Genomic DNA, 70,501 nt, shown 5'->3' on the forward strand with positions numbered 1-70,501 from the left:
TCAGGTCAACTATTCAAGTACCTCGTTGTACGCTTTAAAACGTATGATGAACATCTTCAAAAATTCGGCATATTTAACGACGTCTGTGAGCATGTAGGCCAATACCTTCTGCAAGCCAAAACGGGTTAGAAAACTATTCCTTTCGGGAATGTGAGTTGTAACTTTTTGCAAATCCTTCCATTCCTGAGAATATATTTTCTCCATCTTCTTGCTTTTCTCTCCATACAATAATTTTTTGAACTTCTTCTTTAGCTGATCCTTTAAAGTGGTATTTGAAGTCTCATCATAACGCCTTAGGACATTCTATGGAAAACAAAACAATTATACTTTTTCATCTGGTTTTTTTTACATTGGTACAGCATTTACCGGTGTACAGTGTCAAAGTTGCATCCCACAAAAAAGTATAAAACGCACCACTTGCAGAGTCAAAATCACATTCAATATCTTACACATCTCACTTAGCTGTCGCAGTTTTAATATTCATGCGGTAGACATCGTGAATACAACAGTTCAGATGCGATCGTCCTAAAAACTACCTAGAAGCAGCATTAGTTGACTTCGCGATGGTCATCAGGTTACCTTGGGTTACCTTCCGGCATCGTAACCTCAAGCAGGTAGTGGTAAACCGCCGCTTGTTACTAAGCGCTGCAACTTTGGCCCTTAACACTGGGAAATGCTGTAAGTCCATCACAACCACGTGGTTTTACAAATTGGTAATTCAACACTTCATACTAACCTCTAGTTCTTTCGAAAGTCTATAAATTTTTTCTCCTGTTTCCGATTCACTTGTGTTTTCATGCTCGTCTTCTTCTTGATTGAAGTTCTCTTGTGATTGTGGCAATAAACGAGATGAATCCGAATCTACGGTGATTATCGCTAACGGAGATTTTCCCAGCCCCACAAAAGTTATGGTGAACATTAATAGAACAATGCCACTTTGCTGCGCAACATTTACCTTCGGCCATATTTCTGTCCACCAAGACGATTCTTGTTGCACTTGAAACTTCCTTTCGAAAAACGAAACTGTTCGAATAATTACTCTCAAACTGAGGAACAAACCGCTTTGCTCAAATTCGCTTGCGAGCTGATAGATGAATGCGAGAGGTATTTCTACAAGAACAGCAAATACCTATAGCAAAATCATAAAATTTCCAGCGTTTGAAACAGGTTTTAGATGAAGATCTACCAATATTAGAAAATAGAAGATAGGCATGAGGAAGGGAGACGATTACAAGCACGAACGAATTTTGTGTGGATTAATAGAAGGGTAAAAGAGCGAGAAACGAATAAAGAAACTATATTTAAACAGATCGAACCGGTATCACCAGTGGTTCAAACAAGTTTTGAATGAACGTGAGAAATGAATAATTTGAAGATATACTCATCAATATCTCCGATGAACTGGCTCTTTCGTCCAAATTTCGGTTCTTTATAAGAATTTTTGAGGACGTCCGTCTGGTTTTACAGCGCTAACAAAGTGTTTGTGACAGTTATGAAAATAGTTAAGACGACTAGTTGACGTCAACCTGGGTTCCAATTGGCTAAAGAAATAAAGGATGGTTTTTCGGTGAAGGGCTGGTATATAGCCTACGGTGCTCTTTGAGTACCAACTAATTCAGGGGTCGGCAAAGCCCGGCAAGCGCCGCGGGGCAAATCCGGCCCACCAACTGATTTTATCCGACCCGTAAGAAAATTTTAGTGTTCATACAAAAAACCCATCTTAATCTTTTATCGGATTTGTTCACGATGTCAGGTTTGTTCTTCTTCCCAAAAATTAATATTAATATTGTTGTATGAGTATATGTTAAAAAAAAATCAAAATTCAACGAAAATAAGTATGAAAATGTGTAAAAAAGTTCATCGAGAAAATTTCAAATAGGTTATCTTTAACCACTTACCTCCAAAGTGTTTCCTTTTCTTTTTGCAATATCTCATCATAATCGTGACAAATGTAGAGTGGTAAGGTAAATTTAATTTTGGCATCATGCAACAATAAGACAGTCTACATACTACTGAGCTCAATTAACAACCTAATTAAAGAAAATATACAATCGCTTGCAGTTACATGTTTGATAACCCAGCAGGTATGTGTATTTCAGTGGCTTCCGTTCCTTGTTGGTTTTATAGTCGTGTTGGAACTTAAAACCAAGTGTTCATAACAGCGATCTAGCGACTTAATTTTTGTTTAAAAGTCAAACGATCATCAGTTACTGAGACTTCAATGGTTCATTGTCATCAATTTCCTTGATCAGGGTGGAGCCCAAATCGAGCACGAAATTTTATTTTTCTCATGTTTCCATTAATGAAGATGTCTCACTATCATTTAAATCTTGAACATAGTGCTTGGTTGTAATAAACTCATTTTTATATTATGTATTCAAAATCATTTCGTTAAAGTGTTACAAAATGTTGGCAATGGTATTATTATATCTACTGTAGAACATCAATTGTTCGGGATGTTTTGACTTATTTCATTCTATTTCATTGTTTTCAAAAAATGTTCGAAAATTGTACATACGCAAATATAAAAATCAACTTATCACTAGAAATTTGAAGTCATTTCAAGATAACAACGGTTTGCTGGACTTAACCCACACAGCATTGCCGGTACAGAAAGCAACCGTTATCTCAAAATGACCTTACATATTTGAAACCTAGAATGTACCCAACACACCAAACGCTAAACAATAGAAAGTCGTGCCGTAAAAAAAATGTCTAGTAACGTAGACTTATTGGTCCCCGGATTGATCTTCCGATTTACTAGGAGGTAATACGGCTGGAACTCCATTATTTTTGGAAATTTGTCTTTGCAGAGTATCATTTCCTGCGTCTCGTGTATCGATTGTAGATGGACTAGTTGTTTCGTCCGAAGTGATCGTGAAACGTTTGTTTACAATGGCCATCGCCTTGTCGACGTACGACTGATCAAGTGTAGCGAACAGTGACTTCTCATACGAGCGAAAACCAAAATAACGATCTTTCATGCACTTGAACAGCCGAACGAAAAAACCAGGAATTAAACGGGGCCTGGGTTTTTCGCCTAATATTTCTTTCTTTTTTTGTATTTTCAATTGGTTCAACTCGCTCGTATTGAGGTAAATAAAGCTCTCATGCTCCTGGAAAAACGAGCCGGGAAACCAGGGGTCACGGAAAAACCGTTGCAAACATCCTGGTATTGTATGGCCATAGTTGATCACTGCGCGTTCGTATCGCTCAATCAACTTTACTTTCCTGTAGATGCTAATAAACTCCGACTCTTGACGAATAGCAGCAATATCGCTGACCGCAAGACCGTTAATAAGGTTCAGAATAACGATTGGTGCAACGAATACGAACGCAACGAATAGCATCCACTTTCCGCCATCGAACTCAATATTGGCCGCCTCAAACTCGCCGGTCGTCATTACCAATGTCTTGATGGTAGCATTCAGAAACGATGGAAAATTGTTGAAGTTCTTTTCGGAACTTTTGTTCTGGGTGTCCTCTTTGGAATAGTAAGTGGCAGAGTTATCTGAAGCGTCATTGTTTGTCCGATAAAATGAATAGATGAACGCACCGATCACTGGAGTAAAAGAGAGAAAACTTTTGAAAAAACTAATCGAGACCGTTTTAAACATGTAAAGCGTAATGGACAGGCTGTTCCATGATGCACCGAGAAGAAATATTGCTTGAAGGGACAAGCTGACTACCACAAACGACGACAAAATTGGCACAGATATACACACTGTACTTCGTTCGTATTCGCATCCTAAAACTATGCCTATCAGCAGTAGATTGATCATGTCGACTACGTTCTCTAAGGTGAAGTAAGACCATCGTCGTAAACATCCCTGCGTAATCTCCCGAAGTAATAATATCAATGCTCCGAATATTGTACACCCCCTAGACACATTTTTCCAGCTTCCCGGTGCTAAGAGCGTATAACTTGCAAAAGTGAACATTGTTATCGTCGTGAGCAAAAAATTCAGAATATTCCAGTGGCAAAGACGCTCCCACTTCATTATGATGAACGCACTGATGACAGGATGCATGAGAAACTCCTTGCGATCCTTAGACTGGGAAATCAAACGCAGAGCCGTCATGTCGTTCACAGTGCGAGTGAAACGATATTGGGAATTGTGTAACTCTTTCATTGGCTTGAATAATTTCAAGCAATTCAACCTGTTTCCACAACACGATACCTTAGCTTTCGATTCAATTGATTCCTTTTTCGGTAGCGGCTTGAGGAAATTCACGTTGAATTTTAACTCACTCCGACCCCCAGCTGTGATACAGTTGTCCAGATAATCATCCCAGAATTGCTTTCTTCCGTAGTCGATGGGTGTAAAATATTGATTATTCATGCGTCCCATTAAGCCATGAGCGTGTTTAAGCATGAGCAAGGCCAAGTTTTCATACCCATAACTGAGCGCCAGATGAAGCGCCGTGTTTCCGTTCATGTCCACACAGTACATGTCAACTTTCTTGTGGTTGTCGATCAAGGTCCTTATACATGCCAGCAAGAAAGAAGATTCCTTTTTCGACTTCATCGCGTATGCTCCATTCAGCGTGTTAATCAACAGAGGATTCTCGTTCACCAACAGCCTATCGATCATCTTCTCTAAAAACATAGCTAACAAGGCCTTGTTCCCATTAAGACACACCACTTTTAGCAGACCTCTCAACTCATAACGATGAACCATTTGGTTTCCTTCTGCTTTGGGCAAACGACAGTTTTTTGAATTCTGCCTTTGCGCCTGTGGATTAGTTCCGTTTGGAAGGGAAGGGTTCTGTTTCTTTTGGAAACATTTTAAACAACACCAACCAGAGGGTTGCTCATCGCTCGTGCGTGTTGCCGCCGTCGTGTCCTGGGAGACCGGCGGATCGGTAGCCGGGAGATTAGATGTTCCACTTTCCGTTCGTGGTTCAGCACCCTCGGTCGCGGAAGGGTTGTCTTTACATGAGCCTCCAGCGTTCATGCATATTCTCTTCGAAGTACCCGCACAGGTGTCCTGGGAGTTTCCGATTTCGTTTTTCTCTTGTTTGAATGTTTTACCTTGCATTTGAAAATCGACGCCTTCGGACGAAGAAGGGTTCTGCTTATTTTGGCAACATTTGAAACAACACCAACGAGATCTCTCCGACATAAACTCACACTTGTCCTGGGAGTCCGAGGCGCGAAGTTCGATTTCTTCACCATGCTTTTGTGAACCAGGGTAATATCGCTTTTGGCAACATTTGAAACAACGCCAACGAGAGAGAACCTTAGCGCTCATGGGTGTTGTCTCCGCGCGGTTGCCATAAGAGTCCGGGATGTTGTCTTGGGGTTCGATTGTTTTATTTTGCTTTGCTTTGTTCTCGTCTAGCTTGAAGATTTCTTTTGATGCCTTCTTAATGATATGATCCACGAAAGTCGTATAATTCAGCTCGACAGCCACATGTAAAAGCAGCGTTATAACTTTTTTAACATTGTCACCGGTAACTTTGAAATCTTTCCAATAATGTTTAAACTTTTCCAAATCTTGAAACCAGATGAAGATTTCAAGTAGCTCCACCGTGACACGCACGTCCATGTCTTCAGTTTTCTTGTAAAACTTCACGATTCGTTTTTTCGACACATTCTTCCCTTCGGCACTGGCATTTAACGGCTTCGGTGGGTTTTCAGTCATTGCAACATTTGATTTAGTATATGAATTGATTATCTCGGCCACATCTGCTTCTTTATCATACTTCCGCAGGAAATCAAAGGGCAGAGCGCCATCGTTTATGTAAATGTTAAAATCGGCTCCTTTTACCAGCAATATCTTTATCAGCTCCATTATATGGGTTGGTGCGTTCATCTGATTCGTCACTTCGATTTTTTCGTCATCCAACCAAATCTGTTGCATTTTATCCGCTTTTTCGCGCTCCTTTTCGATATCGTTTACACGGGTTTTTAATTTCGGCACAAGCTCCTTATACCAATCATACATTGCGCATAAAATAGCCAGTGCCGTTTCCCTACGTTTATTACGCAGGTTAACCTCCGTCTCAGGTTGCTCCAAGAGCCATTCAATGAAACCCTTATTCAACTGCCTTACCGCACAATGCAGAGGTGTGTCCAGTTCTCGCATCGTTCTTTGATCGTTGTTGATCTTTGGTCGACGTTGTTTCTTGGTCTTGTCCTTTTGTTCCTCGGTCTTGCCCGTCGCGGTGTAATTCTTTAGTAGGTTCTTACTTTCGATGTGCTGAAACAAATATACTTTGCATTACAATGCACTGTTCATCACAACATATTCATACCTCTTTATGCGCTTTGAAACGTTCGATGAACAATTTCAAAAATTCAGCATATTTAGCGATGTCTTTGAGCATTCTCAACAATGCCTCTTGAAGGCTAAAACGGTTTAAAAAACTTTTCTGACCAGGAAGGTGGGCCAGCACGTTCTGCAAATTCTTCTCTTCCTGCTCATAACATGCCTCCATCTCTTTAATTTTAACGTCAGTCAATATTCCCTTGAATTCTTCCAACTGTTTGGATGTATTATCCACAGTTATGGTATCGATAAAGTCATTAAAGCGCTTTCGAACCCCCTATAAAACGGTAAACGACAAATAATTATGTTTTCATCTTTATCACATCACTCAATCTTGATCACGTGGTTTTACATTCCATTAATTGAATGCAACATACTAACCTCAATATCTTTGTTAGATAGGGGTTTTTCCGTTTTATGTTCCGCTTCATTCACTTCTACTTCTTGTACTTCCGGAGTTCGCGTATTTGACGGAGTTCCACCGCGCTCCACATCTCGCATTGCTGATGAAGATTCGCCTAGTTCCGTAACAAGAAGTAAACGTTAATAATAACAGACAAATGTCGCTTCGTTACTCGACATTTACCTCCTGCCATTTTGCTTCCCAGAAACCTTAAAACTCTGTTTTACAAATCACAAAACTCCTACCCCACTTTCCACTGATGCTAATTGCACTAAGAACTCCAAGTTATGTTATAGATATAAACACTTTCAGTGCGAATCTAAGACTGGCCAGAACAATCGCGGAACAACCCCCTTAATATAATGGCCATCCGCGAATCGAATGTTAGCTGGTAGTTTTCTAAAGGGAGGCAAAACACCACCTCCCACGTGGGACCGTAAATAGATTGGCGAAACAGCGGGGTTTTGGATGAGGATCTACTGACCGAAAGGTCTATAAAAGAAAACTACACAAAAATTGATAGAAGATACAAAACAAAACTGTTGCTGGCGCAAAATGAGACGATCGTGTTTGAAAATCTCATGGCAGATCTAACCATCACCGATGTTGATGAATACCCCACGTAAAACCTCGAAGATAAAGGATATAGATCATATGGCGGGTACCAACCATAAACTATCGAACAAACATGCCCCCCAGACATACCAATCTTGCTGAAGCAGTGTAAATCATCTCAGAAGAGGTCACCACTGTACCAGAAAGGATTAACAAACGATGACTAAGCTATCCGTGTTGAGCAGTGTACAAGCATGTCAGAAGATTCAAGTGCCTCCATTGATCTTAATACGCATTTTTCAGTATGTTTTTACAAAAAATAAATTCAAGTGTATGATTGTCGCAACTTCCTCCCTACCTATAAAAGTGTTATTTCAAAATTGTATTAGATGTTAGAAATACCTTGCATGGTGTAAAACTAGGTCAGTGTATCTCCAAAAACAAGTCTGAATACACAGCTTTACAGTCTAGCTTCGCATCTGATCCAAGATTTATGATAATGTCTACCCATCTCATCGTTACCAGCGCCCTTTCACACATGGTACAATTTTGCGTTGAAGTTAGTTTGTTTTTTTCTGTCCCCACAATCAACGGTCAGTGCGAGATGGTTATTGTCAACTGTAAATCACGAGACGCAAATTGAGCAGAGGCGACGAATGGCAACAAATTGTAATGCTTACAGTCACAATCATGTGGAGAAGTCAGAATACATGCAGACAAAAATTCATCACGTGTGCTTGGTGTACCCATTAAATATTAATCTTTCACGCAATATGTATGTGTTTCGTTGAAGCATTTTTTATGTAAGTTTTCTTCAATTTGTTATTATTATTTTTCTTATCATTATAAAATGTAGTTTTATATTTTTATCTGTAATTTGCTATGATATAAAATGTAATGAAAGATGACTTTACAATCATTCATTCAGTTTTACTGAATGACTAATGAATTCGGAATTTCTAATTCGAAAATTGATGATACCCGCCAGAAGCCACTGTATGTTACATTTGAATGAGGATGTTCTAGTTTTCGTCTCTCCCTTTTACCCGCCCCTCCGTTAACACCACGCTGCTCTTTTATGCTTTTGCACCGGATTAATTAACCAAGCCTTTTTATAATACTTGTAATCGAATTCGGGGGTCCGCGACAGCCGAGTGGTAGCCCCGGTTAGAAAATCGGCCCATGAGCGCCGGGGCTCACCACCTCGACGGCGTGGGTTCGAATCCCAACCGAGACCGGACCCTCCCCTGTACAAGAGGACTGACTATCCACGTAAAACAGGGAAACAAGTCTCGTAAGTCCTTAACGGGCAGGCATGACCAAGAGATCGTTACGCCAAGAAGAAGAAGAAGAAGAAGAATCGTATTCCACTAGGAACATTTGGGTTTGCAAAATAAATTTGGCTATGTATAAGTAACGTTTAACGTTGCAGTTAATTGTTTAACATTCAGATTGAGGATTTAGCACTTTAGCAATTTTTTCATGTTCAATTTGCAGCCAATTGCATCTGAACATCGAAGTAGCATCGATGCGCTTTTCGGCAGATACAAAAATTTGCTTCATAAGGTTCTTTACTTCATCGCTTACCTTGATGTTCGCTGGGAAATAAACCCCCACGGAAATCATCTACCAATGGGAAGAAAAATCAAGTGTCGAATACATTATTGCTATTGGGGATGAAGATCTACACGAACAAACCTTTAACTGATCGGGAGCATTTTTACCGCTGGAGAAAGGTGATCTACCAAACAACATCATATAGAGAACTACTCCCGATGCCCATATGTCACACGGTTGCGGCGCGTACGGTTTACACTGGAGCAATTCCGGACTGGCGTACATGTAGCTCCCGCAGAACGTGTTCGACAGTGGCAGCTCCTCCTCGTCCTCTACCTTTGACAGGCGGCAAGCAAATCCAAAATCTATCAGCTTTATGGTATCACTGGCGTCCAAAACGATGTTTTCGGGTTTTATATCGCGGTGAGCGATACCACATTTGTGTAAATACTCAACAGCACCGGCGAGCTGACCGAAGTAGGCATGTGCTTTCCCCTCCGGTAGCCATTTTTGTTTCTTTAGCAAATTCAACAGTGAACCATTTTCGGCATATTCCATTACGATGTAAATCCTAGTGCGGGGAAGGGTGGTTGAAATAGGGTCTTGTTTTCAATTCTTTTCATCACTTACCGACTAGTTGTCTCAATGAAGTCGTAGAACCGAATGATGTTGGAGTGCCGCACCTCTCGAATGATATCCTTCTCACGCGGAATGAATTTGGTAAGCAGTGTACTGGTCGCTTGACTTCGCTTTGATACAATTTTTACTGCCACTGCTCGTTTCCGAGTCGAGTCATATCCCCTCTGTTAGTTTGACAAATGAACATATAAATGTACGATTGATTGAATAGAAACAAAAAAGTTGATCGACCACGTTTCCTGAAAACAGACAAACCTTCACCACGGAATAAGATCCATAGCCGATGGGTTCATTCAAAGTGAATCCTTTTGATGCGAACACCGGATGTAGAGCCAAAAATTTGTTCTTTTGCTCCTGCAACGCTGCCCGTAGATTCTCTTCGGCAGACTCCATGTTTCCGATCGTATTATTACAAATTTAGATTGTTCCAAACGCACGGCATAAAACTATGATCGCATGACGAGCTGTTGCCAAACGAAGACGTAGTAAGCATAGTAAATCTCTTAACAGCCTACTAGACCTCCGTGTACTTCACACTTTCGCTTGGACTACGTGTGTGCTGCACAGGTTGATATGAAAATGTTTGAAAATAAGATCTGTTCGTTTTTCTTTGTGTATAAATTTATTTGGTTTATTCAGCAGGAGTGTTTTACGATGGATTGCATATATGCTCGTGTTTACTGGAGATTATGTGTGTATATATGTATAATTTATTGTTTACCCCAAGGTAGATAGGCGCACCTCAATGATCTGTTCCGACTTTGAATAGTGTCCAAGCTAAGCCCGCACCGTTTCATTAGGCGTGTACGAATACAAAAAATGATAGGCGGGTGTGGTGTGCCTAAGCAACTTGGTTTAGTTTCATTAGGTTATATATTTTGATTCTTCGAAAATCCATACGCACTTTGTTTCATCGAAAGTCAGTAAGTAAAATTATCGGAACAATTACACTGGTACAGGAACAAAACTCGCGGATACCTGCCACGCAAAGGAATCGATAAGCCTTGTTTAATTGTGTATGTTATATTCTTAATAATACTCCTTTTATCATTGTGCCGACACAATTAGCAATCGAAGAGAGGATCGAAAGGATTAGAAACAATTTTTATGGCAATTCCCTTAGCACTTTTCCGAAAACTTAATGCAATATTTTAAGAAAACATCTTCAACTGTGTTTCCACCATAACTTTAATCTTCAAGAGTGCCCAAAGTAGGACTCCACCGTTGCCCCTCCATCGTGGATCATAGAATAAATATATATTTCTATCTAATATTTACAAACTCGTTCTCTGCTAATGCTTCGTATGCAGGTAACTGACTAGCGACAGCCCTCACCCTTTCACGACGTTTCTGCCATCCGGGTGATCGTAATGGAACCACTCTTGTAGTACTGCGGTATACCGATCGTGTGCGTTGTGTGACGACCGCGGGAAGGCTGCCGGATGATGTTAACAATTTTGCCTTGAAAAAGAGAGATTTCAGCAGTCTGTAACGTCTTTGTTCGTAGCAAAAATTCCTCCCTTCCCCAGCCGATTCAACGGATAGAAGTACTCACCAAGAACATTTAGCGTGTGAAAGTGCTTATGCTTGAAGTGTATAATTTGCCTTAGATTGGTGTTTGCGTTCCATCGTTTCGCAATCTCGCAAGAACTTATCTGTACGATCTCCGGCATATCGCTGAAGGGATCAAACTATAAAAATCGGCAGGTCATTGGTCATTAATAGGGAAAATGCTTTTAGTCTACAAAAGTGTCGCTACGAACCGGAAAATATTGAACGTCCAACGTTTCTTCATCACAGCAGGATTTAATGGCCTCGATCAGTTTCTTATAGTTACAGTCACGCTTCGACATGTGCAGCAGGTACTGCGGGATATTCATCTTGGATGTGTCGACATGGGTTTGCTCATTGAAATACTGTCGTAGTACGTCTAGATTTGGTGCAATTCCAATGCGTGTCTGAAATTGAACTTAGGTTTAATGAAAAACGTTCCACCAATTGGGTATGAAATAATGTTTGCTTACCAGTGCTTCAATTATTGTCTGTTTGCTACAGTTGATCGTGTAGATGGTGACAGTATTTTCAGGATGCTTGTCAACCTATAGAAAAATGGTAACAAAAAGATGGTCAACATCATTATTCAACAGACTTCTTTTAAAATTTATCGTTTACGCACCCCAATGTAATGGTAGTTGCCTGGGTTGGGAACTTCCTGATCCTGCAGCACATCCCGACACTCATATTCTTTTCCCTTCGTCATGATCGAACGATTCCGGCCGTGCTGTTCTTCCTCCTGCCACGATAGTTGTCCGCTGCTAGCTGGAGTCTCTTTGAGCGAGTTGATTTTACCCAAAGCCTCGAGCGCAATTTGTTCTGCACGTATGTCGAGGGCTTCCGCGTCGCTCCGACAGTCCACTAGCTTTGGACCGATTCCTTTCTGATTGCTGTCATTTGTTCGAGGCCGAAAAGAGTCTGCCCGGCGCCTAATTAACTTCTCGTCTCGCGTAAACGTACAATTCCTACACATCCAGCTGTCGGGCTCTTGGACCATCCAAAGATTATTCGTGAACTCCAAATTGCCACATTCGGCACAGTAGAATTCTATCTCCTCATGGTTTACACTTTGTTCCGGGTTTGCGGCTAGTTTGTCCGGCGTCCATGGTTGACCGGAGCAGGCCTGGGGTTCGTAGTATAGTAGGTGATCGAAATAGCGTCGCTTAGCACCACCACCCCCAGCCCTACCGCCTGCTTCAATATCGTCCAAGCATAGACTTAAATCGAGCTTCAAATTTTTAGCATTCGAGGAACCCCTTCCGCCGGAAGCTCGGTCGCGTTCTGGGCTTGTGTAGTGATGTGGAACCGTTTTCGGAATGGCACCCGTTTTGTGAGCCTGTGTCAGCTCGATCGATGCGGGTTCGATCGTTTCGAGTATCTCATCCGGTGTCGCATTCTCTTCGGTGCTTTTTTGCACGTAAACTGCTGCAATCGGACCTGGTGTTGATAGCGAACTCGTAGTAGCTAATGCATCCTCAATGGACAACTTTTGCTTGTCATTGTTCCTAGCTAGAGATGCCTCAGGCGACCCCGAAATGTTCGGTTGAGACGGTTCGGATTCTTTCAAATTAGGCGACAACGTTCGACCGGAAGAGACGACAGCCGTCCTGGGACTGTTGCTTCTGGGAATCGCTTCTTGCAAGTGTTGCGTCTCATTCACCCTACCCGCAATGGGCGCCGCCGCAGCAAGCCCATCATCTTCCAAAACCTGCTCTTGCTGGCTCGAGTCAAAATTTTCCATCTCCGAGCTTGGTTCGGGATCGAAGTCCATCTCCAGAAAGTCAGTCTCGTCGTCGGGTGGTTGATCTAGTTCTTGCGGTAACCAAGCCACCCCACTTGGTTCGCCACCGCGGTACGCATAGATGCAGTCATCCGACGTGGATGCACTGTCGTCATCGGAGTAGGCATTGCTCGGAAGTAGAATAATTTCCTCTATCAGTCCATTCTCGCTGATGTAGGAGAGGTTTCCGATCGAGTTATTGTCCGAAAAATCCCCATCGTCAGGTGCACCGGACCCAGCACCCGCTTCGTCCAGCTTCACCCTGGCCACTGCTTCCAACGAGAACTCGTCCTTCCGATCGCACGAGGCACCAGCACCGGCGGCCAGCGTGTCTAGCGAATGGTCCGCGATGCTACTTCGAGACAAGGACTCCGGAATGGTTGAGTTTGTCCCATTAATCGTGGGAATAAAGCTAGATGTGGTGATGGTGGTAGTGGTGGCGTTGGTAAGGCATTCTACGTTTTGCTGACCAGAAGGCACTCTTTCTTCGGATGCATTCCGGGGTACGGAAACGGATGAGGATGATGATGACGATGACGATGGAAGTATTGCGCAATTGTTGCGAGTAGAACCTGAAATAGGAGATAAGGATTAAATTTTACATCGCGAACGACAGTTATTTAGCTTTGAAGGAGTAGATCCAAACAAATTATTCTCAAAACAGGGATCCCATTCTCACCATTTACAGCAAGAACCTTATCTTTCACGTGCAAATCACTTAACAACCCAACTGCGCCACCGCCATTCTGATCAACCAGAATCGCCGGAGGATCGTCTTTCTTCACCGGCGGCATCAAATTTTCCTGCTCGATCAGATTGTTGTTGTTGAACTGATTCTGGTACTTGGCAGCAGATACCGTTTTTACGATTTGGCAGCCGGTTTCGATGATGTCCGCCGATCGAGCCGGGGGATCGTGCCTGCCGTGGGCGTTGGTGTTGAAGCAGCACTGTTCGTTCTTGTTGCTATCCATCGTCGGCGACAGGACCGGACAGAGCCGCGCCGCAAATCCCGATTAGGGAAAGCAGATGATTTCCTTGGCGAAATCGACAAGGGTTTACGGTGGCGGCAGCTGAGTCATTTAACTTTCGAACAAACGCCACCGCGTATGCTTTTCTCTCTCACTCTACCCCTAGGCAGGTTATTGTATGATGTAATATTGTTTATTTTGGTCATACACTATACTAGCAACAGCGTCATTTGCCATTCAGAAAATTATCAGACGCAGTTGGCGCTGAGCACCAAATTCTTTGCTTCAGCACCACAGAGTTCGGTGTACGTTTCGTTCCCGTTGCTGTAGCACACAATGCGGCAATAGAACGTAAGCTACTTCGACCGCTGCTAATTGTGCCGAACGATGATGAGCGAGCAACAATTTACATTCTCACTATTGCACGAGCACAAGCAAAACCAAAACGAATGCAACTATTGGGGCTAAATGCGCACGATTTTGAAATGAGCACAAGACAGGAACATTCTTGAAGAAGGGTTTCAACAGGAATTTGATCCGAAAGGTTCTATTGGCTTTTGCAAATCGGTGTGTTTTTGTGTCAATAAATTATTGTTATTCTTTGTCTTTCGTATTTTTGTTCAAAGGTGGCGCTGCAGTACGCATAGAAACACCATGTCCATCATAACCTTCATAATTTTCACTGGGATAAAACAATCTGAAATAAAATGGTAATCCAAGTGACCGGTTTGGCTAACGAAAAAGTCCTCCGATCAATTTTGATTTTAGTGAGCCTTGAATTAACTTGATTCAACTGACTAAAAACCGTGTCTAATATTACAAGACGATGGAAGGTGAATCACGGAAAAAAACCATCATACTGTCCTAACCTAAAATGGATGGAAATTTCAACACTTCTTTTAGTCGTTTGCATTGTGTTTTTGTATTATGTGTCAGAAGAGTTTCCAACAGATCTGCCTTCGAATAGTAATCATATTAAATCGGTAAATGTAGTTCATATGTTCCAGAGTTTCTTCGTCTTAACATTTGTTTTCATTCTTCATTTACAGGACATCTACGATCTAGCGTATCCCAAGCATACGTCCGAAGAATTGGATGCAAATCCGGTTTGTTCCCAAGAGCTCAAGCAAATAAATGAACGAATTTCACATTTGGAGAAGATAAACTACGAAAAATTTGGACCTACCGATTATGCCGCCCTGAAGTTTGGCGGAGAGGTAATATCGGTGGTGTCCAAGTTACAACGAGATGGTTCTTTTTTGAAAAAAATCCAAAAAATATTCTCAACACTAAACGAAGGCGATGACTACAAACAATGCATCATTCAAGTGAGATTGTAAAAAATGTACAGTTGAACAAGTTTGTTACTGCATTACACATTTACATTTTAGGACTGTGGCACGTGCTATGCTTTCCCGGGCAATTCTGGATACGTTGTACTGAAACTCATGGGAAATGTTGTCCTTGACGGAATCACTATCGAGCACATTCCGCTGCACTCAAACCCGAAGAAAATGAAATCGTACAGTGCATTAAAAGAATTTTCCGTGGTGGTTTGTTTCGAATATGCGTGTTTTATATTCCTAAACTACATTACTACAGCAAGAACATTTTTATTATTTTTCAGGGAATGAAAAAACTTGGAGATCGCAATACCGAAACCTATTTAGGAACGTTTACATTTAGTTACGATAATGATTTTCTAGAAACTTTTACGTTAACCTCGGACCCACCCATTCCGGTTCGTTATGTGCGAGTGGAAATTCATTCCAATCATGGTGAAAACTATACCTGTATTTATCGGTAAGAAAAAGAACATTGTTTGATTGATTCTTGAGCTCAAGAAAACCTGTTAATTCACAGCATACGCATTCATGGAACACTGGAGCAGTAAAATATGCTGTTCGAAACTTGCAACGGTCGTTTTAATTGGAGTATTTTGAAATAGACGAGACGCTGTCATCAGAAATGTCAAAAGCGTCCTGTCATTGGATTAGTTGAAACATGCCAACATGTAAACAACGTATCGAATTCTAAAAAAAAATAGAAGAGAATCGAGCGAATGGAAAAGTAAAAAACGACGCGAAAAGTATTTGTGCCAAGCGTTCGCGAGATGTGAAGTGTAATTTGTGTTTATGATGAGTGTTTTCTAATCGAATGATTGTTGTAAAGCAGTGTCGGTTAGCGTGTAGGAAACCGTCTAAAAATTAGCGAACCGCCGTCGGTTCACAGTGGCTGTGTTGTTATCCATCTTGTCCGTAAAAAGAAATCTTTAGCATAAGGGTGTTGTGTTGTTCTTTGGTACCTGCTTCTCTCGAAAAGTTTTACAGCTTCGCAAAGGAATCATCATACGTTCCGCACGGAAAGTGCATGATTCATTCGGCAGCGCATTTGTGAACGTGTAAAAGGGTGCCCTTCCCAAGCACGAAAAATGGTCAACACAATGGAAAGCTCGTACGCAACGATGTCAAACATTTCGCAGCACACAGAAAACTTCCCACTGCCAGGTATGTATCCCTTAAGCCGCGACCTCGTTCGGCTTTGTCGGACGGACTTCAGCAGATTTCCCTTCTGTGTTTCTTAGATACGGGGTGCGTACACAGCTGCCACGGGCAACCTCTTACCTTAGAGCACCAGCTCCCGTGGTATTTACCACTGCGATGTGTCATTATCTGGCCACGAGGCGGGCGGTTCGAGCAATGGGTCGTAATTAACGTAAACGTAATTGCTTGGGGTTCGTCGGTCACAACTCCGGTTTACCTTGCGGCCGACATTGCAAAGTATGTCTGTTACGTAGCCGATGGCTAACGGTGGCTTGCATTCACCTTTTCTCGCTGCACATTAGCCTCGTATGCGTGCTTCGGTGCATTGTTTTGGTAAAGCTGATTGAAAATTGACCATAGCACTAAAAAGCGCGAAAAAATGGGATGGCCAAATTCAAGCGAGCTATAGAAAGATATCATAACTCAACTTTCGTTATCACCTGTGCGTGCATGATAACATATTGTGGGTCAATACGTCCTACTTACATTTCTTGATAGTCTCTACTCCACGGAACAGCATAATTAATCTTCCATGTGACATAAATCATTGCACGTAAAGTGTTGGTTTATTTACTTTGTAACGCTCTGAAGCGTGGAAACTCGATTCCCCCCTCTGTTCCCCAACTCCAAGAAAGTATGCCCGCAACAGAAGGTAAACATACATGGTGATATGTTTTTCCAATCTAGCACCAAACATCGTTCCCTACCGGGCTCCGGATCTGGTCGATCGCATTCGACCGCACGTTCGAAGGATTACCGAAAATAGAATAACCCACCACCGGCACCCTCCCGGTTCGAAGCACTCCCGGCTAATGGTTAACGGGAGTTAGTACTTCTTGGAGCCGACCGTAGAACGAACCTGAAACCTTCCAGAGTTCCGGCCAGGAAAAAATGGGGGCCGACAAAATGGCCCCCGTATGAGGTGTTTGCTTGTGACGGGGGGAACGGAACGGAAGGCTGGGGCAGCACGGAAGACGAACGACCGACCGACGAGACGTTTTTATCGTAGTCTTATTCCGCTGTTGGTCCACGTAATGTGTTGGCCTCGTAAGTGAATGCAAATCGGGTGGCCAAAGCGTGGCCAGGACGGAAAGAGTTCGTTTAGAGTGAAATTGACCGTCGTCGCGTTGTCTCGGAGCGTTCCGTGTCCGTTTGTTATGCCCCTTGAACGTTTGAACCAGCTTGGGAAAGGTTTCTAAATTCTAATTTCTAATTTTACCATCAGCCGAATCAGCTGCTCCTTCCCGATTCACTACGTAATAATGCATCCTGTGGCTAAAGGATGTTTTTCCGTCCCGCGACTAATTTTGACACTTCCTTTCCTGATCTCGTTCTAGAACTCACACCAGAGCAGCAGAAACTGTTGATAGAACTGCGCCGTAAGAAACAGGAAATTCTACTAGAAATACAGGTGAGTAAAGTGGTATACTCGAAGTGTTCGCGAGAAACTGTTCTTTGGCGTCGTTGTTGATTAGTGAACCTATAATCGTTTCCTTTACAGCATTTTTGTAGAGTGCGTGAACATTTTCGTGGCATTTTTTCCCAAATGTTCAATTAAATAGCGTTTCAATAATTCCACCAACTACATTGTTTTGAAATAACTTGATAACATGTTTCGTTCATGGCTATTTAAACATTATGCTGATGTCACGAATGCGAATTGTACGGAGGAAGTTGCTCGTTAGACACTTAGATGGTGGTATGGTTCCATAAACCGGTTGTGATTAGTTCCGAGTGATAATATGCTACGTTACGCAAACGACCCTGAAGCTGCGCAAAGGCAAATGAACTATGCCTGCCACATCACTGGCGGCGTACGGTGACTTCTTGGAAGATGCCGTGGCCCCGCGGGTGACTCACTAATTGTATACACAAATATTAAGGGTTTTTCTTTTGATTGGGGCTGTTTATGGGTGGATTAGTTTTTATAATAATGTGAATCAGGTTATGAAATATCAACGATTTTGTTAAACTCATTTCAAATGGTGGAGGATGATTGTTATTTCTTACCTTGCTATTGCTTTCAAGAATTGAAATGAACACTCTTTTAATCAACGGTACGAGTACTTTTCTACCTCGATCGAATCGCGGGAAACCAATAACCGACCCGTCCACTGCTACAATTAGGTCTCGTCTTGCCGCCAGCCAGGTACCAACTGGAAGACGGTCCGGGTACACGATACTGCTCAACCGTTTACCCCTATTGGGCCTAGTTGCAAAAAAAAAGATGACCTTCGTCGTCTCCTGTCCCCAAACGGCAAGGCGCGGGTTTCCGCACGCCGAAAGGATATTCGTGCCATTAATCCGTCGCATTGAAACGCCTCGCCAAACACCAGCTTGCAACGCGATTGCTTCCATTGTCGCGCCCCACTTGCGTGTACTTTTTACGTGATTACGTTGTATATGTTTTTGTTTTTGTTCTATGAATACATTGTTTGTTTTTCTACGTTTTCTCTGGTTTGCAGAGTTTCGCTCGAGCATTTTTTTCCCTATCGAATGTTGTAGTGTTGGGAAAGGGGATCCGGAAAGGTCGATTCGGACTTGAACCCAAACGCGGTTTTGATGCCTAGTATTCAGTTTAGGAATACGGATTCTTGTTATTTGGAATTTACATCCATAATGCTGATTCAGATCCTTTGGAATCCAGAAATGGAATCAATCTGAGATCTGGACAGAAAGCAGGGATTCGGATCGGATGCAGTGGATTGAACCCAAGTCGGAACTGGGTCGGACGGATTCAACCCAGCTAAGATCGGATTTTTTTCTCTGCGTCTAGTGACGATTAGAAAATTGGTCCACGAGTGCCGAATACCTCGACGGCATGGCATGGGTTCGAATCCCAACCAAGACCGGACACTCCCTGTACGAGAAGACTGTACTGGATTATCCACGTACGCGAAGGGAATAAGTCTAGTAAGAAGCTCACGTTACGTTTTCGACTTCGCGAATCTATTCACCACTGGTGAAGGCGCGAAAAGCCGCCCTACTTTACCGAGCACCAGGGGCCAATCCCAAATTTCATTCTTTCGTCGTTCGAGCCTTGTTTCAACAAGATTCAGGCCGTTCGAGACTAGGTCGTTCGGAGTCTTTTTTTTCTCTATTTCGGAAAGGGGTTTTAGTACCGTTCCTCCATGGTGAGTAGATAACGGATTAGTGTTCTTGTGCGTCTGTTTAGGATGGGCGGTGCAGCAAATCAGGGCTAGTTTGAATGGGTTTGGGCAAGGGAAACGGGGAGATAAATTTAGGCAATCCATCACGCACGAACGCGGATTCACGCGCTTTCTGGGACGTTCGTCATTGCCTATTCACCGTTTTTTCTTTCTCATGATGATTATACGATAATCACACCACATTATCAACCCTCCAATTCATTTTTGTGTGTGTGTGACTTGCAAGAAAAACATTATTTGATTCTAATTTACAAATATTTTATGCTAAAAGATGTAAAAGTGGTAGATGGTTGTAAGGGATTTATTCGATTTAATCTCAAATTTGTTAAAATAAAAAACACAATCTTATCCATCAGTGATATTTTCAGGACAACCCTCAAAAATTTACCGTTTGGAGTTCCGTATTCCGCCACTGTCTTCCATCGGTCGCCCAATAATTGATCAAATTCGCAAACTGGATCAAGGATATGACGTTCGGTCTGTTTCGCACGCCGGGTCTGTTTTCGATGGTGACCTTGGTAGCGAAAATAGGCTCCACCGAACCCCGCTACTCACGCAAGTGCTTTCCGGTTCGCTTTGTTTTGGCAACGGTGGTGTTTGTCTAAAGGGCGAACTCTAGAACGACGGCTTCAATCGATCTCGGTTTTAAAACGACGTATTTCCTAGTCGGTTTGTTTTTCTAGTGCGACTTTTGAGCCTTGGAATGTTCCAGTTACCATTTGATTTACAATCTTAAATAATATCCTTTTCATTATGGTACGCATTGGGGTGTTCCCTGTGCTCTCGTTGATTAGCCTTAAAATTGTTGTACATTTTCATCATTTTATAATTTTCACAACATCATTAAATATTGTTCTAGGGAAGGCAACCATCAGCGACCCTTAAGGCGGCTGGCAGAATTATGTTGTATTTTATCGGTTCCCGTTGCAGATGTTCCCTGGCGACCCGGGGTGTTCCCGGTGCTGTGTCCTTGTTTTTATTATGTTGTTTACCATACTCCATTTCCCAAGCACTAAAATCTCACCCGGAACTCCTGGAGTAAAATGCGCGTGACAAAGGGCACACAACATAAACATAACACAAGCACACGCAAACCGTGCACGCCCCGAAGCTTTGTTTTAGACGGCGTTCCTCGCCGTGCCATTTCTTTTTTATTTTATTGCCTGAAATCAAATAAAAGCTCCCCGTCTACAGTTTTGTGCTGGAGGGATAAATGCGGGGGGGGACATTTTCTGGTCGAATGATCTGCAGAGAACGGGGAAGAAAAACCGGGAAACAACTCTATTATGTTTTAATCAGGGAACTTTCTCAGTGGACATTAAAGCACTACTCTAACGAGGAAGCGTGGCCGTACTAGGGTCAAGATTTTTTTCACAAGGATGTGAAGCTTATGGCCTAGTTCGGGCAATTTTTTGTTGTCCTTCTAATCAGATAACCATCTGAGCACTATGCAGTTAACTGAGGCGAAACGAAACTGGCCTTGTTATGGCGCAACGGTTCACTTCAATGCAGCCCCATCGATTAATTTCGCTTCTTAAGTACCGTCTCCAGGGCCACCGACAAGAACGGTTCTGCCAGCTCTTCCTTGGTCAGGGTTCTAGTGTGCGTCCGTGCGCTCGCCATAGCAATAGTGGAAGGGCGAATAAAACTTCCCGTTCCGTCTGTGAAGGAGAAGGGAAACCATGCCCTGCGTACCAGCGAAGCCCTGTCCTCCGTTGCCAGAGGTCATTGGATGCGAATGGTAATGGTGTACTTGGCAACCATTGAACCCCATCGTCGTCCTGTCCGGGAAAAAGTTGTCGGAGTCGGAAAAAAGGCTAGGGATAACGGTTGATTGAATTAATGCACCTCGGAAAAGCTTTTCCTTTTATTGGTTGAGCACGTTCTGTATTCTTTGTGGAGAAAGACGGATGGAAAAAAAATATCGTTCGTTGCACTTTCTCCTCGGGTTCCGGTTGTGCGATGTTGGTTATCTTTAAATTCCTTTCTACATCTTTGATTAACAAGGAGAATTGGTATTTTGAAGTAGGTTCATTTTAAATGGCTTGTTTAGGTTTAGACGATAAGGATAGTTCCATTCCATATGATGTTGTTTGCAACGTAGTGATTATTCGGTTAGTTAATACACTTAACTGCATTATCATTTCCCGTACCCACAGGGGAGTATATTGTGCATTTTTATCGCTTCCTTAATTCCTTCTGTTCAATTAAAGCGAACACATCCCTCGTTCAACTAACGTTCACTTTAGCTACCACAAGGTTTACACCGTCTCTTCCCAGCACGTGGAAAAACTGTTTTCATTTACCGGCATGTCCACGGGTTATCCACTTTCCTAACCCACACACTGATCCCTCCCGATGCTTATATACTTCACCGTGCTGCGAAAGCTTCGTCGTCGTGCTTTTCCATCGTGAAAACAAACAACATCCGTACAAGCGGTTACAACTTCCTCCCCCCGATGCTTCACTTTCTTATTTACTAAGTCTTCCCTCGACCCGCTGTGCCCGGCTTGTAAGCTTTTACTTTTGCTATCCTTCTTCTCCATCAAACTACCAGTACTCCTGGTTTAGAAACAACAGAGTCTTTCGTCGGTGAGTGTGGAAAACCGGTGAGAGAATACGCTTGGGAGCGTACCGTTGGCCTTCTTCCGGCTCGTTATGCAGCATTCCTTCCGGCAAATTCCGTTTCCTCTCGGCGTTTTTCTTTTGCACGCGGCGTGACGCAGCACCTCCCTCCTTCGCCTCGTACGGAAGCTTTCCAATTTCCTCCCGTGGCTTTCTGACGCCTTCGGGTGCTTTCCCGTTCTCGTTTGGTTTTGTTTAATTTTCTTTTACGCGCGGGAGTTCGTTGGACTTTCGATCGTGCTCCGTACACACGTCTTGTGGGCGGAAGGAAAGCTTTCGGTTGCGCGCGTGCCGCAGCTTCTCTCGGGTGTTCGGTGTTGATCCTGGCTCGGGGCGTGTTGGAACAACAGGGAAGCGCCTTGTCCTTTGTCCTTTATATAGTGTCTCCCGTTTAGCCGTAGGATTTGTGTCAAGTGTCAGTACAATGATGTCTTTGTTTTTAAACGGAAAACAATTTTGAAATTAATGAATGGTACCCGAAAGCTAAAACAAAGACATTTTATGAATCATCCCGCTAACGATCCACACCATGTTTTTAATTAGCTTATTCCAAATCTCCTTCCTTCCTTACCTTACCACTGATCACTTTTTCCCCCAGGCCCAACCCGGAAGACGGCGTCCTTGGGCGGGCTCCTCTTTGGCTCTCGGGTCTCTCACCGCAAAGCAAGAAAGGCACGGGAGAGAGACACTGTGGCGTGTTATTGCTCCCTAACCGGCCAACACCCCAGGACTCGGGATTTTTGCACCCCATGTGCTCTTCTTCTCGTGGTTTGCCAGCAAGAGACCTTCCACACAGAGCACTGGCGTCTTTTCGGGAATGCCAAACATTTACCGGAAGCGCCAGGATCATCTCGAGCTTGGTGGTTGTTGAGGAAGCTGCGTCAGCTTTGACGCTGGCGGAAAAATAGTTAGATAGTTTGTGTAAAAAGTTGTTTCGAAGGCACGTGGCATGGAACGAGTGTTGTTTTAAAGTTTTGTTAGGGGCGAATATGTTTCCTGTAGATGAGATAAAAGTGCAAAGGAGCGTGTGTTTTGAAGAGATAATTTAAGATTAAAGCACATGAAAAGGAATCGGAAAAAAGGATCGATGTGAAGAGTTACACTTTCAATACTTCCCTAATCTCTGTCTAGACTCTAAGCTTGAAAGCATGTAGGTAATCTTTCTCCTAAAAGCTACATTCCAGTCGCAAATAATCTCACCTCAAACAGTGTTGATAAGACGGTGTTTATTAATAAAAGACGGTAATCTCTGCATTGAGACTTGGGGATAAGACAACATTCAAGTTCGGCGAATGTTAATTCGTTGATTGAAACTGGTCTTCGTTTTAGTTGTTTTTGGTGGAGAAGCTTGAAAAAAGTGGCCACGTTCACGTTCACAGGTATAAACATACAGGTGCTCGCGGGTCATTCCCTTCATCGGTGGCGCGTTCGAACGAACCGTAGCGTTTCATCCGGCAAACATTCATTGGCCTTTTGCTTGGCTTTGCCAGTGTGTGCGCGCTCACCCGGTGAACCTTCGTTGGCGGAAACGTCATCAAATTCGCGATTCTCGTACTCGATTTTGGCGCGACCGGATCGGATCGATCGCGCGAGGGTGTAGTAGAGTTGGTACTGTTAGATACCTGGCCGCCGTTCCGTTGTGGTTGTGTCTGAACCGTCGTTCGAGGGGAGTCGCGAACAAAACAGCGGTGCAATAAATTCCCCGCGTTCCTTCCCGAATTCCATTCGCGGCCGTGTGAATTGAAATAAGCTTTTCTACTGACACTGATCCACCCTTCGTACCCTTCGCGCAACACACCCTCATCCTTGGTGTGTTTATGTACAACCCCGCGTTTGCGTTGGTGGTGGGGTAAACTTTGATCAGTAATTTTATGCAGTCAATCCCGCGACACATAACAGCCGTGAATAATCTGTCGACGACCACCTACCGGCGGTACGGTGACGTTCTTTTCGCCGTTGGTTTGTTCGGACTTTTGCGCTGTTTTTGTAAACCACTTCACGTTCACCACTATCTGATCGTACGCAAAGTCGTCTTCCTCATCAACGTCTATGAATATAAAACTCACTGGTGTTAGTTTACGCTCAAGCTCAATCTCTGCTATGGCCGCGTGTTGTTTAGCATCTTCTAATATCTAATGTATTGTAACACCGGTTCCGGTTTAGTGGTGCGAAGGATAGATTGATAAGTGTATAGAACAACCAACTTTGTGGGATAGTTAAGAAAATTGCCAGGCACCGATTCTATCTTTTGTATAGGATCGATGTACTTTTTTTTAACAACAAATGTTGGCTTTACTGATGTCCTTTTTGAATTTCTCTACCAAGCACATCAGAAAGAAACAGTGAAAATTGTAGCAAACGATTTGATTTCCAGCAAAAATGCAACTTTTGTTTTTGTTTGTTTCTGATACGGTCCATTGGTTGGCGTTTGTTTGCAACAACCACCCCATCGCTATAGCCGGTTCTGTTACTCCAACGTTTGCGTACATCGGCTTGCTTCTTCGTCGAACACGGCGCAAAAATTGCTCCACATTTTTCATCCCCAAAGCTAACCCACCCCCTTTCGTACTTTGACCATCGCTCTCTGACAAAAATCTCGCGGTTGCTAGCAATTTGCGTTCTCTGTGTTGATTAGGGTCGGGGATGGCCAACCTATTGACGCAAGAGCTTGGATCGAGAGGTTAGACGAAATGAATTTTTAAAAATATCTTTTATTTTTTCGTCATGTCAAAACATGTGTTAAAATAACCTTATCCTACCTAGGGGAAAACCAAAAATTAAATACAATATTGAAAAAATACTTTAAATTAGACCATGGTTATCAACCAATTTCGTTAGCACTTTTTGCAAATGGTTATATTGCATTTTTTCTTTTTGAAAAACAGTCCTATCAGCCCTTTTTTCTGCAAGATGAAATGTTGGATAACACTTGCCATCTCGTTGTTGAATAACATAGAAGAATTGCACAAAAATATGCTCTGACTAATTTTTTGTATCCTTTTCTGAACAAATTACGCATTTCAGTTTGCAGTGGAAAGTCAGTTTGGAATTATTGATTAACACTTATGTGAAGGACTATAGTTTTGACAGATAGAACCCAACATTGACGTTTTAAACAAATACTTCTTTTTAATGCTGTAAAGATATACAAAAGGATTTTGGGATTGTTCATCCCTGGCGCAGATATTTTTGTTCGCCTTCTCTCTCTCTCCCGGCCATTCGCGGGGTTGCTCTTTTCTAAGCGCCACGTCGCTCTCAGATGGGGTTATTTTTTCTCCATCTTTCTCACACTTCGCGCTTCTCTTCGCGATTGACGCTGCATTTCGACGTCGTCGCGAACGTCTTGCAAGCAAACAACAGCGGCCAAACCAACCAACCAACCCCGCCGTCCCAGCTGTGTGTTGAGTTGAGCGGTTCTTTAAATGTGTTGTCGTCGTCCCTTGAAGGGTCGGCAGCGGGTGGAATGTGTTTGTTTGTGTTCCGTTCCTTTTTTTTTTGCCTTTTTCGCTGTCCTTCTTCTCTCGCGTGTTTGCGGCGCTGTTCCGACGGTCTCGCGTGTTTTGTCAGTTTCTCAGCTGAACGCAAGGCGGTCGGTCGCAGATCGTTTTCGTGCGGCGGCCCCGGGCTTCTTCGTTTACGGCGCGGGTTGTTTTGATATAGTGTGCCGGGAGGGTTTTTTTTTCCTTTAACGCCAAAACTTGCCCAATCTTAGTGAACTGTGAAACACCGTCGTGCAGTAGTTTGTGCCGTGTTAGAAGAAAAACGAAACAAAGGAGTTTTAAGAAATAGTTTTACAGTGAAGTAAGTGCAAATGTGCTAAAATATGTATGATCATGTTTTTCTCATGTGTAGTGGTTCAAAAAAAATCCCGATGCTCCCCAAGGGGGAACGATCACGCACCCGATAAAGATGTAACTTCCTGGTGCTGAATCACTCGCCGTTGATGAGCTGGCAAAACATCAGGCGTTGAATATTTCAAATGCCTACTTAGAATCCGTTTGCCCTGCAACATTAACAACATGGGATGCAAGTGTTCTTGATTGTAATTGTCCCATTCGGCATGGGGCAGCTGTGTGTGGCCTACATCAGCAACAAAGCAGCGAACCCATTCGGGCTCACTTTATTTTATGTCACCTCAAAGCCAGTTGCGTCGCGTCGCCAGTTAGTCATGCGCCCCAGAGGCAGCCAGACTAAAAGTAGGTTTGAACGAAACAGTGTCCTAGAAAGTGAAAGAATGTGGCCGTAGTTTGCTTCCGATCGGCCGGGTGCAAGTGTAAGTGCACGGATGCAATTGTGCAGCAGAAGGCAGACACCGTAATCCAACCGACTTGTGCGCGGATTGGCAAAGTGGCTGCCGTTTTGTCAGCTTTCAGGCGGGTGTTGTTTCGGGGGGGATTGTGTCAAGTGTTAAATTGCCCAGATCGAGTGTGTGAGTGTGGTATTTTTTTCGAATCGCCGATAAGGGTGCAGCCGGATGAGTGTGTTTTTTTCCATAAGTCGTGTGTAGTTTTATAGTTTGTTGCATTTTTTTTCCTTTTGCGCTTTGCAAGCTGAAGCATTCGTCACGAGCAAAATAAAATAAAATGACAGAATATTTTTTTGTTGCGCAGCAGCCACACAAATGACACGGGGAGGGATGATCACATCCGTCGAATCGTGCGAGATAAAGAAACAAAACAAAAACACAAATCATCTTGAAACGCCAATAGCAGCAACTAAGAAAAAGGAAAGAGAAGGAATATAATGAGTGGCCGGAGGAGGCGAAATAGCATGTTAGCAGCATCAGTAACTTCCCCCCATCGTGGGGGTGTGGTGTGGGGGTTGATGTTGGTCAGATGACCACCCGCACGGAACAAACGGAAGGAAGCTGCATAAGCGCTACCACATGCATCCCACCACATTTTTCCGGTCAGCTTGGGGACAATTATTGCTTGCGCTGTCTGCGAACATGATGTCTCAGATGATCAGTTTTACTTTCGCCTTCGTTGAAATGTGTGCCACCCAGTTCTTCAGCAAGTCGGTTCGATTCGGTTCTCTATAGATTAATCAACGAAGAAATTGAATTAAACTTCCGCTTCTTCAGCTCGCTGCTCGTGGGAAGCTGCTGTCCGAGGTGGGGTGTTTCGGTATGTAAGAGACAATTAATATTGCTGGTCATCGTCAGCCCCGGTTCACCGAATTCTTCCTCCCACGAGATTAGCTTCGCTAAAACGATCGCGTCGAAAAATTCTTCCACCTATCTCGAAGGCGCAATCTTGCGTTTCTCTTTATTCTCAGCGAACCTCAAGGTTTTGCGGGGTCAACTGTGTTTTTGTGTTCTTTATTCTTTGCGTGTGTTTTTTTTTTCTTTCCGCTACATAACACTGATGTAGATGAGTCACATGGTTCGGGGTTGCGCGTACCAAACACGCAACGTTCATTTTGCGCAAACGATAATGATAATCAGCCCCCCAGCACGGTGTTGTTTGTTCGCTCTAATGCCGTTTACTTCTTTTTTCCTCCTACATTCTTAAAAGAATGCTGACCATCCGTTTGCATTCGCAATGCAATTATGGATTGCGAAAAGTTAATTCAATGCTTGTTTTAATCAAGTGCAGCCTGTGTTTGCCTTTTGCGCTGCAGATAAGAAGGTTTGTGCCGTTTCGGTGGTCTTGGGGTTTTAAATGTAATTTTATCAGCTGCCTTTTTCATGTGAATTTGTTATCACTTTAAAGAAACATTTTTGAAATTTACATTTACGCAACTAGAAAACCCCAGTAGTCAATGTGAGTGTGTTGTTTAAAGTTATTTTTGGGTAATTTTAAAACTATCTAAAACGTGCAGTAAAAGTTGCAGCTAGTTTTGAGATAAATTCTCCGTCTCCGTCTGGGTTTCCTGTCCCTTCCAATTGACCACGCTTTCTTCCACCGTTCAATGTAAGCCAACATGTGCGTTTTTTGGTGGAATGAATTTCCGTTTGTCGACGCCTTACTGCCAACACAGTCGCATCTAATTGAACTTTAATATGCCCAACAACTGGCGATGGTGGCGAGTGCACATTTTTCCTTCGTTGCCACTTTTCTTTGCTCTCCCCCCAGCCCCGCGAAACCGTCCCTTAAACGTTCGCGCGACTTCGGAAGTGGGGTCGTCGTTATTTTGCAATAAACAAACGCAACCGAAAGGGTGCCTTTCTCGATCGAAATCGTCACCGGCACGACGGTTTGTGGCAGGGCTCGAATGGAGGGCAGAATCGTGGCACCGGAGAGGAGCAGGGACCCTTGAATTGGGAACCGTTAACGCCACGCCAAATGCATGACTCATGGCGGCGTTGCGCACGAAATGCGCAAATGCAGATCGCGGAAAAAAGGTTCGCGCGCGTGTCGAGACGAAACGGTGGTGGTGGTGTGTTAGAATCGATGTTGTTGCCAGTGTCTGCTGGAGCTGAAACAATGTTGTTGCTGTTGTTGGGGCCGAATTAAACCTGTTCCGCCGACAGGTTCCGTCTGTCGGGGTTTCTGTTTCGAGCTCCGGGAGCCTTTTGTTTGCTCAGGTGGAACACAGATATTCGACGGCCAGATATACAAAGTATCTGGGGATTGTGGATAGATTTCACAACATTTTCAAAACAAACTAATGTGCCTTTTATTTTCACAGCTTCAACTATTTCTTAGAGGCAGAAGAAAATATGGTTCACGCTAAGGGAAACATCTTCACATTGTATCGAAAAAAGTAAACGATCGATTTACACAACGTGCCATCGGCCCAGTTTCATATCTTTCAATGACAAATTTGTCGACCCTGCCGGTCAGCTTTGAAGCCCCTTTTTGAGAGCCTCTTGACTGTCAACCACACGCCTTTCAAGCCTCTTGAAACGCTTCCCGACCGATGTGACTGCTTAGAATGTTGCACTGAAAGCGTAACGTCCTTCTCCATATGGCCTCGAGGACTCTTGGTATAACGATTTTCAATTACGGACCCTTCGGTCGTGGTCCTTTCATCCATCGGAGGGAGGTTTCCATCGTACGTCAGATGCAAATTTGTGTCCCTAGATTGGTGATGTATCTCTGGTGGTTTTCCTTTCGTTCCTGGTTCCGTTCGACCGGGCTGAGAAATTCATGAGCACACTAAATTAACTTACCTCTTTGCGCTTCTTGCATTCGTTGCAGCGAAACAAGATTTGGGCGAGGTTTTTCCAGCTTATATTTTATGCCTTCGCAAGTAAAGTGGATAGTTTCTTCCTAGTTTTTATTACCTGCTTATCATTGCTTTTTCATGAAGCATCTGTTTGAACAGCTGGTACCAGAATAGATTGGAACATTTTGATTTTTTGTCTCATGTTATGCTCGATTCAGGCGACCGACGATAACTGAATTAAAAACTTCTTTGTTTCTATTTTAAATTTAAATGTTTAATTTTTTTATCTTATCAAACAAACTCTTGATAATACTATCCACTTTACCCTCGGTTGTTAAAAATAACCCACCCAGTAACCAACAGTAAACAAGTAAAAAGGGGGGTATTTTCATGCATCCGAAAAAAATGTTGACCCTCTTTTTTGTCTTTGCTGCGATGATTATTTGCATCACAATTCTTCACACTTCCTTCTCGCCTCTTTCCAAGACCCTCGGCAAGTCGCACATGCATCAGCAGATCGGCAGTGAGCAATCTTGGAATGAATTGCTGATGGGGGAAAAAAATACGCAAAATCTAGCTCATCGTAAGTGACGATGAAGTCGTCCCGAGTCTCGAGCCTTATGGCTCCGAGAAGCGGAGAGCTGGGAAGATTGGTATTTCCTTACCCGGTTCGGTTGATAAGAAAGCGGTGTTGTTAGCAAAACTTACCAGCCGACTTCCGGTCCGAAGGCGGAGGCTCTCGAGCCGGACAGCCGCTTCCGACCATCTTATCTCTGGCTCGTGGTACAATTTTTTTTCCGGGTTGTTCATCCCACGCCCTTTCGCGGGCCATAAAACATCATGTATGCTCCACGCTTCCGTTCTCATGCCCCCCTTTGTGCCCCCGTTTCGACGAAGAAGCCTTTACGTCGTGTTCTTGCAAACTGTTTGCCAAGCGGCTTATGACGCTCGACAGGGAGAAAACACGAGTCTAGACTGGTGGTTTGTGTTTTCTCACGCCACGAAAACATATGTCGCTCACCTTCTTTGGTAAAGATATGGAAACAGGGTGTACGATATGTTTTTAAATTAAAAACACACTGCACAAACCATCCAATGTGTCGCCCGAAAGCAATGTTCATGAGAGGTGTTCATTATCATAATTGCAAGCTGCGGCACAGAAAAGCACACCATTTTAATGATCAACTCATGCTTTTTCCTTGCAGCTTTTAAGGATCATTCTGGAGAGTTTCATATGCATCGCCATGACTCGTCATCTCATAATCATAATGAAAAAGATTGAAACTTCAAAACACCCTTTCTTTGCTTGGACAAATGGGTTTGCTCCTTTCCGTTTGCTTATCGACCACATTTCCATTCCTTTATCAGAGTGTGTTTGCAGAAGTCGAACGCCTCGTGGTCAGTTGGTGATAGTGGCCAACGGTTAGATAAGATAACTTTTTCACAAACAGTCTGGCTTACATTGGACATTCTTTCTTTCTTTTTTGCTTTTTTGCTTCAGTTGGGGTGGAATGGCCTTCGGAGAGAGATTTTCTGATACGACCACACAGTAGCGAACGAAGGGAGTACACGATTGACAAGTTTTGATAATGCTTCATACTGTATGTCATTGCATGCATAAGCATGTTTCCCCGGATTGTCATGTCGGATTTCTCGTGTTGAAGCCATCGGGACAAAGGAGCTGGTGAAAGTGATGTTGTCATCAGTTCCATCCGAAGCCCTTTTGCTCCAAAGACATTTGAAGCCGACCCTCTAGAGGGGTTTGTGGATCTGAAACGCCATCGAAATGGCACACACCGTGTGCGAATTAATATTCCGCATATCGCCGCTGCAGCTGACCGACGACCGAAGCCAAACGACGAAACCAATGCTCCCGAATGCTAACGCTAACGGCGGAAGAAAATAGCGGAACTCGGCTTGGCGTGATGAATTAAATTTACTTCGGTGTTAATCGCGGCGTTGGAAGCAACCAGGGCCGGTTGGTGGTGGTGGTGGTGGTGCAGGAGACGGATGGATATCACTTACCCGACCTGCATACGGATGCACTTTGAGGGAAAAGTTACCTTCATCAACGATTGGCTACCGCTTTCTTAGCAACAACACCGTTGAAGACGAAACCCTCTTTTTCGGACCTTTGCCGGGCAGGGAACGAGAGAAGCAGGTGCGCGGGGTACACTCCGGTGAGCGATGGGTCAGATAACGAACCCTCGCCCCGAGCGGGGAAGGGAAGAGGCTATCAGGTGTTGGTTTTCCATTCCGTCGTCCGCTTTTTTCTTTTCGCCGCGGCTACCGTTTCTTTCTCGGTTCATTGAACTTTGCCTCCTACCCCGCAAAAAGGGCAGCATATAACCTTCTTCTGAATCGTGAGACGTATCAATATGCCAATTATTTAATTTAATTGATAAGAAGTAAACCTGTTGCTCATTTTGCTGTTTCCTCGTGCTTCTTTCTTCGATTGCAACAAAGTTGATCTGTTACTTTGGTGGAGGAAAGAAGTGTTCGAATTCAAACATTTGGTTTCTCTTTTCGAACTCAAAATGAAAAATATTCTGCGTCAGTAACATGATAATGAACCCATCAATAATTGTAGTTGATAGCTTCATTTAACTTTCTCTCCACGGTTCACGCTGGAACGCGCGGAAGTAAGAACAAGTGTTTGCTGTTAATATTCTTGGAAATTTAAATATTAGTCCTGTACCGGATGTTGTACCAGCAGGAGACAGGAGCGTGGTTCCGCCGTAAATAGATTTACTCCTTTTCTCACAGATTTTATCCAACCCAACCCGTTCCGTTATGGCTCCAACTTCCACCACGTGACGCGGCGTGCGTGTGCAAGGAATACTTAACATTTTAATGGCTTATGCTAACTAGCTTTCTGCACCCACCCAAAACCTCCTCCAAGAACGGAGCCAGCGTATCGCGTAACTTCTCATTTTCCTCCCCGCCCCTGGCGGGCTTCAAAAATTATGCTAAGTAGTTCAAAAAGTTACACCAAGAACGAAACAACCCGTAAAAGCCTCGGGGTTCCTAGAGGGGAACGCTCGGTATGGTTCGGTGCGGTGTTTTTCGGCGTTCCAGGAAGGTCATTTCTTCCCAACGGGTCCTTCGCCTCCGCGCGTTTCTTTTGTTCTCAGAAATGTTCCTGAAGGAGACGGAGACAAAAAGAAACTGGTTCTCCGTGCATTTCTCCACCATTGGCTTTCCGTCGACCGGCATATCAATGGGATGATCCTCTTCACCGAACGCACATAAAAAAGGAAGGAACGTGCAGGAAAAAATGTCCCAAAACGGGATGGATTGGGAGAGCGGGGAAGGAAAATGTGCGTAGCATACAAACGCGAGTATGTGTATTTTGTTACGTTTAGTGTTTCATGCAGAAAAACACGCCAGAACGCCGGAGCCTGATGGCGTGTCACGGCCGATGCATAAATCGCCTCATGTGAGCAGGAACATACGAGGTTTCGCTACAGAACGCATCCCCGGGTCGTCGAGTCCGCCTTCGCACGGATCGCGTACTGTCACTCTAGGGCCACCTATATCTGAGGAGGACTATCCGAAGGAGGATGAGGAATTCATTTTAATGGCACACTCGAACCTTCGGCACGCAAGCAACCAAGCTCTCCGCATTGGCGAGTGCTTAGTTCGGGGTTATTTGTAGTGCAGTGGGAAAATCCAACAGAATTTTCCTCCATTACACAGGACAGGGCATGGTCTTACGGGGTTGTTGGATATAACTCTGGTTTATAGCAGTACCTCAACGGAAAAGGGAGCAGGAACTGCAGGACTTAAAGTGGAATGTTAAGTCGGTTCGGTTGCCTTTTTCCTCCCGAGAGATATAGAGCGGCACGCCGTATTTCCATCGGTGGATTTCGTCGAAGTAATCCCCACTCTTCGGTGTTATTTTAACAAGATGTTTGGAAGACGAAAAGACCAACCTCCAACCGAAACGACGACGACGACGACGAGGTTTGCCCCGGAAAGAATCTCTTCATTTGCACGCCCTTTTTCTCTCCGAGGTGTCAAGGGTAGAGCAAGAGCTCATTGTTTTCGATGAATATTGATGTGAGTGACGGCCGGTTCTGTAAACGTTTGTCACGGTAGGGCCATCGCGTCTTCAAGATCGCGTAACCAATTGAAGTTCGACACTCCGGGGCAGGGAGGTCGGCAATACAACCACACCCAACATGGTGACACCTTGACTTCTGGGTTCCGGCTTAAAGTAGATCTCAATCAGCCATCGAAATAAATAGGCACGGGAGACGGTTTACAACGGTTCGTTGAACCAACGAAGAAGTGCAGCGGAAAGCACTTTAACAACCGACACCGAAAATTACTTCGCTCGCAAGAAGCGGACAACACGCGGTCGTCGTTCGCGGTCGTTTCGGTGTTGGCGACTTTCCATGAGTCTTTGCCACCGATCGTGCGCTGCATACTACCGCGCGCTGAAGAGCAGAACCCACCTCCTACTTCTCGGCTTTATTTACCAACTGATTCGATTTGTGCGTTGCTGTTCTTGCATAAATTACCATACAAGAAGCCTCCTCGAGCTGGACGAGGTTTTTGCGGCGTTCCATTCTTGGTTGATCCTTTTCTTCCCATGGTTTTCGGTGTTTCGGCGGCGCTCACAAGCTGTTTCTTCCTTCTTCCTTCTTTTGCTTTTGGCCCAAAGATAACCAAGCTTGGTGGAAGCCAATAAAGTGTGTGCTCATCGATTTTCGTAAGTCCGTAGCGAGGAACGAAAAAGGGAAATCGATGCCAATGGGATGTCCTTTTCAACATCTGTAGAGGAACGTTTGGTCCTTATGTTCTCTGAAGGCTCGCTCGAACTTCTGTGGCCGTTATTTTTGCTACAACATCTGGATGCCAGAAGGTCCAGTTCCAAACAACCTTTCGTAACCGTTCGCGTTTGTTTGTCGAACCCCGGGTCGAGGTGTGTGTGTTTTTGTAAATTTCTGCATCGTGAAGTGAGTGAGTTTCAAACAAACAACGACGACAACGTGATGACGCAAAACGGGCAATAATTGATGGATTCCACGCGATGCTTGCTGTCTGTCAATTGCTTGTGCCAATAAAAGGAATGTGACACTACTTTCTTTTTATTGCCGAGGTTTGCTTGGGTTTGTTTGCTTTTCGTCTTGCGAGCTGCATCTTCTGTGTGTTGAGAAAACCTGTGTCACGTTTTACTGAAGTGGAAAGGTTTATGACTCATTTTTTTTAGCTGCGGGTAAATTGTCAAATCATAAGGTCGTTGAATAAAAGCGAAGGCATTTGGTTGTAAGTAAACTATTTGACAAATGCATCAACGATTCATGCCGTTTTCGATCGACCAGCTTCGGTGATTGGTGTCACGTTTGTTCGGAGATTGATTTCGAAGGCATTTCTGTGCCATGTAAGCAGAAGAAGAAACCCGAACCAAACCATAAGCAGCAGTTTATTCAGCAATAAAACCCCCCCAGCCACAACACAACGTATCGTTCTCCTTGGGGATGGTTGCTTTGGAATGTTTCCAACGTTCTTGCGTTCGGTTTGCCTATCGAAGGAAAATCGATTCCCAGCTCATTTTGTATTCTTCTTGTGGCTTTTCCTAGGGCTTGCTTAGGTGAAACCGGCAGCACACTGGCGTTGTTTGGTCGCATTTTTCTTCATATCTTCCGATCCTGTCGCGTGATGTCGCGTATGCCGGTTCCTCCAACCCATTGGCACGTTTCTCCTTCCCCTTGGGTGCTAATTAATCACACGGGGAAAATGTGATAAAACATTCCCACCTCTCCCACCCTCACTGGAATGGGTGGAAAAAGAAAGAAAGGCTGCTGAAACCGGGTCGAAAGGTTGCCGACTTCTGTCCTAAACGTGAACCTGGGGTAAGGAAAAAGGGAATGGAAAGCCTGGCAGGCTTCCATTCGAATCTGAGATTAGCCGATTTCCGGGGAAATAAAACAGGCACATGATAATGTCGATTGATAGAGAGGTGTCGCTGTATTGAGGTTAATTAGTTGCCCGCGGGGAAAAACGGTTCGGGGAGAAAAGTTTTTGTGGGCGAGGCGTTTATGTTTTTCTTTTGACAAATCGATCCGCGGTTGGGTGTTGAAGAATTCGTGGTAGAACATTTTTTTTAGTGTAGATTATGACGATGTCAACAAGCGCTAAATAATGTTGTAGATGGAGGAAAAAGGTTGTTGATTTGTGTAATTTATTTATTTATTTATTTCTCGTAAGATTTTAAGAAAAAGGAATCGATAACTTGAATCCTTTCTTCAGCATCAAATGATTTATTCAAAGCAAGTGTTTTGCTCTTTGAAACCTCTCAAAGATCGGTCCCAAAAATGTCTTTGTCTAGCCCCTTAAGCTCTTCGATTAACAATCCCCGATAAACAAATTTCAAAGGGTTCCTCACAAACCGCGCCTTCCAAGAGTTATGCTTCGTTAGGGTAAACAATGTTATTTATGTTACAACGTTTCAATTGCACTCCTCCCAAGCAACCGCATCATAAATAAATGTTTACTTCCTGATCTCTCTCTGCTTCGTATCATTGCGCGGGCGAGTTCGGAGGTATGGCAACCCTTTTTTCTGGTTCCGGTATTTGGGTATCAGTTGTTCCCCGAAACACCCTACGGCCATCTTTTTTTTTCCTTGTGTCTTGCCACCCACACAGTCCCACAGGATTGGATGGCGGAACGGACTGCTGAAGGTGCAGAAAATGGTTTATTCGCTTACAAATGACTTCCTCTACTACCATCGGAGGTCCTCCCGGGAGGAGACAGTCTTTACGTGTTTGACCCAGTTTAACTTCGGGCACATTGAAGACGAGTTTCTGGAAGTGGCTCCCACCTCCAGTGGGAGGAAACCCAAAGTTTTGATCCTTTTGTGGGACATTTTTATCGGTTTTGTTGTGGAAAAGAGCCTACTCTTGAATTTGTTGGATCCGGTACCAGGAACCCACTCCTGGATCCTGGATCTTTATCGGTATCGGCTTTCCTAAATCTTTGCTTGAGGCTTTCCGGTACAAACTGCGGATTGTGTTGCCCAATCTATCACTGATCCTTTTCCTGTTTTGTTCCGTTAGATCGGATGTTATCGGCGGGAAAAGCAGAAACCCGAAGCATAGCTTTGTCCTTTGTTTTTTCCTTGTTTTGGAGAATCATTCGATGTGCGTTCCACCAAAACCACAACCCGCAGTTCGCCATCAGCTTTTATGACTTCGACACGTGTCGAGATATAACGCGTCGCTGCCTATAACCAGTTAACTGCTGCAAAGCCCCGGGCGCCTTCTGGTACTTTCCAGGGGACGCATTTCGTCAGAAGCTTCCACAAAAGTTCGTGTGACATAAACATATTCCCCCGCCGGGGGGGCGAAAGTAGGTTCCCTTCCATAATAAAACCCGATTATCCCTGTCCCGAAAGTTCCTCCAGTTTGGGCTGGAAACAACAAAAATAAATCCCATTATTTTCGCCTCCAAAATGGGAGATTACATTGTCGAACGGATAAAAAAGTAAAAGGATGTAGAAAAAAGATATTGGATCGTTTAGTTCCGTCAACTTTTCACATCTCGTGCCAGCCCCATTTTGGGGGTTCTGCAAATTGAGTAAATTCCCCATTTTGCGGACCACGAGGAACATATCGCTCAATTACCAAACCCGGGGCGTGTGAGTGTGGACGTTATTGAGTGACACCATCTGCATCGTCATCATCATCATCAGCCATACACCCGGACCCATCCCACACTCACCGGTCGAACCGGACAGCCTTGGCCTCGTCCTTCTGGCGCGTTTCTGTTTCTGGTGGCAGCGCATTACTTTCAATCGGTCCGTTCCACTTAACTGACCTGATGTGTCTTCTGGAACAAGCATCGCCAAAGTGGTTGCGGTTGATGGCGCTTTCGCCTTGGGTGTATATTTTTTATTTTCGTCTTGTTCTGACATGCATCCCCTTCTCTTCGAACCGCTCGTAAGAACGATGATATCATCTGCTCCAAAGTTCTGCTCTGACGAATATCTTCATAACGTGTTGGCGGGAATTTCGGAGGAAATTATGAGATAATCAGCAGCCGTGTGTGTGTGTGTGATGGTTTTCGTTTGGTGCCAGCGTGTTGTTTATTATAATTTCCTTCGTCTCTGTGGTTCTTCCGGTTGTGGAGAGTGTCTACTCGAGGCGTCAGCTGACGTCACAGCGAGTGTTGTTTGCTGGCGTTGTAGGCGTCCACCTCCTCCTCCTTCGAGTGGCGTTTAGTCCAAGCGAGCGCGCTCGAGATGATGTGCGCATTATGATGAAGCGTCGTACCATTTAGGATCTTTAGTGGCTGACCAACGACCAAATGGCGACTAAGAATAGAACAACCCGTCCGTCCGTGTGGTGAATGGCATATTGCGCGAAATGGCAAACACACACACACACACACACGCACATTGCGAGGGAGCGAAACAAATGGAAAATTATACCTATCAGTATGCTCGATCGAGCGCGCCACGGAGGATGATTACGGTAATACTACCGGCCTTCGAGGACCTTCCGAGAGGAGGAGGTGTCCATTGAAGCGCCACGGCTTGGTTAACAACCCTGTGCGTGATGTGTTTCCGTTGTGCAAAAAGGAAAAAATCACCATCTGGGTGTTGTTTTGTACCACACCGATCGCTCGATCCAGGGGTAACATGATTTATGACATACGATCGTGTTACGCGGAGAGTCTAACGCCGTCGACATTCGATACGTGGGAAGGAAATATGAATTCCCATTTCTTACACTCGACTGAACACAAGGGGGCAGGTATTTGCCTTTCGGACAAAGACATGCTCCTTCGATGTTGCTCTATTGCGCCTCAAAAGTCGCTCTTGCAAGCTAAAGGTGTCCAAAGTGTCTAAGAGGGTTTCCACATGCGACAAATGATCTTCAGAACATTCGCAACCGATTGGATGAGAAAGACAACGATTGTTTCCGATGCTGTTCAGATTCGCGTCTCCGACGAAAATGGTATCTCATGGTCTGTGTCCCCCTTCTTTTCTGCAGTTGGGTTGAATTACAGTTCGAGTTATTGCTTCAGCTGTTGGAAATGGTGGAGACCGTAGCTTACGACCGCTTCCTATCTTTAGCAAACATTCCTAGACATAAAGAAAGCAACTGAAGTGGATGTCTAGTCTAGTGAAGTTGGAATTCCAGTACATTTCCATGGAAAGGTTGTTGGAGACATAACAATTTAAGTCGCTTCTTTTCAAAAAAGTATGTACCATAAATGATTCTACTCTCAAAGATATATTCTGATTAAAAAGGTTGTCAACCAGCATGGTCTAAATGCCTGGAGAGACACTCCGGTAATATGGAGCATTGTTGTATTTATTGTAGCTCCTGTTTCTTCCATAACGATCGCTCATCAAAATTGATTGACAGGATGGACAGGAACGTCCTTTCTTTTCGTTACAAAAGCCGCCGACAAGCTGATGCCTTATCAACGTCATACGAAATACAAACACACAGGCATCCCGCATCGGCAATTCGAACGTGTGACGCGCTAATGCCTTCGACTTTCACCACGGCTCCTCTCCTGCTGCTCAAGCTGCGTTCGTTTATTGAACGTGAATATGAACACATTTATTGCGTTATTACTTCACATTGTGCCACCATCCCATCGGGTCGGGGACTTCCGGCGATGATCAAACATAATCCATTTTGATGCATCACCATCGCCATTTGGTCTTTGGTAGCATTTGATACCGTATCCTGTCGTATGACTTCTTCAAACATACGCTTCTTCAATGGTGATTGTTTTGGGGGCAACAACACAACTCCTGTGCGTCTCGGTGGAGCAATTTTCCTTTTCTGACTTGCGCCAACTGAAGGCATTCTCTCACATCGTCAACAGTCCATCGAAAAAGTAGACTTTTTCTTCCGGAGATAGTTTGGAAGACGTTGTAGAGGAGGCATTCGTTGGCTTGGGTTTAAAGTAAACACGCGCGAACTGCAATCGAGGGCGAGGGAGAAGAGACCACGTTTGCCACGTTTGCTTAACGTTCGCACGTTATCCAAATTGCTAGGCCTTGGGAATGAACGAAACATGTGTGTGCTCTGTGGATGTTCGGGAGTTCTGGTGCCTGCGTTTTTGTTTATTGCGGGAGATTCATTTCGGAGGTTCTAGTTCTTCTGGGCGTGACGTTGGAAGCAACCGGAAACGATAAACAAACCTTGGCGGGGATCGGGGTGTTGCAACCTTGTGAATTTTCCTTTCAGAATGCACAAACATTAGAACGCGATGTTACGCGATTGCATCAGATGTGTCTACCCACCTTCCTTCCCCTTCCTTGTTCGGTAACATTATCTTGAACTATTTATTGAAATTGCTAGAAGATGTACTTCCTCCGGCCGATGACAGGCGGCTGGCCATTTATAATCGTTTTGTGGCAGTCAATTCAACGCAGTCACTAAATTGATGGTACACATTGCCATATATATTCTTGCCTTAATAAAAGTTATGACATCAGCCTCAGACGTCGAGAGTTATGCAAATGACTACCATACGTTTCATTTCCCAAACGAAGGGGGTTCAGTTCATCACCTAATTTATTTATTTACTCGTCTTTAATGTTTTGACTAGTTTGCCATTTTTTGTTGCGAACCGTTTCGTTCGTCCAGCTTCCCACGCTAGACAAGGTCAAACAAAAGATGATTAGGAAACTCGAATTGCCTCGATGATCTTCAGAGCCGAATTAAGACGTCCGAACATTTTATTAGTAGTCTGTTTACGGTTGAGGCAAAGTCCGCAATACTCCGATTTGGGGAATCTTCGCTTCTCATTTTTTTTCCACAAAAAAAACAACATTGCTCATGAGCGCAATATATTCTTCTCTAATGGTCCTTTGTCTACCTTTTCAATTTTCCGCGCTCCGCTGTAATTAGCGATCGTTTTTTTCCCTCTTTCCTTTCTTTGCCATGCGCCCTCATGCGTGGCATTCCGAGGTGATACTTTTCCCGAGCTCGCAACCCGATAAAAGATTTGTTCCGCTTGGCAACAGTGTGTGCCACCGTTTTTTTTTTTCTTTATTTAAATTGTCACCATTTGGTGCGAAAAACTGATCGTGAGCGGGAACACGGTTCGCCCTTAAGCGAGACCGGGAAAAATCGTGATCCGTGCCTCTCGAGGGGAGCGTCATTTAGTGTCTTGAGAAAATTCGCAGGCCAAGACATATGAAATGAGGCGCCGCCGATCGTCCGAACTTGTTGTGAGTCGGGTCGGGCAGCTGAGTTGAGTAGGAAAAAGACAATTATTCTTTGACCATCCCAATGTTCATGCCCCCCCAATGTCTCTGAAGAATGGCAGAACCCATCGGAAATAGCACCGGTCTTAAATTGTCCCATTATATTGGTCGTATTGTATGTCGCCGGTCGCACAAATATACCTTCTCTCGGTTGATCTTTTCGCATAAACGAGAAGCACCATGACGCATCCACCTTCTACGAGTTTCTCGGGAAAATGCGCGAAAAATAATAATTGGCCCGAGGGGGAGGCCGAAAACGAGAGAAGCCGTTTCGAAAAACAAACCTCTTGCAGGACGTGGGCTGTCTATCATGCTTGTTGGCGCCTTGTCGGTGGAAAACAACGGAACACACGGGGCTGCATCAACAAACCAAAAACTCGCGACTGTGAAGGGAAGGAATGAGAGACAAAAAAAACTTTAATGACATCGCGTACCGCGACCGATTGACGGATGTATTTTCGTGATCCTATTTTTAATCTTTCAGAAACGACACATACACACACGCGTTAAAAATGTGACTTGCTCTGTCAGTCAGGCTGTGGCTCAAGGATCGATTTTTTTTTAGGACGGAGTAGAGATCTTTTTACGCTGGTCGGATTTTTGGGGATTAGCAAGAAGCATCCGAAAAGCTTGCTCTAGATTTTGACATTTGTAGATACTAATTCGATTGGTCCTGATCTCAAGTCATGGCTGGCCGTAAAGTATAGCGCTTATTTTGACTTTTCGCTGACTAACTGTTTACGTCGCCTGGTACTTATCGGATGATCAAGAGTGACGAAGTAAAACCTCCACATTCCAAGTACCATTATGGTAGGCCTTCATATCTTTTCTCCAGCAATAAAAGGTGACTCATCCATCGTGAATTTAAGCCGATGACGATTATTAAACCCGACGTTCGGGAGTTGACGAGGGGCGTGTACATGTGAAAAAAGATACCAGCTTTATCAACAAACATATTATTAACGTCTGGTGACGCGCTTCGACCGTGTCACTATTCACACCACGTTGCAACATTCACGGTCTGCTTGATATCTCTGCCTCCATGGCAGAGCTCCCGAATCGGCCCGAAAGATCACGCTAAAGCCTTAATTTACACCCCAACACACACCGTCTCGCGAACGCGTCAAAACCACAGAGAGAGAGAGACACACATCATCCAACACGTTTATGGGACAAGGTTAGTTTGTTGATGATCGTGTTGCAAGAATGATCAACCCAGTCGTGCTAGAAAACTTTCTCATGCATATCTGGTTTCGCGGTTAGTTTTCGATGATCCGATGAGTTTTGGATAGGAGGAGGTCGTATTTCGTTATTTTGGATCAGTTTTTAATAAGCGACATTTAACATGTCACTCAATTAGACCGCACTGACAGCTGGGTTCTGAATGGGGTGTTAAGAACTTTTTTGGAAGACGACTTTCCGAGTGGCGCTAATTGATTTTATGACGCTTAAGACACCGCCCGGAAGTGTTAATCGATGGATGACCTTCACGTATGGTAGTTCTATTTGTTTGCGTCATAATAAAAAGTTGAACAAGTGACGTTAAAAAAGCAGGAAGGTAGATTTATTGATACAATTCCTCCCCATGACTTTTAAAGAATAATTGCAGACAATTTAAGAAAGGGTAGTGGAATGAAAATATGCCATTTATCTCTCAAGAACAAATCCGCCGTTTCTTCGATGCCCCAAAGTGTCACCTTCTTCGTTGCGAATATAATCGCGCGCGAGGGTCAACCGCGCGCTTCGATCGGTATGTTTATTATATATTTATTCTTGACGTAGTACCCGAGCACCCGGTGATCATGAATCTTCTCTTCTGACTTGCTTCCCTACTGGCGCCTCTCCGCGCTCGCTTTCCTCACCAAATATTCTAGTGTACATAGCAACGCCTCAGTCTGCGCCAATGTCGATTATCGTGTAAGTCCGGTTCGGTTTGCGGGCGACAACGACCCGAGCTACACATTACCCAACGGGGGAGGGTTACTTCTTACTTACTTTTAGCGAACCAGTGGTCATCTGGCCCCCGGCAAAAATCCCTGATCTTGAGTGTTGCGCCACCAGACACACTCCCTGGTTTGATGAACTCCCTCTCGGACGGTCGAACTGGTCGAACTCTCTCTATTTCGCTCACTCCTGAAGCCGACGACGTGGTGTTAATGTTGCAGGACGTATGCAAATATGCATCGATCGTCATTTATTAGCGGGCGTCGTCGTCGTATGTACGTGCGTTCGTTCGATTGCCCATTCACACCACGCTCAAGCACGAGAAGCGAAAGGAGAAAAACCTCGCCATGTTGTGTCCCCATCGTGCGCACACACAACACGTATAGCCCGATGGCGTAAGGTAATCAGAAGCGTAACGGCGAGGGTCTCGTATATGCTGCACCAGACGACATACGTGATGCATTCTGTAATGCCAACGTCAACGTCTTCCGCGCACAGGATGGCCCATTATGTGGAACTCGCGGATTTCTAGACGGGGAGGGGAAACGTTCGTCTGGAGCTTGGGGTTGGAAGCGCGGACAAAAATGCTACCGCTAATTTATGATGCCATTGCGACGGAGGTCATTTCCTTCATTTGTGAGTTCAATGCTTTCCACGCCACTAGAGACCGGCTGGGTTGGTGGAAAAAGTCTCAGAAGAAGGAAGAGTTTTCTTGAGTGCGTCAAGAAAACGAGCGTGTTTTGAATCATCGCTTGAGGGTGTTGCGCCGTTTTTGAAAATAAATGTGTCATTTTCGGAAGGCAAAAGCAAAAGTCGGCGTTTCAAAACTCCACTCATAACTCAATGCTGTTCTTCGGGACGTTCGGACGGCACTCAAAGTGGTGGACAATTTATGTCGCGTTCTTCTGCTGGCAATAAATTGCGCACGCGTTTGACCTTGCGCTCAATTGATACGCACCGGAGGGGGGAGGCCATGGTCTATCCAAAAGGCGTCCATGCCTTGACGGAACTAGTTTACTCCTTGACACTTTTGCTCCCATTTCGCTCTGGAAAGCGTACGTGTTCGTGTTTGGACGGGAACGAAAGGTGATCTTCGGAGACCCCTCAGTTTAATTTAGATCGTTGCATTTGCGTGTTTGGTAGGAATTTCCCCGTGCACTCAAACTTCGATAAGCACGTGTTTCCGTTTTTTCCCGAGGAACCTAGGGGAGACCCGGTTTACACTGGCATGAAGTCAGGCCTTCATTCGAACGCCAAACAGAGTGCGTGATTGCAATTTTCACCCGAACCTTTCGTGTGTCGCTCAATCAGAGCACCACCACCCCCTCCTCCTTCGTGGTGGTGTGGCACGAACAAATTGTTTTAATTGCCCGTATTTCATGTTTCCTCCGTCTTGATTTGTGTCCCCGCCACTTCGGGGATCGGGTTTCTTTCCTCTTCCTTTCCAGCCCACTGGCCGTCTTGAAAGGTCAAAAAGGGTTTCTCCCCCATCGGGCGTGAAGCGAGAGGTATGAAAATATAAACCGGTCGTAAAACAAAATTCTTTATCGAGGACGATTTGCATGGCTGATTGATTTCTTGCGTGTGCACACGAGGGTTTTATGAGATATATCGGTGCTCGGCTCCAGTTCAGTTTGCGGTTCAACATTTGAGGTCGTCACGCACGACGACTTGACTTGGGTTGAAAGAAACGAACCATCCTGCTAGACGATGAACTTGAACTGTTTGTAGGATCATCGTACAGGAGGTAGCCTTTAATAACAGGTACAACGATTGAAATGATTCCTGCAGTAATTTATGGTAGTCATTAGTTGGAAAACGAAAATTATTTTTACCATCTACGAATATTGTTAAAGAAACATTACGTCAAGTAAGTGCCAAATCATGTGAAAGAATTGGAGGAATATAGCGTGCAATAAATTACCATTGGATCTCCCTTTCTACGAAACCAGGTTCATTGTTCGAACAACATAATCGAAACAACACCATTTTTCCAACATAATCGAAACAACATTCCCATTCTTTCGATCGATCCGTTCTAGACGATTTATGGATCAACACAATTGCACTTAGTCTTTGAAGCACGTCTAGCTCAGCTTAGCAATCATCAAACGAGGTTGAAACATGAAAATCTCATTCCATTGAAGGTCGATTAGGTTAAGTTTGAATATTTATTTTTACAAAGTATACAAATACAATGCTTCAGTAGAGTTCGTGCTACATTTTCTTGCGATTCCCATATGAAGCTTTATCAGTTCAATCTAATAACTAGGTTTAGTATATTGCCTTTGATTTTATTCAAATATAAGGGATTTTAAACCAAGCGCTACTTGGAGCGTTTTGTGACCTACGGGAATGGAGAAACGAAAGTCACAGAATCGGATAGAATCTCATCACTATCAGTCAGCGTTTCGTTTCGTGTTGGCGCGAGGGTAAAATTTATGGCTCTAGTTGAACGTTAAACTATATTGATTTTTTTCTTTCGTTTGGCTTCTAGAAATAAATCGTTCCCCGAGGGCACCTGCCGTACGGGAAAGCCCGAGGAGTGGGGCGAGGGCAAAAGACAACCGCGCGCGTACTAAACAAACCGAAAGGTGCATGAAGAAGTTATGCCTATCGAAAATAGAATCTTACCACCCTCGAATACCCCGGGTGCGGGTGAAACGAAAAAAGGAAAGGAAATTGTGGCGCGGGGAAAACTCTATCGCAGACACTAATGTTTCGAAGCGGCACATAATGCCGCCACCAGCCGTTTATGTTGTCATATTTTGTCGCATCGATTTTTCCTCCGACGCTCGGTTTGGGAGGAAATCCATCTGCGCGTACGACTATAAAACAAGCAAGCATTTCAGATTTCACCATGACATCATGTGTCAGAATTTTCGCCACATACGATTTATTCCCCTTGAACCTCGTGTGACATTGAACTAGAGGAAGGATTTTGTGGTTACCACGTGTTTGGGTTTTTCCAAGGAAAAGTTTTCAAAGGAACAAAATGAACAGTTTGCTTTCGGTTATAAAATGACATCCGTTTTTTATCTCTTAATATTTGTCCTTTTTGATCAAGGTGATCAAAAGGCTGACACATTATAAAACAAAAGCATATCATGACTTGCACCACCCACCACCCCACGCTGTTGATTTTTTTCTGTTCGTGTTATCGTTTTCACCAGATGTCTCGCTTTTTGTTTTTCATAGGCTGTGAAGGAGAAAAGTTTCATCGATGGATGATTGTCGTTTCTGTATTTATGGTCGATTGCGGTTCGACTGTTTCCGGGATCAACCGGGGAGGGGGACTCGGGGTGGTGGAAATTTATGACCATTGTTTTTCCGTGCTCGGAAAACTCGAAAATACAGAAGTGAAAAGTCATCTCGCGTGCCGCCATCGTTTGGCCTAAACTTCCTGGCCAGCCAGGCCAGGAGAGTAGGTGGTGATTGGTTTTGGAGTTTTTCCGACGACGTTACTTTTTTATTTTCAAATGGCACGTTTCCGTTTCGTTTACCTCACCAGGAGGAGGTCCCTTTGGCTGGCTCGAACGTTTTCAGGGATTTCCGATCGGAACGTGCTACAGTTTGATCACTTTGTTACACCAGTTTGGTCGTTTTCTCCTTCCAAACACCGTTTGCAATAACGTTTCGAGAAAATGATTTTCAAATGGTTCACCAGTCGTTGATGCTCTTGATGAAAGTCCGGAGTTGGGCGTAGTATGTTTCGTAATTCTTTCGAAGTTAATTAACTTTTCCGCTATTCATCTTTTCCCTTATGGCAAGAGTGTGGGGTTTTGTTGCCAAAAGTTGATTTAATTAAACATAATTCGTTTGAAGAATTGGTTTCCTCCTTGTTTTGCGAGGTCTGTATCTTGTTCTTTGTCCTCTTTTTAGCCGTTGGTCTGTTCGCGATTATCGCCCGAAATTTGATTAAAAAGTAAACACATTTACTAACAACCAGTATTCCGTTATGGTAAAGGAAAGAACGGCGATATTGCCTTTATTTACCATACATTCTAGGAACCCAGTCCAAGGGCTTTTCGTGGCAACACGGAAAACGACTTACTTTACGTTTCGTTTTTCTTCACATCTGTTTGGCGCCAAAAAGCTTCCAGAGCTCTCCCGCATTCGAGGAAAAAAAAATGCGTGTAATAATACGCACCGCGGGAAATGCTTTGGCAATAAATTAAAGCCCTAATGTTCGGTTCCGTTTTCGCGCTTTTGCTTTCCCCCGTGAATCGTATTCCCAGTGGGGTGGTAAACGCTGGCGGGAAAACATAAGCTTCCCCGTACTGGGACGTGTGTCACGAGAGAACGTTTCTCTTAAAGAGCTTCCAAAAGGGGACTATTTTCTGGGTAAAAGTCTTGAAAACGGAAATAAATCGGGTATATCCCGGGGACCAGATACGAAAACTGTCGATAGTGAACGGAAATCGATAGCAGGAGGATTTGGGGCATCTCTGTGTCATAGAGATAGAGAATCCCGAGAAAAGGTTTCTTCATTCTAGTTTCCCGTTTGCCAAGAAATGTGGAAATTGAGGGATTTAGAATTGAATTGATTAGCTTCTAGGCTGGTGAATATCCTTCGATTGGGTTTACTTATTCGGGGTACGAGGAAAGCTTTTATCCTTCGTTGGTAAAAACTGTGGAAGTGGAAAAAATTGAGTTTGTATTATAAGTTCCTAGGGTTGGAAAAAATATCGAAAAACCGTGGGGAGGACAAACACTTTCATCTGTGACTGACAGGTTTTCTTTCGGTGGCCCAACACGATTTTATTGAGGTTGGAAAATTGGATCCCACGGATGGTTTTAAACTGATTTAACGAAATACTTTCGGAAATTTGATGGACTTTTATGAGAAAAAAGGTTCTGTTGGAAAACACTGGGCGCATTTTTAAGGAAAATCCCTTGATGAAACCAAAAATTGGTGCATGCATTCCATAACCGAAACTATCGATATTTTACCGACGCATGGGTCAATTACATGCATTAAAATGTGAAAGTTATTTTCAATACGAATCGAAATGAAATGAAATTTTTATTCCAACTAAAATCGATTGTGTTGAAGCATGTCGCATGTGTTTCCCCAGCAGAGGCCAATTTGTGTGGGAATATGCCGTAATAATCCCGATAATTCACTCTCCATTCTCTCTTTCTATTTTCCCGTGTCTCGTTGGTTTTCTGTAATTTTGCCACCATTGACGGGGGGAAAATAACTCGGAAAAGTCGTGGGCCACCCATCAACGAAATCGAATGTCAGGATAAAATAAAAAATTAATATATTTTTCCTTCGGTGCTGATCTCATATCATAAATTTTTACTGCCCTCCGGTGCATCATGTTTTTCCAGCCCCTTTACACCGCTGACCCCGGGAAGAAATTGAAGAAGAAAGGAGGGAAACCGGCGGTGAAGGGAGGTCATGACAAGTAGCATTAATTTTACAGCAAATAATTGCCCTGTTGAGAATTCCTCCCCTTCCCACCCGTCGGCAGTTGTATTGATAAATTGATTAATTATGGCGCAATGGTGGGTGGTGGGTTGAGGAGGGATTGGGTGGGAGCGTTCGATTTCGGTTCACACGATCTTGTCGAAATCCCACGCTGACGGAGGGTGGAATAAAATTCCTTTACAAAAACGCATTTTTCATTACAATTTCCCTCGTAATTATGACTTATTTATGATACTAGTAATTTCGGACGAATTATTTCTGCACCGCTTCGCTATTTGATCGATTTCGAGAGGTGTTGTTTGAACTGAAATGCCATCGCGAAATGGAGGCGCCTGGTTATTTTTAAATTTTTATTCGCACCCTTAATTAAACATTCTTAACTTGAGTTTCGCTATGGAAAATATAAAATCCATGCTGTTCTATAAAGTATCGTTTCGAATTTATTCCATACTTGTTGCCCATAATATAATTCTCGGTGCATCTTTTTATGCGCTTCACGAAGAAATTGAAACACCCTATCATCAACCCTGCTCCATTGAACAATTTGTTAATGTATGTATCTACCACACACATACACACAGCAAGGACAAAGTGTGGCATCGGTAAATTTATTGAACAGCAGCGATGTGTGGCGCTCATTATGCTCGGTTGGTGGAAACATAATGCCTCGGAGCGTCGTCCTCCAGTAGCTCGCGCCATTTCCAGCGCGCGATATTTATCCGATTAATAATTCATAATTCGTAAAATTAATTTTTACTGCACATAATTTATTCAATTAACGGTCATACCCCGAGGGAGGAGGTAGTGTCGGTGAAAATAAAAGTGATGCGCTTGTACCGCTCTTATTATTTGCTGCGTGGATAGAAATTGATAATATGCTTGTTTAATTTTAATCACCTTTCCAGAATGGATGTTTAAGAGACTTTGTTTTAAATATTGTTTCATCGTGTGGTGTGTATAGTTGACGGACAAATAAGCAATTCTTTTTTAAAAGTCTTGACGTAACAGATAATTGTACGACACTCTCAACACGTGACTGTTCATACATAACAAGCCTTTTTAAACAAATTGACCGCCACAAGCCATGTGTTCCGTTTACGATTTTGGCGCGTGTGTACGCTTAAGCGAAATTTATAACTACTTCGCTTGGACAATTTAGCACACCCTCCTCCGCCTCTCTGCCCCTCGTCTGTTCGACCTGGTCGCTTATAATCCATCAGACGGCGTCACCCGAGAAGGAACTCGTTCGTCCAGGCGATAATTGGAATAAATTGAATTAAATCTGTCGCTTTCTTTCGCTCCCGGCTGGTGTGACATGATACGGTCGGGTGAATGCCTGGATGAAGATATTCCCGGTGGCGAGACTCGCCAAAAAGGAGGAGGAAACGATCGTTCGCTCGCGCATTATTCACCGAGACGTGTGGAGTTTAAGGTCGTTAAAGTTAATCCAAACCCCTCTCGAAGTGTGAAGTGTGTGAGTGCTTCGAACTGCTTCACTTTCGAACGAAGCAGCTGCCCAGTGTCCTTTTCCCGTGGAGTAGGATCAAGACGTCATGTTCCGTCGACAGGCGGTCGGGAATCGACAAATTTATGACACATCGTTTGTGCAATCATCATCACCGTCGTCGTCTACACATACCACAAACCGGCAATGTCAATCACTACTTTCTCGCCATCTCGCCTTTAAACATCCAAACCTCCCTCGCTTTGTGGCGACAAACGAGAGCAAAGAACGAGCCGCACTTTAAACAGTTTATTCGATTTGCTTGCAAGCAGATTTGCTTCTTGTGTGTTCGCAACCGTCTCCTCGGAACGCCTTCGGACACAAAGGACACGGACTGGGAAAGACGGACATGGTCTTTGCGAGCTGAGTGGCGTTAAGTAGCATTGAATTATCGACAAAGTGGTGGCCTGATTAGTTCGTTTAGTGAGGCATGAGTAACGCACGTGTTATCCTTGACAAACGAAGGTTACGAGAGCGAACACAATGGTTGATGTGACAAATGGGATAAAAGAAACTATCACATTGTGTCTTTGTTGTGGATTTGATAAAACATCATTAAAAGGGCATTTGGTTTGGGGTTTGATAAAATCGATCTGTAAATTTGTTCGTTCGAGTGTTTTTCGACGAGTTTTCGAATGGTGGCCATCGTGGAATCGAAAAACATGGCCCTCGAATGGTTCGAACTCGAGTTAAATGGGGCAAACATTGGTGAAACAAATCCTCCACTTCAACATATTTCCCCCACTTGACGTAATGGTGCTACTTCGATGCTTCTGCCCGGATATCATCGTCCTCGTTGGTGGAAAATAATTGCTGTCTATCAAACAACAAAGCCGGTAATGCACTGTGGGACGTGTGCGTGTTTCTCTCCCGCGAGCGCACGGCCTCTGGGTGGAAATAGTCCGACTCTCGATTTTCTTTCCTCCACAGCGCACTGGCACGGTGCCAGCAGTGAAAATGGAAAACGTTTACGCCGGCATCTGCTGCTGGGTGCCCATTTGGGAATGTGTAGGGTCGCCGTTTTCGGAACGACGATGCGAACGCCGACGGAAATCAGCCAATTTAATTCGATCGAACAAATTTCCATTTCCATCATAACACGACGGAACCAGGGGGCCGGGTTCGTGGACGGGTGGGTGGTTGTTTTTATTCCACGTTTCAATGAAGTGTTCAATCCTCTACTGGATGGGCGTATGTCCGGAACGAAATGCGGGTCAACAACGCCCATAATGGGTTTGTTTTGCATGCTAATTTGAAATAGTTGTTTCGGAGATCCGAAGTTAATGGGTACAAGTTTGCGGGTTTTATTATCGTAATAATACATCTTCAAAGTCGAAAACAGGGAATGGATTATTAGGTTCCAAATCTATCTCCTTGCTACTCTTTACAGACAGATGTTGTTGGTTCTGACAGATCCGTTCGTTTGTGTCAATCAAGAATCCTTGCCAGATTTGTGGTGCGGCTAATTTATATTCTCTGGTCAATGTGTCTATCATTATTGCTGATGTAGGAGATTAAGTTGCTGCTGTTGGCTTTTAGTTATACATTTATAGTGTTGTTGTTAGATATTTCAATCGTTGTAATAATGATTTTAAAATGTTACTCTTTCATAGTAAAGTGTTTATGGGAATGTAATTTAACAGAAAAGTGAAGTGACAACAAATATACAAAATTAAAATCGCCAACTATAAACCTACCTCAAATGAAAAGCTCGACCAAAGGAAGGACAAAGCGATCGGTTCGAGGTTTCATGCATTTAGTAAACCAATAAGGCGTGTGTTTTTCTTACAAAAGTCTTCACAACTTTGAACAATTGAACAGCGAACAACAAGTGCCTCAAGTGACTAAAAGTGGCCTCCCAAAATGTTTTCCTCGATGCCACCGAACGGGGGCGTCGGTAGCGGACCGGAAGCCGCCAAAAAGGGCAACTGGTTCTGGTCACTCCGGCGGCAGCCCAAGCCAAAGAAAGCAATCCTCGAGCCGGACAAACCGCTGCAGAAGAGCTGTGTCGATCTGTCGTCCACCGATGGTACCGGCCAGACCCTGTACGGGCTGGACGAGGTGTCCGTCAGCAGTTCCTCGATCGAGCGGCGCTCTCCACAGGCCGCATGCAGCTGCGAGTACGTGCAGCTGTTCGAGCCGCAGCTCGTGCAACCGACGGAAACGAGCGGTAGCATCTCGACGACGGCCACCATCACGACGACCGTTTCCCGCCGCCTGAACGACACGCTGGGATCCGCTTCGTCCGACAGCAATCTTGCCTTGAGCGCCCCCAAGTCTCCGATCGTCGAGGAGGGTGACGCGGCGACGGAAGGTGGTGGCGCGCCGGTGGCGGTGTACGACACGAGTAGCTTGCGTCGGCGGAAGGAGCACGTGTACGGCGCTAAAACCGTCACCACGGTCACGAAGACGACCGTCATGAACCGGCAGAGGACGTACCGGGTGGGGTTGATCTTCAGCGACAACGGGGAGCTGCTGAACAGCAACCTCGACCTTCGGCAGCTGGTCGAGGAGAGCAAGAAGAACTTCCTCAACGCCCTCGGGCAGCAGTCGCACACCGATCCGACCATCCCGCCACCGCCACGGTTACTACCGCCCTCCGACAGCGGGAAACCCGACGTCTACCCGGAGCTGAACAACAATGCCTCGCGAGGAGCCGCACCCCCCGTCGACGGTCGGAAGTTGACACACCAGTTCAGCATACTGGACGACAGCAACTTCGACTACATCGACGACAGTGCCGACCTGTTCAATCGGAACTATCCCCACCAACCTTCGGGAGGTGGTGAGCGACCAAAGGGGCTAGCAATGGGGGCGGCGGCGATGACGGGGCCATCTTCGGGGGCGGCAGCAGCCACATCACCCGTTACCAAAGTGCTGAAGATGTGTAATAACTGTAAGAACAAGAGTAATCTAGTCTACAAGCGTAGCTTCTCCCAGCCCGGACGGAAGGTAATTGAAATCGCAAGTCGTTTCGATCAGCTAATCAACAATGACGCCAATGAAAAAAACAAACCAGACCAAACATCTTTTTTTTATAACAAAAAAAAAAACAACCACATCCAATAACGTTTCTAATGAGGTTCTTTTTTCACCACACAAACAGCAAATCAACGATGAGCTGAACGAGGTCGAGTCGGAGATGAAAGCACACGAAAGCAAGGAGGAGAACAAACATTCCAACAAAGACAAACAGATGGCGCTCGGGCGGAAAAAGTTCAACATGGATCCAAAGAAAGGTACGCGGGAAAACTTTCCTCGGATGTTCGGGAAGCAGGAAAGTTCGAAGTGAAGTTTGGTGGAAAGCTTTGCGGGAATCGAAGTATGCTTAGAAAAGCTAGTGTACCTCTCTCTTCTGATCTAGTGTTCCGGTTTATTTCTTGTTGTTTTATCCAACAACAAGTGGTTCTTTGCGTTGTTAGAAAGTTTTCATTTCCTTTAATTGAATTACAATTGCCATCATAAACATAACAAACAATCAATTTGCCGACGATTTTGCGTCTAATGAAAGTAGGAATGTTTCATCGCTGGAACAAATTATTGTCTAATCATTTATCGGTCCGGATCGAATTCAGCCATGTTGTTGCTCACCAGGACATAGCGTCGTTCTCCTGATGGTCAATATTTCTCACCCAGTTTCAATTACGAAAACAATCAACACCATCGTTCGTGCGTATTGCGAAGTAAATCATCACGTACATCAAGAGCACATTACTCACACGTGCACATTAATTGTGGCTCCATATTGTTTCCCGTTGTGCACTGTTGGCGGTTCACGCCGTTCGCTGTCCTTCCCCCAGGTCGATCCAAGTCATCGCTCAAAATCTATGCTAACCACCGACCATTCACCATCACCGACAGGACTTTCGGATGAATGGTTGTCTTCATGCGTTTAATGAAATTGTTCGTATCCGTTCGATATCCGGGACGAGCGCTACAGGTTTGCCGTTTCCTTTGCGCAACTCAACGCAACTATTTTTGTGCCTCATTGAACATCAAACTTCCTCGCCTCTATATCGCCTTCTCGCCTGTGAACAAAGCGCAACCTGTTGCGGTCTAATGGAGCAATTAAACTTGCATGAATGTACCACCCACGGACGCTGTCCGTTTCAGCATTACTTCCACCAAGCTGCTAACCCAAAGGCGAACGGTCGGGTTGCAGCCCAAACTCCTTTCCTTCTGCTCAACACGGCCTTATGTTACGGACGTTCCTTGAAACTAACCATGGCCAGTGGCCTTGAAGGATCTTGCCCGTCAAGTGGCGGTAGAGAGGTGGCTTTTAAAATTAAAAACTCATTTATCATTTCCCGTCTTCCCACGTCATGTCGGGTCGAAAAGATAGAGCCGGCGTCGACGGTGGAAATGGATTTCGATTGAGTGCTAAACTTGTCAGGAACTTTTTAATTTTTAATTGATGCCTTCTTGCTTGCCCCCCGAGATATCGCAGTCGACGAGTCAAGACCAAGGTCATTCGGTGTTTTTTTTTGGAATTTATTATAAGAGGGTGGTGGATTATTTCTATAAGTTTGTTGCAAATGATTAAAACCATGTTTCTCTCTCTTTCTCTTGTGTTTTACAGGAATAGAATTTTTATACGAAAACCAACTACTGAAAACGGACGCTCAGGACGTGGCGCAATTTCTGTACAAGGGAGAAGGTCTCAACAAAACAGCTATCGGTAAGCAGAGTCACGGCCTTACTAAGAGAGCGATCTTCCACTACGGGAAACATTTTGGGAAGCGAATGCTAGCCAACGTCATACGTACCAACCCAGTCGACAATCCTTGCCATAATTCATTCCACCTGATTCGATCATTATCCCATCCATCCCAACCACCACCTCCACCACCCGCTGCCGAGACAGACCATAAATTTAACGGATTTATGGAAAACTCATCGAACCAAGGGATCATTCGGAGGAGGGGCAAGGAGTTGATGGTCTCGAAGGTCTGGAGCATTTGGCATGCATTCCATTTGCATTTCCCCGGCCCCGGCTTGTGGACTTGTTTATGGACCCGCATTTATTCGGACCTCCCTTCCGCTAGAAAAAAAAACCAACCTGCCATGGAACCATTACTTTATAGACGGTGTAACTCGTTAATCGTATCGGATGCGATTTAATGCAACGTTTTTTCTCCCTTTGGATATCCTCTTTCAATCCGGCAAATGTAATTGTTTCTGGGTTTTGTTTTGTTTAATTTTCCATTGCGCAGTTTCAGTCAAACACGTAAATTATTTTCCCTGATCATGTACAGATTTTTTACCCGTTGGATAAATATTCAATTTCTAATAAATGGAAGATAAATTTAACCAACTTTCAACATTCAAAATCTTAAACAACTCCTGATGGCAATAACTTTCCTTGCGGGATTAAAAGGCAGGCATTAAAAAGATGCAAATAATCAGTGATCCGCATAATCGATCCTCTCTCATCCGAATGTGGACCGGAATATTGCAACCGACGGACATCCGACATCCTTTCCAAAGTGTTTTACTGCATTTTCATTTTTTTTTTCCGGGATCAATATTTGACAAGGGGAAAAAACGGGGGAAGTGGGTGTAAGTGGCCACCGTAGTACCGATGATGAGCTCAGATAAAATAATTGCCTTTTTCAATTTGCTACCGAACACCGGACCATGTAAGAGCGGGTAGCAGCGCGGCACTACATGGAAAAAGCATTCCCGGATGAATTACGCCGAACGCGGATGCATCAATTGTTAAAATTTAATACACAAATTATGCGCTCGATCGACTCACGTCAGTTCGTTCGGGGGTTGAGCTGCCAATGTGATAAGAGTGTCTTTATGGGAAGGGAATCAAAACGATTAATTGGGAACTCCATTACAATAGTTTTTTTTTATGATAACTTTATACAAAAACACAATATCAACGGGAATGCTACGACGGATTAAGCTACATTCGCTTGCAGTTTTCACTAAACAAACAAGCTTAACATTTGCATTGAAAAATGGTACAACACATTTGATAGCTATTACCATTATCAAAGGATTCCTTTTTGGCATAACATGTTTTCTGGAAATGTGTGATGTTGTTGCGTCTATCACATCCATACCTAACGCGATCGAAACGGTTTTATCACTATGGATCCAATCGCTGCTCGAAATAGTAATCCCTTTGTAACGAATGTGTTGCATATTGGTTTGGTTTTAAGCTCGACTTGCTTGTACAATAATTTGCAAAATTGTACTCATCGCAAATTGAAGCTGTTTTCCGAGCGTGCGTTACTACACCAGCGGCACCCTCGAATGAATACATTTGCCAGATTAAATACGCGACCCGACGCATATGTAAACCTCAGACCCTTTGGCACCGCGTAGAGATGATAAACCACGAATCAACCCCGTGCTCCATGGAGAATTTGAGCGATTGTTGTGTTTCCATCCCATAACCCCTCTTGCCCGCGCTGGTAATTTTCATATTTCACCCAGAATGGTTGGAATGGGTAATTAATAATAACCACCGGGCGATTTTACACGCGCGCGGTCATGTCCGTCCCCGAGGCGGAACACCACTCGCCCATCATGATCTCAACGGCCGGGGAGGAAGTGCTTCCGTTGCGTCAAACCGAATGCCACAAACCTTTTTAATCCTCCACGTTTCTCCACCGGGACACCCAGTCGATGATAATAGCAGCATTCATAAAAATAAACAGAAATAATTAATATCGTGTTGATAAAAAGCGATTAAAAATTTCCAATTGTTTTCTTCCTGTTTTCAAATGGTATTGTTGTTGTTGGTGCTTCCATGGAGCCCTGTGGATCGAATTCTGTGGAGAAAAGCACTGGTGCGCTTGTTTGCGGTCGAATGGTAGTTTGTTATTTTGGCACATTTTTGATCTCAATGGAATCAATCCAAATGAAATGGATCGTCAGGGAAGGTGGGTGGAATCCCCCATGTTGCATTGTTGGCTACCGCAGGCTGCAGAGTCCTTGTGGACGTTCGCAACTGTGGGAGGAGATAAGCAGGAAAATAAATTTATACTCGCGAATGTGATAATTTTCATCCCGAAATGAATGATCACATTGGTTCACACAAAACTGGGCCTGGTGTATTTCGACGGGATGTATTTTTCCTCTCCTTCGTTCGTTGCCGGAAGTTCATTTGCGGAACACAGTTCGGTGTGGAGAAGGAAGCAGAAGAAGGGAAAAAGATGGGAAGGAGGGAAATGCCGCAAAAATTGTTGCCATTTTAAATCATCCCGATGGTGGCAATAAATTTTTCCTTCGGTCAAATAAGATAAATGTGGGATGCGGAGTGGTTGACCGCGCGCGCGGGAGTGGAAGGGAATCCCCGCGCTCAGGTAGCTTTTGATGCTCGGAACAAGTGTGAAACTGGGACACTTTAATAAAAACCATTTTCGTAATTACCACACAGAAGGTTTCCTCCCTGGAGCTGTTGTTTTAAATTTTCTCTTTCTTTTTCTCCCTCTCTTTTGCAGGTGATTATTTGGGTGAAAAGAACGACTTCAACGAGCAGGTGTTGAAGGCCTTTGTAGAACTGCATGATTTTACGAATCTTATTCTGGTGCAAGCTTTAAGGTAGAGTTTGTTCGGCGTTAACTATTTTAAGTTCTCTTGGAAGGCCTTTAAAACACAGTTTATTAATCTTTATCTACTCTTTCCCTTGCCTACCGATTTTAGACAATTCCTCTGGTCATTCAGACTGCCCGGCGAGGCGCAGAAGATCGATCGCATGATGGAATGCTTCGCCCAGCGGTACTGCCAGCTCAATCCGGACATCTTCACCAACACGGACACCTGCTACGTGCTGAGTTTTGCCATCATTATGCTCAACACCTCGCTCCACAACCCATCGGTAGGTTTACGGTGGATGCAACGCGGAAGAATTTATGTTTGCACGTTTCACCAGACACGAGAGAGGTTACATTGGATGGAACACAAGCCTAATCGAGACCTCACTTATGAACCCCAAAGAACGAACTGCAGTGCTGATGAATTCGTTCACGATAATACAATTAGCAAGTTGCAGTCGGAAACATCAAGATAGCAGAATTTAATTATCGTTTGTACAGGTTGTGTTTCCGCTTGGGCCATGGGTATGCAAACCCTTGATGGTTAGTGGGTTGGAAAATTTTGAATTATCCACACCCTTATGGACACAATGGTTTTGGATACAATGTTCACTCTCAGTGTAGCTGGCACCCTTACAGGATCGGATGGGTCGCAATCGATTAGAATAGCTCTCGTCCTGCGGGGTCAGGGTTTTTTGCCTCTTATTTAATGCACCGTTGGCTTATTAATAACCCGGTGGCTGGTGGCGCTTGTTGTTACCAACTCTTGTCGGCACGTCAATTAGAGGAGGCTCTAGATGATGTCCATAGATAGGGGAACGTTTTATCGTTCGAATTACGTGGTTTATCGTTGCAAGCGGAGAACAGTCAGTACCGCTGACTGCATAATCGAACCTGACAAAAAGGAAAAAAAATCACGCATATTTTGCACGATGCAAATCAATACTTATAGCTCATAGCTTTTAATAGAAAAAAATGCGTTTTTTTTGTTTGTTGACCTAGTTTCATTTACTTGTGAATTAGTTTCATGCCAATGCGTTCGATGTGATTTAAATCAAACATGCTTCAACTGGTTTGTTAATGCATGTGTAAATTAAAGCTATCGCATGGCCATCGGGCGGGCGGACGTAGAAACGCACTCGGTCGAAATGTAAATGATTATTTTCCCCCCCCACTCCCACACTTGGTTGTGGCCGGCCTAATCTAAATTACAACATTGCTCATTGACTTGTTCGGGCCTGCTGGTCGGAACGACGTGTTTGTTCACTACCCATTCGTGTTATCCAACGAATTGAGCGAACGGCCCGTTACGGTGTCAGTGCTGCAAAGTCAATGATGTGCAATAAGTTGTATCATTTAACTGGAAGCCGAAAGGGAAGAGCGAACCCGCAGAAGCTCCCACGTTAAAGGCAAATAACATCAAACGGATTACCCCAACACGGTATGGCAATATCCTTTGATGTAACTCCCGTGGATGCTAGAAATACTTAAACGTGAAATCAAATGCAAATGTGTGCACCCAGTGACTGGTTTCGATTTAGTTTTGCTGCAATCGAACGGAATTCAATGGTCCGTGAAATGTTACGTGGTTTGTTTGTGCGGTTTCCTGGAAGTAATTGTTTTTCTTGCATTTTTTTTTACTTCACACATAGGTCAAAGAAAAGCCTACGGTTGAACAGTTCATATCCATGAACCGTGGCATCAACAACGGGGGCGATCTTCCACGTGAACTGCTAGAGGTTGGTAGAAGCGAACTCTCGATTGATTCATAGAATGGTGCTAACTTGTATCCATGTCGTTTTTTCAGTCCCTGTACGAATCGATACGTGCCGAACCGTTTAAAATACCTCAGGACGATGGGAACGATCTAATGCACACCTTCTTCAACCCGGACAAGGAAGGCTGGCTGTGGAAGCAGGGTGGAAGGTATGTATTAAGGCACATCCATTTTTGAAAAGGATTAATTATGGAAATATTGCCTATCGTCGTTTCAGATACAAATCGTGGAAGCGAAGATGGTTCATCCTCAACGACAACTGTCTGTACTACTTCGAATACACCACCGACAAGGAACCGAGGGGGATCATTCCACTGGAAAATATCGCGGTGAGTGTTTCGTTTGAGAAAATGATGCGATCGTTGATCGTCTAGGCTCCCTAAGATATCCCTCTATTAATCGTTATCGGGTGTCGGACATGTTCTTTCTTCGACAGGTACGGGAGGTTACGGACCGCAGCAAACCGCACTGCTTTGAGCTGCATGCGAGCGGCGGCGCGGACATTATCAAGGCGTGCAAAACCGACAGTGAGGGCAAGGTGGTGGAAGGTAAGCACACCGTCTACCGGATGTCCGCCGCCACCGAGGAGGAGCAGCAGGAATGGATCAGCCGCCTGAACCAATCGATCAGCCACAACCCGTTCCACGACATTCTAGTACAAAGGAAAAAGAAAGCCCTGGCAAAAAGTTAGTTAGCGCTGTCCTGTTTGAAGAACTAAAACAAAATGCAGCAAAAAATCAACAACATACACACACGCATAAACACACATTCACACTATTAATAACTCCTACCATCAGCTTCCGCGTCGCCCGGTCCAAACGAAGTGGCCAAAAAGATGTGTGCAATCATTGCCTTTTCTGATTTTTGCTTCAAACTGAACATGCTTCAAGGCAACAAAAAATTAAAAACTGGCCATGAAATGTTTTCATACGTAAAAGTGCGCACTGCTGTTCAGTTATCGCCTAAGCCAAAGTCAACATTAAAATCGATCAATTTGCTTCCAGAGAGCTGTTTGAAAAAGTAATAATCGCTTCCGTTTAGCTTCCCTTTTATTCCTACCGCTACTAATTCGTCCGGATATGCGATAATCCATCCACTCCTCCTTACTGTGTTTGTGTTCCTTTTTGTTTTCGTGTTGAGTTCCTCGCGTACCTTATCGGTCAAGTGCAGGAGTAATGACGATGATGATGATGATGGTTATGAACGTCTATCGGGAGAAGAAATTAAATATCTATTTGTGCAGTCAAACAACGTTAGCTTTTTAGCGGTGAGGTAGTGTTAAGTTCTGTTAGTTTACCAACCCCCCGCATCCAGTGGTGCTGCACCGTTGCATAGCCCCGGGTGCGGATTAGTCTAGTGTGTAGGATCTGTTTTCCCAACACCCCTTCTTTTGGGGACTGTTGGGAGCTGTTTTATTTCTGTTCCGGTTTCCCAATGATTTGAATCGTTAGTTTACGTTACAAACACGATAGGAGTGTCTCTATGTGCGTGCGTATGTCTGAGAAAATGGCAGAGTGAAGTAAGAGTAAACGAATAGAGAAGCAAGTGAATGTGATCGAATGTACGAGTACTAAGCGCGGGTAAAACGATTGATCGGTGGATCGTGACTCTGTGATCATGAAAAGTAGCAAAAATCCAGAATCCTAGTACACAATGCAACGACGATAGGATACAGCCCACACTCTGTACAGTAGTATGAGGAAAACCCGCTTAGCAACAGGGGAATGATTGTTGAGACAAACAAACAAACAGGCTACTACGTTGTTTATCCTTTCTCATCTCTCATCCAAATATACCAAACTCTAAACTTCAACACTCTGATCTCGTATCGTCCCTTCTAACTTGTTTCCTTATGGTCAGCGTTTAGATTGATTGTTTGTGGCGGATGTGTGTATAGTGTGGAAGAGAAATTCAAACAGAGAGTGAGAGTAAGACTGCATGAGAAAGTGTAATCGCGCTTAACAAAAAATATATATACTAAATGCACTTCCAACGCGTTTCCATAGCTGAAAAATTACCGAATACAACAAAACAAAACAGCCAATCGCAGGTGTGCGCGCTTCTGTGTGGAACGAAAATGATACTAATCATTTGATTTAAGCCTTCCAACAAGCCAGTGATATTTGCTTGAAATTGTTAGAAATTAGAAAACCCTACACAAACGGAACGCACGCCTAGAAAACGGTTAACGTGAGTGGTTTGTGCGCGAAAAAATGCATCAAGAAGAAGCAACTAACCTTTTATTATATTGCATTTCATCAAGAAAAGCACTGCGTAGGACAGAACCTTTCAACCCCCGACGAAAAGATGACGCGAAAGATGGAGATCAATAATTTGTACAGTTAAATAAAATAAAATATTAAAATGCATCTTCCACCGAGTCAGAGTGAGGTGCAAATGTATCGCAACGATAGTAGCATCTAGTTTAAAGATGTTGATTAAACTGATATTTTTCCGTGCCCATATGGCATATTGTTGTGAAAGAGCCTTTCGAAATGTTCAGTTTAGATTAAAATCAGTTGATGGTGCCTCGATAATTGAGGCTGGCTGCCATCTATAAGTAAATTGTTTGACCGAATTACCCCATTGCAACTGTTGGTCTCCATAGTTTTCCGCATCGATCAGTTTGGCGTAAAAAGAAAAGTGCAGAAGAGCTAATCTATATAAATCCACCGACCGAAATTGTACATCGGCGCAATACAACATAGCATCTCATCTTCCCTGTTTTTCCCCCCAAGCACTGTGTATCTTTTTCCTCGTGTATTTGTAAGCTACCATCTACCATCCTATTGTGTATAACTATGTATCTTGTGTAAAGGGCGGGCATGAAAAAGCTAAAGATATCTTAGGAAAGTTGAAGGACAGAAGATGCTGAGAAGAGTGTAGGCTAAATTTACTAGTATGTAGTGTAAATTAAATGAAAAATTGGTTAAACATGAAGCGAACGAATATGAATAGTTTTGTATTTTACTGTTTTCGTTTTGTTAAACCATCGTATACTGTTTGGCAAACGGCGGTCGTATTGAGAAAGAACACATACATGAACACATTGAAATTTCCATTTTCACAGTTTCTGCAGCATAAGCTATTTCATTGCAAAAGATAATCTCATTCCGTGCGTTCGGACAAAAAGTAACTGATGATTTTCCCTGCTAACGCTAGCAACTATCGTAACTAAATAGCATTTGCCATTTGTACATCGATCCATCAAAGCTCGATAGAATGTTGTGTATTTTGTTAAATTGTAACTAATTACATTGGAAAGATTCATCCGGCAGCGTTTGCGAAAAATTAGCGATAGAAAGTCCACTCCCGAACCGTGCGACGATCTTTTTGCCGTAGATTCGTTAGGGATACATTCGTTTTTTCTCCTCTTTCGGTTCCAACTCCAATCGAAAATGTGCCTACGACCGTTCCACTATCCAGCCGTCCGGATGCGTTGAAAGTGGGAATAAAAAATATACCGATAGCCCTGATGCAATTGAATCCCGGACTACCTTTTGTGCAGGGAAAAACTTTGCATCGAACGTGGAAAATTATCAAAAGTAAAACCATCAGGTTTCGCTTCACACATGCAAGCAGATCGCCACGATAAGGGATATGCCCCGCTTGGTGAAGGGACGTTTCAGCGGTTCTCGAGTGGAGAGAGGGGGAGGAACAGTGCCAGTTCCGGTGCCAGCGCCCGGCAAATGGATTCAGCTTCGGATTCGGGTTCGAGGGCAAAAAACGTGGGAGCCCACAGTAGTAGTAGGAGACTGAAAATGAAAAATCGAATAATACGATAATAAATAGGAGTGTGTACACCGATCGTCCGATAATGATGATTGAAATTCGATAATAAAAAAGCATAAATAAAGAACAAGGATAGCTGCTGCAGAGGGCCGTGCGCAGTACCGAGTAGTGATACCACCGATGGCAAATAGTTGGCCATCCGAGGGCCATTCCGGACGACGGAAACAAAAACGCAAAATAACGAAATCAATCCTCCCGCCACGAGGTCCAAGGGCTGATCCACCCGTCGCCAGTTTCGGACGGTGTTGCCGTTTTGCTTATGGCACAATTAAAATGATATTTAAAACACCCTCCTCCCATGGTTGCGAAAAAAACGGGGGAAACACGTGGGTGTGTGTCTGTGAGCTTGGCCTGCGAACGAGAAGGTATATGAATTAATTCAATTTAAATTGATTTTCATCTGTTTTTGTGTGTGCAATTTTCGCCAGCCGGAAAAACGCTGATCCGGGTTGTCCTCTCGGCAGCAGCACTGCAATTCGATGCACCGATTCGACCGATCGTTCGTATTTGATTCGTTTTTTAAACTGCGTCCTACATCAGTTTTCATCGCTGAATCCGATTGTGAAGCGGAATCTGGTTCGGGTGTTTTTATTTTTGGACGGTAAAGCATGGAAAGCACAGAAACTTACGTCGTGGCACATGGAGCAGTTTCCCCTGGGATGGTTAACTGTGACAGTTGTTATTATACTCCCGGTCGGTTTCGAAACGCGTTGCCAGCGTTAGTCCATGGGTGGTACGGAAAACCGTGATGCATTCAATTGTGCTGACCGATATTGACCCAGTTCCCTGGAAATGAAAACTGAACTCATATTCCAAGTTGGCGTACTGTGCTATTTTTTATCAATTTGCAACGGTTATATTAATGTTATTTACTGCTTCCAGTTCGATGTGACTCTCCCATGTAACGTTTACGGACAATTAGTGCTTCCCTTTTTTAATGTTTCAGGTATATATTCGTTTGGCTTATGGGATATAAGTTTTTTTTAATTTTAATCCCATGAATATAAAAACACCACCACCTTCCAAGGCCAAGGTTTTCCTGATGTAGAGAAAACATGTATGGAAAATTAACCCAATCAGTATAAATATCCATACTCACTGTAAAAAAACTATTGCATTCACAATTTAAAACACTTAAATTATTAAAACGAATGCGCATCATTGAAGAATCAAGTATGGTATGAAAAATATTGGATGTTTGGGGATGGCAATATATTTTTTTATGTTCTTTTTTTTTGCAGAATTGATTTCGAAAGTATTACGAAGAACATCGCGAATGTTTTGGAAAGATACCGAGCACTCTAAGGGGGAAAAGTAAAGTGATGTTTACGTATAGTAATACTGTTAATATACCAAAAGCGAAGTCTTTTAAGGGAGCAACAGACACATGAGACTTTTTGTGTTGAAGGCAAACGGCATGAAACGGTTGCTTTTGGGGAACTGAAAGTTTCTGCAGTAGAATAATGATGGAGATCTAAAAAAAGACGGGTCAGATGATGGAACTAGTAACGCAACGAATAATTTAAGTGTAATAAAAGTAAGGTACGTTTTTTAAACAACTAAGACTAGTCTCCTGAGCGATATGGAACGAGGAAAGACAGAAATGAGTAAATACTCCGTAAATCGCTAGTCGTAAGGGATTAGAAATTATCATAACTGATTTATATGAAAAGCAAAAGCCATAACAATAATACACAACCTTGTATGAAACTGATAATTTCTATAGCAATGGGATGGCAGTTAAACCAATGTAAATCTCATAGGGACATTTAATTGTGAGCGCAGAATAATTACGGTTGAAAGCATAATCGAAAAGTGGAAGTATGATAAACAGTAGTGGTTGTTTTTGTATCAAACCGTGTGTAATTCGTCCTTGTGTTCAACCAGTCTGTATCGCTAACCTTTTTTCAGTTTTGCTACGTTTCGTTAAACGCATCAATCGCTTCTGTTTCACGCACGATGTTTGTGTTTATTACCGGGCACTTCCCAAAAGTGCGATCAATGTTATTCTTGGCTTGCTGGCGTTGCAATGAAACTAATTTGTGATAATTACCGGTAGATACATTACCATCCGTATTTTTCGAGTTCCGCAAAGCGCACGTAAAGCGCTCCAAGTGCATTCGAGTGATCCATCGCTTTTCCACACAGTTTTTCTGTATTTGCCTTTGCAAGTAGTTACGATTACCAACAACCACCCAACCCGACATGATCCGTTTGAAATTGGTTTGTTCTGCCTGGTTGCATGAAAAATCTGAAATAAACAATAAAAACACATTGATGAGAGAACCTGGTTGTGAAATTTATTCAGTCTTACAGGGTTACCCCGGGGGTTCAGTTAATTGTTCATTGCTCATTCTCACCATTATATTTTCCATCCGGAACACGTCATTTTGATGCTACCACCGCTGCTTATGTTTCAACTGAATTAATTTGCCACCCGGCAAAGCTGGATTTAAAATGTTTGTTTCTGTTCTAGATACTTTCGCCACTATAGTGCGCTGGTTGACCTGCGGGTTGTTCTTCCCCGGTGCCAGTCGCCGGATGTTGGAACGCCAACAGACGACCGTCAAAGAGTACCAACTGATGCCAATCTGATCTATTTTGTTCGGTTGTTTTTCACCGATCTTTACGATCCCCGTTACGTTCTTCCAACACTCTGAACCTTCGTTTGTGATAAATCTAAATAAAGACAATAATTACTTTACATTGTTCGTACATTAGTTAAATGTATCCGAATTGGTTTTCCGAATTAAAAATCTTGTTTACAAACAGCTGCCTTTTCCCGCCAACTACGATTGATACCGACCCACTTTGACAGCGATCGGCATTTTGATAGTCGGTGCAATTAGCCGATATAAAAATAATTGCATCGAGCTGTGATCAGTTCATCAAGTACCGCCGAAGATCTTGCAGGTGAAGTGTGATCCCGCGTGACCACAACCTTTTTTTTCTGGTGACCGCATAGCAAGAGTGAAAGCTCGCAGAGTATTATCCTACTACTAAATATCGTTTGCTAAGTAAAGAACCCTCCGCTAGAGCAGCAGCCTTCGACTTCCCGGTGAGGCAGTGCCTTATAAATTCGATCAAACACTTGGAAGCTGCTAGCGGTGCATCGTTATTTTAATCTTTTCGATCTGTGTGCCCTCCGTGCCGGCGCTCCCGAGCATCTATTCATTATTTAATTCCTGTAGTACTGATTTTATCGTTACGATTTGGGCGCGCGCGCGTGTGTGCTCCCCAGAGTGATCGAGATTGTTTTCGGAAAGCCTTCTTTTGCAGAAGAAAAAAGTAGCCACAAATCGCGTACCGCTAGCGTCATTAGAACAAAATCATTTTAAACTGTTGCCAAGATCAAAGTCCTTCCCCAGTTTCGCTGTGCATTAGAATTCCTTCGAAAGTAGATTCGCCCCAAGTGCGTTGACCCCCCTTTCGTGGACCCGAAAAAGAAGCAAAGTGCCCGTGTGTATGTTGTGTGCGTATCTGTCGAGTGCACTGAAGTTGGTTTTGCGTTGATATCGGAAGGAGTGAAGGCAAGGGAGTCCCTAAAAAGGGCAAGGTGGTAGAGAGAAAGAGAAAGGAAGGCAAAAGGGCTTTACTGCAGAGTGCAGAATCCAATATTTGCTACAATCCCCGGCACGGGAGGATCTCGAGGTTCGCAGGTCAACACACAGGTATGATGAAGTTCGTTACCTCGGACAGCACGACGGATTTGTCGTTGCGACATGGAGAACAATACGAAAATTGTTCGGAGCAGCTGCTCATCGAGTCGGGTGAGTAGTATACGAGGTCCCAACCACCTCCCCTTCCCTCAGCTTTCTCTGATCTTCTTATCTCTTGTTGGACACATCGATGGATGCTGATCGGAGAAAGATGAAAGTAGTAGGCCTTGGTGGAGTCAACCATTTTGTACCGTCTGTTCCTTCATACCAGATACGACACCACTGGCAGCACTGGATCCGGCCATTCTGAGCTGCGGCCTGCCGGCCATCGTCCTCGACTCCCAGGGCTCAATGAGAACAGCGGTAGCCATCATTCGGTATACGTTCGCGCAGTTGCTGGCCTTCAGAAAGAGTCCGTTCTCCCATCGACGCCCGGCCGCAATGGACGACCCGCGGACGGTACAATATCCGATATGGCGTCGGACCGGGTTCGAACGGCAGCGCAGAGTGAGCGGCGGCGACGAGGAGCAGTATCTGCTGTACGGTGGTGGTGGCTCCGGCCGCAAACCGAACGATCAGCGTCAGCGTGACAATGGCTTCAATCCGCCAAGGTAATGTGATTGGAATTCATTTTACTAATACGTTGAAATTATTTGTAGTGGATAGTTCTTTTATTGAAAGTTGTTTTACTCAAATTTTTGTATGTGTTATACTTTTCATGTCTCCATGTTTTCTATTTAAATGTAACAAGTTTTTTTTTCAATGAGCTTACTGTATGGATGTTTGAATGAACTTAACCAAAGCCACTTTTTATATCATATTTTGTAATAAGAATTCTATTTGAAATTTACCTTTTATAAACTTAAAATCGAATCCCAACCGAGACCGTGGCCTCCCCTGTACGAGAGGACTGACTATCCACGTACACATAGGGGAAAAAGTCTCGTAATCTTTTAACGGGACAGGCATGACCAACAAGGTCGTTACGCTTCTTGGCGTTGAAGAAGAAACTTTCCGATTATATTAGAAAAGTTAATTTACTGTTAGTTGAACTCTTTTGATGAATGTTACTCTGAACTCTATAAGCCTATTTGTTTGTTTGTCTGAGTATTTATAGTTTGTAAATCCTTATTTTCTTCCATGATATTGTATCGTATGCTCTCTTGAGATAACTAAGATTCGCTTCCTTTTTAATTGAAACATTTTCATACTTTTCGATTCGTAATACATTGCGGAATGTAGATTCAGACGTAACCATGAGTTCAGTAACCGGAACCACCATGTGATCGTGAAAAGTTATAGTGCTGGTGATGGCTACGGCCACAATTTGCGCCTCCAGGACACCATAATCGAGGAAGAACCGGAATGGGTTGCGGCCGGTCCAACTTCCCGGCTGGACACGATTGAGCTGCGCGGATTCGACGAAGATCTGGCGCGAAATGTGACGGAATCGCTGAAGTCGTCCCCGCCGTCGGGTCACGGCAAGCGCAGTGGCGCATTTTTCGACGAGTTGCTCCACTACGAGCATGTCCATCCGCAGAAGCAGGGCTCTGCTAAGGGTCAGCACGATACCTCGAGTGGTGGCGATGGCGAGAGCGTCGTTTCCACGTCGAACAACGGGTCACCTCCGCCGGCCCGGAGCACTCCGACGAAGCACGTGGCGGACACAAACAACAACTATGCCGGTGGACGCAAAGGTGGACCAATTTCGGACGGGGGGAAGGCTCCGGGGTGTTCGTCTTCCTCCGGCGTTAATGTGTCGAACTTTGAGGAGTTTATGAAATTTGACTCCATGCTGGGTGATCTGGTCGAAGGAAATGGATCCCGCTTCAGTCAATATTTCCGCCGTGTTGGATCTTCCAGTAGCGGTGCCGGTTCTGGTGGAAGTCATAACCATCACTCCCAGCAGCACCTCCATCAGCCACACTCGCAACAACATCACGTACGCTTCGCCCTGGATCGGAACACCCATCACTATCAGCATCCGCAGTCCCATCGTCAGGCAGGTTCGGGCCGTTTGTCCCTGTCGGCCATGCAGCATCCTCCTGCGGGCATAGAAGGACCACATCAGCAGAACCCTCCGTCGTTCGATGCCGGATCATCTTCGTCTGCTTCTTCATCGGGCTCTGCAGCATCAACCGCCGGAGATGCAAAGTCGTTCCAACGTTTGCTCGAGATGATGGCCGTCCAGAATCATCGTATGCAACAGCAACAGCAGCAGCACTATCTACTGCAGCTCCTGCAAAATAGCCAGCAAACGGAAGCCTTGCGTCAGGTGCTGATGAAGAAATGCTCGCTCGATGGTGGAGCGGGTGGGCAGCAGCGTTTGCCTTCGCAGGCCGAACTCCAATTGCACACACAAACCATCATGAAGCAGGCCCTCCTGCGCAAGAAGATTGCTGAACAAAGCCGGCTGATACTCGAGCAGGAACCGATACCGGCCGTCCAGCAGCTAATCCAATCGATCTGCCCGAATGTTCAGCGCAGCATTTCCGTTCTGGGAGCCAACTCCGGTCAGCAGCAGCAGCAGGTTGGGCGCAACTTTGGAGCAGACGGAAGGAACGGTAATGCTCCGGGCAACAATGGTTCGCTGTATCGCAGCCAAGCGCGCCCTTCCTCCACCAACCGGCGCTATTGAGAAGAATGTAATCCGGCCATCTGATGGATATCTAATACAAGACCCCACCGCCACAAAATTGGAATAACTCTTCGCGTCACTCTGCTTCCTACAGTTAATTTACTCGAATTTTCAACCCTACCGAACCTTACGAAGAATCAACTTCCTACACACAAGATATCATCGATAAAATCTGTAAAGTGTTGCATTCACATTCGTAAGGATTAGTTTTTAGTTCATTTTTATACATATTGCTGGATACCGGCAGCCTTTCACCACCCATCCTCCCCAGTGTGTGATCCTTTGTTCTATCTCTGATTGTTTTGGGCAGGCACGATAAGAATTTGTTAATATTTGGACGAAAGATAGAGTAAAGAGGACGACGATCACTGCCTCTGGAAGGCGTCCAACGTTTGAGCGTTTGTGTTGGACGAGAGTGACAAGAAACAATAGAATGTTTCTGCAAAACCGATTTAAATCCACTCTTTTCTCCCTGCGAGAGGGAAAGACAACCGATTTTCATTCCCCCCCACAGCAAAGTCCGATTACCGACTTATCGCATTTAAAACCGCATTAGGTAACCGCAACCGCATTTAAACCAACAATATTCTAACTCAGCGTCTGCCTGTGCTTGTCTGTCTAACGTTGAATGTATACTTTTGTGCATTGTTTGAGAATTATTATCATTCGATTTTAGTGCTGTTCATAATATCTAACTTCAAACGATCGAGGCTTGTTCACTAGTCTTGCAACAGAAGGGGAAATGTTAATCAAACACCCCAAAAACATCTGGGAAAATATGTGCAATCGGTTACAACTGTGTCCGGGGTCTGTTTGCCTCGTGCGAAGAACCACTTATAGCATTAAGAATATGTTTGTAACAACCGCCAATCTTGTTAACACCATGCACATCCTTTCCAAAATGTGCTCTTGCGCAGCCAACGATTGTTATTGTTTTTTTGAATTTATTGATTTGTACTATATTAAGTCTATGTTTATACTATATCATAATTGCAACAATCCAAACATGAACATCCGTTCACATATTCGAGCTACCGAGCTCCGCGCGTTCGATGCACTCGATCATCTAGGTTTTTCATCGGAGAAAGTTTGAATATGAACTGATTTATTGTTTATTATTTGTGCGACACACAGGTGGATGGATTTATTTCTGGTTTTCAATAAAAATGATTATGTATGTTACTTTTGAGAAGCAAATAATTGTTAGTATTATCTTTGGAATTGAAAAGAAATCATTGTCCACACCATATGTTCCCTCTATAGATGTTTCGCCTTTATGCTTCTTCAGGGAAAATCATATTCCAATATTCTTTCCTTTTCTCCGGAACCGGATCCGTGTCTTAGCGGAAAAACAAATGTCCTTTTTCCATACGTGCTACGGTCGGTGCCGTCAGACATTTCCCTAACCTCCCACGGGCCACGATCAAAAGGGATCGGATTTTGTCGTCGTGATCCGTCCGGTTTCGTTTGGTTCGGTTTGTTTGTTTTCCCGTGTGATGGCCGGGTTATGAGTTTCATTAAAACGAAGCACGAAACAATGTTCCAATTGTCATCATCGCGCGCTCCAGCCGTGTTCGATTTGAGCCGCTGCTGGCCCGGGTGGATTTTCATCGGTGACCGAGTTTTGTAGCTTTTTCCCCCGCTGGCGCTCCGCGGAGGAGTTGCTCGGGATTTTTCATGAGCGATTTCGTTCGCCAAAAATTCCCACCCTCGGTGGAGGGAAGCTGTGGAGTGTGGTGAGTTTTCAATTATTTGTGGAAGCTTTTGTTGAGG

General features: G+C 44.1%; 5 protein-coding genes across 6 annotated transcripts; 3 read left to right on the forward strand and 2 right to left on the reverse strand.

Moving 5' to 3' along the window:
• Positions 1–8,673: 8,673 nt before the first annotated feature.
• Positions 8,674–9,822, reverse strand: LOC131280997 (testis-specific serine/threonine-protein kinase 3-like). Its single transcript, XM_058310286.1, has 4 exons — positions 9,685–9,822; positions 9,421–9,593; positions 8,932–9,361; positions 8,674–8,859 (listed from the first exon to the last, which is right to left on the reverse strand). The coding sequence occupies exons 1-4, from the start codon at positions 9,820–9,822 to the stop codon at positions 8,674–8,676; spliced, it is 927 nt and encodes a 308-aa protein (XP_058166269.1).
• A 239-nt stretch (positions 9,823–10,061) lies between these two features.
• On the reverse strand, positions 10,062–13,960 carry LOC131282694 (uncharacterized). The gene is made up of 6 exons (XM_058312260.1): positions 13,443–13,960; positions 11,606–13,335; positions 11,454–11,528; positions 11,193–11,387; positions 10,985–11,120; positions 10,062–10,890 (listed from the first exon to the last, which is right to left on the reverse strand). The coding sequence occupies exons 1-6, from the start codon at positions 13,732–13,734 to the stop codon at positions 10,769–10,771; spliced, it is 2,550 nt and encodes an 849-aa protein (XP_058168243.1). The 5' UTR covers positions 13,735–13,960; the 3' UTR covers positions 10,062–10,768.
• Positions 13,961–14,658: 698 nt separating this feature from the next.
• On the forward strand, positions 14,659–15,625 carry LOC131283172 (SUN domain-containing protein 3). Its single transcript, XM_058312754.1, has 5 exons — positions 14,659–14,697; positions 14,781–15,059; positions 15,123–15,284; positions 15,359–15,534; positions 15,595–15,625. Exons 1-5 carry the CDS (start codon positions 14,659–14,661, stop codon positions 15,623–15,625), a joined length of 687 nt encoding a protein of 228 aa, XP_058168737.1.
• Positions 15,626–15,774: 149 nt separating this feature from the next.
• On the forward strand, positions 15,775–59,385 carry LOC131282596 (cytohesin-1). Of its 2 annotated transcripts, XM_058312102.1 has the most exons (11): positions 15,783–15,919; positions 16,099–16,238; positions 17,612–17,685; positions 52,416–52,548; positions 53,889–53,987; positions 56,770–56,869; positions 56,972–57,146; positions 58,515–58,601; positions 58,670–58,788; positions 58,857–58,968; positions 59,076–59,385. In XM_058312102.1, exons 2-11 carry the CDS (start codon positions 16,163–16,165, stop codon positions 59,328–59,330), a joined length of 1,230 nt encoding a protein of 409 aa, XP_058168085.1. In that variant the 5' UTR covers positions 15,783–15,919; positions 16,099–16,162; the 3' UTR covers positions 59,331–59,385. The 2 variants fall into 2 exon arrangements, with proteins under 2 accessions (XP_058168084.1, XP_058168085.1); XM_058312101.1 differs by having other exon boundaries at positions 15,775–16,238.
• Positions 59,386–65,827: 6,442 nt separating this feature from the next.
• LOC131282543 (protein cup) lies at positions 65,828–69,179 on the forward strand. The gene is made up of 3 exons (XM_058312040.1): positions 65,828–66,201; positions 66,362–66,701; positions 67,333–69,179. The coding sequence occupies exons 1-3, from the start codon at positions 66,105–66,107 to the stop codon at positions 68,726–68,728; spliced, it is 1,833 nt and encodes a 610-aa protein (XP_058168023.1). The 5' UTR covers positions 65,828–66,104; the 3' UTR covers positions 68,729–69,179.
• The last annotated feature ends 1,322 nt before the right edge of the window (positions 69,180–70,501 follow it).

Source organism: Anopheles ziemanni, chromosome 2 (genome assembly GCF_943734765.1).
Source record: "Anopheles ziemanni chromosome 2, idAnoZiCoDA_A2_x.2, whole genome shotgun sequence".
Lineage (NCBI taxonomy): Eukaryota > Metazoa > Arthropoda > Insecta > Diptera > Culicidae > Anopheles > Anopheles ziemanni.

Coding starts and splice junctions, on each gene's coding strand:
- LOC131280997 (XM_058310286.1), bottom strand. CDS start 9,822: ATGGAGTCTGCCGAAGAGAATCTACGGGCAGCGTTGCAGGAGCAAAAG. Junction 9,362..9,420: donor TTCATTGAGACAACTAGTCG/GTAAGTGATGAA, acceptor TCCCCGCACTAG/GATTTACATCGTAATGGAAT. Junction 8,860..8,931: donor ATGCTCCCGATCAGTTAAAG/GTTTGTTCGTGT, acceptor TCCCATTGGTAG/ATGATTTCCGTGGGGGTTTA.
- LOC131282694 (XM_058312260.1), bottom strand. CDS start 13,734: ATGGATAGCAACAAGAACGAACAGTGCTGCTTCAACACCAACGCCCAC. Junction 13,336..13,442: donor TAAGGTTCTTGCTGTAAATG/GTGAGAATGGGA, acceptor CTCCTATTTCAG/GTTCTACTCGCAACAATTGC. Junction 11,121..11,192: donor TGGACGTTCAATATTTTCCG/GTTCGTAGCGAC, acceptor CGATTTTTATAG/TTTGATCCCTTCAGCGATAT.
- LOC131283172 (XM_058312754.1), top strand. CDS start 14,659: ATGTGTCAGAAGAGTTTCCAACAGATCTGCCTTCGAATA. Junction 14,698..14,780: donor AACAGATCTGCCTTCGAATA/GTAATCATATTA, acceptor CTTCATTTACAG/GACATCTACGATCTAGCGTA. Junction 15,285..15,358: donor TAAAAGAATTTTCCGTGGTG/GTTTGTTTCGAA, acceptor ATTATTTTTCAG/GGAATGAAAAAACTTGGAGA.
- LOC131282596 (XM_058312101.1), top strand. CDS start 16,163: ATGGTCAACACAATGGAAAGCTCGTACGCAACGATGTCAAACATTTCG. Junction 16,239..17,611: donor AGAAAACTTCCCACTGCCAG/GTATGTATCCCT, acceptor ATCTCGTTCTAG/AACTCACACCAGAGCAGCAG. Junction 17,686..52,415: donor AAATTCTACTAGAAATACAG/GTGAGTAAAGTG, acceptor CCACACAAACAG/CAAATCAACGATGAGCTGAA.
- LOC131282543 (XM_058312040.1), top strand. CDS start 66,105: ATGATGAAGTTCGTTACCTCGGACAGCACGACGGATTTGTCGTTGCGA. Junction 66,202..66,361: donor GCAGCTGCTCATCGAGTCGG/GTGAGTAGTATA, acceptor CCTTCATACCAG/ATACGACACCACTGGCAGCA. Junction 66,702..67,332: donor AATGGCTTCAATCCGCCAAG/GTAATGTGATTG, acceptor TGCGGAATGTAG/ATTCAGACGTAACCATGAGT.